The following is a 60,948-nucleotide window of genomic DNA, read 5'->3' as shown; positions in this document are numbered from 1 at the left end:
GGATAGATAAATCATAGACTCACCGAATTGGCTTCTTTGGAAGATTTGACCAGAAGCAGAGGCGTGTTCCATAATACGGGTCACCAATTGTAGTCTAATTGGGATTACCAATTGTAGCGTGGCGTCGAGTTGAGATTAACTATGAACACCGCTACCAAGAAACACGTGTCAAGTAAATCAGAAGACGAAGGTTGAACGTAACCAGATTTATTTCGTTGGCGATCTCGTGGTATTGAACGAATACCAAGATCGTGCCAAGGAATGGTACAAGTGGAAACTGGAGGGAGGAGTACGCGCGAACAGTACCAAAAACCGCAGAAGTTAATGGAAGCACAAAATGGCTATAATTAGCACAGTTAAACAAAGAGCACGTCAAACAAGCACAGGTACAATTGGTTATAATAATAATAGTTGTTTTCATTAAACCAATCGTGTTCTCGTGATAAAAGTGAGTCCCCACAGACTCACAGTTTACGATTTGGTGTACCAGATCACGTTAGGCTCACCAATGAAGATGGCAAACGTATTCAGTGTCTGACAACGCTTTTACCAGTAACACCTTCTAATATAACTCGTACCCACCAAGAGAAATCAAAAGACAGAATGAAGGAGATCAGAAGTTGTATTTGACGATTGCCAATACATCGGAATTGTCTGATCTAGTCTGGCTAGCGATTGCAGTAGATGTTGAACACGGCGTTCCCACACGTGATCTGGTGCTGATGCGTGACCGAGCGCCTTCAGCTAGGTGAGTCCATTAAAACATGTGGTCAGCATCTAATGTCGAAAACTTACAGAGCTATTTATTTTGAGGATTTATTTACAGCTGAAATGTATTTGGATTGTAACGTTCATGTAGTTAAACAACAGTTAAAACCTATGAGATTATTTTGGTATAATGAAATCTGAAACTTTTCAGGTTTTATCAACTACTTATTAATCGGATCTAAGACCAGTCATTCGAGACTGAACTATTGAATCTGTTTTAACTAATTTACATATAGGTTACTATAGCCTCAGTGTTTATTAAAATATTAAAACTAATGCCTATTTCTAATAATCCTCATTATTGTCATGAGCAAATCCAAATACCTCCAGCTCTTCCAGACATTTTAAAGCAATTCACCAAAGCAGCTATCAGAACGCAACCTAAAGACGTTCTCAAGTGGTCTTATGCGTAAGTAGTTCCAATCTGTAATTTGTGATTCCATAGATATTTTAAAGCGATAGCACAAAGTGAAATACCACCAGTTAAAGAAAGACTTGAGCTTCCAATAAGTACACAAAAAACAGACACAGGTTTAACACCAGGAATTTTAAGAATTTTAAATAACCAGGTTGGTCCAGTGGAATGAATGCTATGACCTTCATTTATACAGTACTTTTTGGTATATATGATACTAAATAGTTTATACTATTACTACCTAAATATTTTGCACCAAGTTTAAATTTATAGAATGATATCCGCCGAAATTAACACTCGATTTTTAAGACTAATAGATGGTAAAATTAAAATTTATTGTTTAACAGGTGCATTCAAGATCTCGCATACGAACGTTTCAAAGATGACCTTCTGTGTCACTTTATAAGATACATTTATACGAGCTAAATAAAACCACTTGTATTCCTTTCTCTTCCATCTTTAGACTAATGAATTGTTTCAAGTCATTAACCATACCCGGTATAATTTGTTCGACCATTCGAACCCAGTAATCGTGTAGGGCTTTGTAGATGCTTTAAAAGTTTGTCGGTACATTTTATTACTGATAAGCAGTTCTACAGAAAATGACGCTTACTATACGTTTTAGAGATTTGGAAAAGGGAGTAGAAGAAAAAAACTAAAAAAGACATTATTCCGTACCATGGAGTAGGAAACAAATTTGTCGTATTTGTATACTCACTGTTCCAACTGGAGAAAAGCAGTCCGTGGGTGTCTAGATATATATGTTCAATTCTTTCACGGTTGTCCACGGATAACAATACATCCCCTCATATGGTAGACTATTTCTGAGTCCACTGATTTATATCTCAAAGTTGGTTTTAAAGATGTAGGTGGATTCGTTTACCATCTTTCTTCACATCTTCAACTTTGAAATTATACTTTTTTATTTTACAAACTTATTCCTTCTTTTCCAATAGTATCTCTACTACTTTCGTATTCACCTCGATAATTTAACTTGGTATGCTGATATAATGTGGGATTTCAACAGCCATATGCCCTCAAATGCCCTGGTACAGCCGAAGGTGGGGAGAGTCAGCTCTCATCCTCGAAATGCTCTCACATGGTCACATGTATACAACCACTGTCAGGGAAGTCCTACTCACTGTCTTCTCGCGGCGAGTGTTGGTTACGAAATTGAGAGAACAAAAAGAGATTGTCCAGCGCTTTAACCTGGTTGGTGGACATGGAGAGTCTACCTAAGGGAGTTGGAAAACCCGATTCCAAACCAATGATGCACATGGGCTCCAGTATCCTGAAGGAACAAATGGAGTATGAACCAATCGTTGGTCATTGGCTACCATGGAACTGCATTCCCTTACGATGCTCCACTGCCTTGTGAATCAGGCCCTTAGGTCGAAGGCTCCGGGTGTGGCCCCCTAAGAAAACCACGTGTTTTGGCTTGGGCACTCGGGCAGTATCACAGCCCTCATACATATTAAATGAGATTTGTGTGGCGCATATGTATTTGGTACCCCCTTGTACCAGTATTTATGTGTTCAAATAAATAAACAGGCATATATATTATGCTTGGTTCCAAGTTGGTGATATTTGACTCATAGTGAGAAAAACTTTTGACAATTAAGTGTTCACTCTTTTATTGATATTTGAGTAGGCTTTTATGTGATGACCCGGATTACATAATATTTTGTAAATGGTGAAAATGTCGTTTTTCTTTTGTTTCCGTGTACAACATTAGGTTACTAGCTGATTTTATGCAATATGTCCCCTAAACGTATCTATTTGGTTAATTTTCCTAAGGATCCGTATCAAATTTTAGTAAAATTAATGCAAAATGTTGTGGATTTTGAACTGAAATCAAATGTAAATTCCAGAGATTTTGAAAAGTAGTTACGAAGTTTGTATACCCAAGTTTTTTAAAACGAATTGAAACGTAATGAGGGCTTTAGTAAATATCTTAAGTAGTTACTTCTTGTCTGTGTAGTCTCCATCAAGAAACTTCAGCGTCGCTTTTTGAAAATATGCATATCAACTGTTATCAATTTTTCAATTTCCAAATCATATAGGTATGTGAACGTAACGTGAACCAATATTTCTTTTCTATGCTTTACTAGTATTTGTATCTGAAATTTATCCATTGTTTTAAGTAAAAATCACCCTACGTACTTTATTTTATCTCACTACATACTTTAATTATTTCTCTAGTGGTAAGGACTCGACGATCTAATACACAAAAGGAGGGTAGTATTTGGCTGTATTGATCTGGGATTTTTAATTTTAACTACATCGGAACAGATTTGCTAACTTTTCCTATAATTAACTTTAAGCAATTCCGTAACATAACATAGTGTTGCCTTTTTCTTTTCATAGCTTGCGTCATTGAAAATCGTATCGTTATCTGTCATTGAAGAAAAATGGAAAGATTTGTCGCTACCGGTTGAACGATTCCAAGAAATTTGTCGCATAGGAAATTTCGCAAATACCTGTGAATGGAGGTGGTTTTTAGCACTTGCTGCTTCTGATTTATGTGCCGTAAGTCTTTTTACTTTATCTCATACAGAGTTTACCATAATTTTTGTCTTAGTTAATCCACTTTCTTTATCATTACTGATTTATCCCTAAAAGATTTTTCGACTTGTTAAAAAGACCAAAGAATCTTGTTTAATTATTAAGACATTTTAATTTATCACTGATTACACCTCACTACGTACCTTGAATAAGTCGTAATAACGTTTAGTTACATGTTAGCTAATCAATCATCGCATAAAATAGAAAACAATATATTCAGCACTCCTCAACCAGCTATCAGCTTAGAAGTAGACTTTAAGATTCCAAGCAAACCATCACTGGTCGGCACATGTATATCTGTCAATTCTGATATCATCTCTGTAGGAAACTAGCCTTACATTGACATAAAACTAATGATACAAGCGTATTATAGCAGCTTCACTACATATCAATAGTTTATTTCTTCGTAATAAGTGCTAGACAAAATAATTTCAGAACACTTCTTTTCCTTCACTTAGATTTAGAATTAGTTTCTTGGATGGTACAGATTTACTGGATCCTTAATATAGAAATAAAAGACACTTTTATGTTCATATAACTGAGCACTAAACTGAAACCGAGGCATATTTTAAAAATTATCCAGTTAATATAACTCGCGTATGACTGCATAGATACCATTTTTCAACTTCTACGATTGTATTAATTAATCAACAACTAATAACTTATTTTATACTTTCTAGCATATAGTTCTGAATCTAGTTAGCTGACTTAATTTGCAACGTGGAAGCTAAGCTAGCCATCTCAAGGAGCTTAATAACAATGCAATAGACTCAAATGTATTCTCTATGAACAATCTCTTTTTGGTTGTACATATGTGATGTGAGCTACTTATCTCCACATAAGTAGTATATAACGATGGTCAGGAAGAGAGTGTATTTCAGTAGAAGATGGAGAAGGAAAGGATTGGAACTGAAAATGCTAGAACAATGAAATCTGAGACGATGGACTAGTATTTGCAAAGGGAACATTCGAGTTTGAGACAATTAATTAATATTTTGCAAATTAAGTATTCACTGTATGGTTCTCAGATTTTAATGGGATGTTCTGTAATTTATGTTCAAATACATTCGATTGTCCCCACTTGTGCTCTTGTCCACTACACATATACTTCGCTCTTACGTATCAACAATTTTTCTCAATTTCAATGAATCTATCTTTATTATTGTATTAGATTCATTATTTGGGTAATCCAAATTTATCAAAACAAATAATATTTAATTTACTAATTTTACAGCTTGACCTCGACTCAAGTAATTTGTTCTCCCTAGTAAATTGCTTTAATAATATTATCTAGGTGTATGACTAAACACAATTAGGTAAAACGATATATTCACATGCAATCGGATCGATATGACTTACTGTTTAAAAATAGGAACATTAATGGGTAGTAATACATTAAGCTTAAGCTTATGTGATGTCTGTATGAAATGTTAATTTGGTAAAATCTCGAAGTCCAGTCATATTGTTTGTTCACCAATACGTGTTCACTTATTTATTTGAGCATAAATATTGGTCCAAAGGAGCACTAGATACATATGCGCCATTCGATTTGTGTTAGGGCTATGGTACTGCCCGGATGCCCAAACCGAAGCAGGTGGTTTTCTTGGGGGGCGGCACATTCGTAGCTTTCAATCTAAAGGTATGGTTCGCAAGGCAGTGGAGCAACGTCAGGAGATGCAGTCTCATGGTAGCCAGTGACCAACAATAAGTTCACACGACATTTGTTCCTTCAGAATACTGGAGCCCATGTGCATCATTGGTTTGGAATCAGGTTTTCCAACTCCCTTAGGTAGACTCTCCATGTCCACCAACCAGGTTAAAGCGCTGGACAATCTCTTTTTGTTCTCTCAATTTCGTAACCAACACTCGCCGCGAGAAGACAGTGAGTAGGACTTCCCTGACAGTGGTTGTATACATGTGACCATGTGAGAGCATTTCGAGGATGAGAGCTGACTCTCCCCACCTTCGGCCGCACCAGGGCATTTGAAGGCATGCTTTCTTAAGAAGTAATTAAAATTTCATATATTGTTTTCTAGACCCATTTACATAAATTTAGAACCGCAGTATTCCTTCTATTTATATTGAGTGAACTACAGCCTCTTCCTGCGCGCAAACGTTCGGTGAATATGTTGAGAAATACACTACCATAAAGCCAAGTACTCTGAGAATTTGTCGCAAATTTATTACTTTTCAAATTTCTAAAGCATTAACTTAATACCCTACATCCACAAGGTATCAAGATATTTTAATCATACTATTATGTATTTCATAACTGTGAACTACATTCAACCACATAACAATTACTATTATTGATGTAAGGCTATCCATCCTATTCAGCTATATGTAGACTCATTTACTTACACCACGAATCATGTTTACTTAGCGAGTTCCAGCGATATTTACTGGTTGCTAAAATTTTAGTAGATCAAGCACGGTTCAGGTCTATGATCTATTGGTGTCCAAAAAATGGACCATAGACCCATTTTGAACCTTGAATAAAACAGGATTTACTTTATTTTATTAAGCTTAAGAACTCGTTTGCACTTTTTTGTTATACTATTACAGACATTATCAGAAACTTTGAAATTGATATGTGAAATTTTAACGGCAGATCCTGAAGGTGGGGCAGCTAGATTACCATTTGAGCAATGGCTAGAATTCTATCGTTATCTTGCGAAAATCGATGATATACCAGATGAACATATTAATAAAGTGTTAGCTCATTTGAGTTTTGATATGTAAGTTTGATTTTTTTATTGCTTTGATAAATTAGACTTAGTATGTAGAGATAACGGTAGCATAAGTTGATTCTCTTACGAAAAGTTTCCTTTCCTAACTGGTGTCAGTTAGTTACAACGTAGGATCAAGTACATATATCCATCGGTCCAAGTTGCCATACCTCATTAACACAACAAGATGAACACCGGATTCATAAAAGTAGTTAATTCAGAGGTGGTAATATATAAAAGAAAGATTGTATATAAGGATATAGTACAGGAAAAAAGAATTAGTTCGTAGAAAGAAAGATATGAAGCGATTTTAATCTCTTAGTTTAAGGGAAGACAGAGAGTGTATATACCAACGCCATTGTGATTGATTCTGAGCCATGTCACCAAGAGTCTCCAACCATTGGTTACGATAGTCACGCGGACTCCAACCAAGTAGTCTGCATCTCCCAACATGGCTCAGACTAGAAGTTAGTGACTTCAAGTAGATGCCACGTTTTGATTTGGCCGCCCCCAACTTTCTTCCAACCATTTCCAATACCGGATAGCATTGCACGTCGTGGTAATCGGTGTTCAGGCATACGTAACACGTGGCCCAACCATCTCAGTCGATGAAGATTCATAACCTCATCAACTGATTTACCATCATTACCTAATACCCAGCGTCTAACGCCACTATTACTTACCCGATGATCCCAGCAGACGCCAACTGGTGTATACTTGAATAACACTAGATGTGGAAATTAATAGATGATTATATTTGAAAGATATTATCGAAGTCTCAAACTATGACGAAACAACGGTATAATTTTAAAATACTTCCCTAAGGTCGATTCCCAGTGAAAAACCTTTCGAACTGGATTGATTTCATAATCTTAATAACATTCAACAGACTCCACAACTCAAGTATTGAATTAAGCTTCATGAACCACACAGCGAAATTTTTAAAATTCCTGAGATAAATCTAAAGATAAAGAAACAATATTTAACTTCCTTCACAAAAGGGACAGAGTAATGCAGACCAGAAAATATCTGTATTTCTTTTTATATGACCAGTGAGCGCCTATATGTGATACGGTTTCAGTCTCTTGTCGGGATCAACTACTACACATGTCGACGTAGAAAGAGTGACAAAAGAGTAAGAAATAACAAACGAACACAGTGAAAGCACTAGGGTTATTTTGATTGGGGAGATTTATCTGAACAGAGAGATATGAGAGATGACCCTAACTTCATTAAGATTAACAGTCAAATATTTATGCTTAAACCATTTTTGACCAATTAAAATCTACGGGTAGGAAGTTATATGTTTTCAAGTCTGTATATTTCATCCGTATTTAATCATCAAGTTTTTTAATAGTTTCACCAGATACAGCTGTTTCTCCATCTGTCATATATGAGGTGTACCTCAATTCCAATATATTTGTCGCTCGTTATGCCAACGGATGAGCTAAAAACCTAAATTTGCCAACAGCAAGTGTTTCTGTCCGAGTTTGTAATTCCTTTAAACTAGTTCGTAAGTACAAATAATAGCGTTTACAATACGGAGAACAAAAAAAGTAATTAAACGAAAGCTAAGTGTAAAATCTAACCATAATCACGCTTCGATGAAATCTGAAAAAATTAACTGTGATAAAAAACTCAAACTTATTTTTCTCTGTGACCTGATTCGATTTGAACACAGCTAACAAATATGGACCAAAATAAACAAAAACCATTCCCTCCGAATTTATAATGATTTAAATGACTTTTTTAAATAATGTTTTTCTTAAAATTTACTTCTGGTTTTCATTTTCACATTTTCTTTCAAAAGTGCAACTCAAAATGGTGCGATTGCACCTCGTAATTTTATGCATAAAAATTGTCCGAAATTAAATCCGAGCGAAGAAGTAAATTTACATGCTTTTATAGAATCAACGGTTGAAGACTAATAATTTCCGCATCAATGAAACACCATGCATATGTATGTACATCAATAGGAAGAATATTCCAAGTATTTTGCATCTACGTTCAACTTATTTTGTTAGTCTTATTAGAAAGGTAAACTAAGATAAATTGATGTTGGTTAACACAAATTCAATTGTCAATAAACGAAATGGAATTTTGTAAATTTTGAGAATTTCAATTGTTTTTTTTATTTCCAATTATATTATGGTTGACACTATATTTTTGGGAGTGAAAATTACTTCTTAATAAATGCGTATATTTCATGCAAATTGTTATGCGTTTGAAAGTTTACTAGTGACCTTCACAAAATGAATATAAAATTTAAAGGAATCCAGTTCTATTCCCTGACTTTTCATTAGTTCCCTAGTTAATGGAGATTGACTTCGGAATACACTACCATGTTGGAAAGAGTCACTTACTGGTAATTTATGGATTCCTCGAAACTCCAATAGGAAGCTATAACCTATAGAACCGACCAAGCTGAGGGCGATGACCAGCAATTCACATATTACTTGAAATGAAAATCGCAGTAGTTTAGAATGGAAAACGTACAAACAAGTTACTTGGGAAGTGTTAACATTTTCACAAACAACTCGCAACCCTAAAAAATGTATGCATTTTTATATCGCTAATAATGCTGTCCTTACAGCTTTGAAAACAAAATATTACTACCTACTAAACTCCGATAATTTAATATTGAATATCAGAACACGATATGTGCTTACGATTACTGGTTATTCAAGCTCTAATGTTCACGACTTTAGCAACTGATGTTTCAGAGTGAACACAAATACAAGCCATCCATCAGCTAAATAGCCTTTGAGAATTCGGGAATAATATATAGGAAGTAATCACCTTAAAGTGAATTTTTTGAGTAAGTTCCTATACTCCAAAACAGTTTTAGCAGGGCTATCGTCAAAAGAGGTAAATATGTATATAGCGACCAATTATAATATGTTTATAAACTACAAATTAATACAATTAGCGCAAGAACCCAATTACGAAGAGAACAAATAACACACGCATACTAAACAGTAACGAGGATATAATACAGAGTCAATAACAAGGATTAGTTATGTTTCACAACTGGTGCAATGTTATTATTGGTAGTTAAATAAAAAGGGTAAGAGTAATAGCCAGTCTAAAATTAAACAATCGTGGGTATTTAATACAAATATTATTAGCTAATTTGCCCTTATCGATAGAGACTAATACACTGTTTAGCCCTTCCCTCCTGTTTTGGCACTTTTACATTGAACCTATAACCACACCTCGAATCTGACCTAGGACCTTACGATTCCTTGACATGTCGGAATTAGGTGGTTCGCAATCCTAACTTCAGTCAATTCGCAACGTTGTCCAAAAAATTGATGGTATCTGTCTGTTTCCGATATGGTTGAATCCAACCGGTTATGACTTCATATTAGAAAACTCAGCAATTATTTTCCGGATTTAGTGCATTAAGCATGTTGTAATCATAGGATAAATCTAACGTCCCAGTAACTTAAGAAACCTATTTCTTGAAAATTCAAATATACATAACCCTGCTTTCCTATTTTCTACATAAACTGCCATTTTACTAGCATATAATCATATTATAATAGATCAACCATAAAAATGATCGATAAATTAAATAACATTACAATTCTTCATTCCTATGATTCGTTTATAGTGCATTCGTTGAATTGACCAGCTTCTATCACAAATGGTTCCACAAACATGAGATATTAGAAAAAACTTATAAACGATTACTACTGAGAATAAAACTTAATAATCCCACATTCCTTTCTTAGTATTTTGCAAATCGCATTAATACCATTATTAGCAGCACCATGGGACCATTTTTACATAACTGTTCCCAAAGATTATATTTCATAAAACAAATATAACGCCATTCCTTCGCTTACCACTCAGACCGAGTTTAAAATCCAAATTTGCATTAGTGAATAAGTTGAGTCATTTCACGATGTTTGTTGAGCAGTAAAAAAATTGCGTTACTATAGTAGGTAAAGATATTACATAAGCCTAATTATTATTTTCAGAACTGTTTATCGACCGTTTACATGTGATTTTTAAGCATACTTGAATACAATAAAAGTTGTTAAATAACTACGGACCAAAATGTATCGGTGTATTGATCTTAGTAAATTGCTTGATATTCATTCTTGATAACAACTCATAATGATAAGGACTGTTTCTAAAAGGCAACAAGCAAATTTTGTCAATAAACAAGAGGTAGCGCTCTAAATGATAGATAATAACCTTGAAATCAGATAGAGACAAATCATTAGGATACAAGTACATTCACCAAGTTAATTCCAAGAATTAAAAGTAAACTCTTGGAGTCTAGCTGTTGTTCACTTATAATCCTAACCGGAATTCTGTCTTTTCTTAAATAGTACAGAACACCACAACATATGACAATGATATCCATCCAATTTAGCTTGCTCTTTTTTCAAGTAAACTAGATAGTGTCGATCGTTTCTGAGTTAGAAATTGCAGTTTGTCTGACAAGTCGAAGTAGGATGGAACGTCTATCCTGAGTTCCACTACTGGTAGCTATCCAAAAAACGGCAAAAGTTAATAAATATTCTGTCTGCAGTTTCTCAGTATAAACAGGTGTGGACATTATTTTGACGAATTCGAGTGTACAAATCATCAGACGTTCGTAACACCTAGACCGCAATTACAATCCTCAGCCGAAAAGTTATAGTAAAAAATCACACTAACCATGCTAGGCCATATTCAGAAAAAACTCAGTATCATCGATACTTACTTCAAGTCGCAATAGGTTCCCACCGTGGAAAAATGTATGTTACGGATAACACTTACAAAGTATCTAGTTATAATATGGGATCTGCGGTCCACAACCCTGCTAGAGTTCATTGAACCGAGGACTTCTGGTCAATCTTAAGCGCTGTCATTATCTAATGATGTACATGTTGAGGTCACGAATGTGCGCTACTGAGGATTCCCATACTAGGACGAGACAGCTACCCAGTGCTTCCTGCTTTCCAATGGTGTAATACCTAAGATCGCCTTTTAATTTAAATCATGAAGAGTATTTGATTAGTCCGTTGCTGGAGTAGCTAGACAATCTACGCTGTATTTGGGGAAGAAAGACATGCTGCTGATCCGTCATTTTATACTGTAAATAAATTCAATCCAGTTTACATTTGTCAATACGACTTTTGACTACCGGTACTTGACTAAACAGTCAGTATTCATGTGATTTTAACTTATTCAGCCAATCGGTTATTTCTAACAAAAGGGTGCAATTCGTATCAAAGCAACTTATGTAGTTTTGAAACGAGTGTCTCATTCAGTGATATCAGATGACCATAATATGGTAACCCGTGAAATAGTAGAATGCTTTTTAGTGTTAAGAGCTACTAGAAAAAAGATGACGGAGAGGATTTACACTAAAATTTTTCACGCCAATAACGAACTTTGTAACTCTCCCATGGAAGATTGTTGCGGGAGGAAAACATGTTTGGGTGAGAAATTTATTGCTGTTGTGCAACTCTGCCAAACCACAAAGCTTACATGAGACAAAAGTCCAAGACACCTTTGGACGGTAGTAGTTAGCGTTTTGATCAAAGATACTTAGAGCACAGGATATTCATCTTGTTCTACAGTGGTCAAATTGTCAATTAGCCCATTATGTCGACGAGATGGCACGTAACTAACAACGACTAAGCAACATAACGGTAATCACTCACGAGTGACATTGTTAAGTTGTCGAAAATATTTGATACCCTATCAAAAAGGAGTGTCATTTTTAACGCAGAACCTGAACATGTACGCCGTCCCAAGTTGCCACACAATATTGAATTCTTAAGAAGCACGCTATAGTATAAGTATCAGCACTAGGGTAAAAGTTCAGGTGCAGGAAATAAAGGTATAACATTTCGGGATCTTAAGGAAGATACAGTGAATGCACCTTTAACATTGAAGAGGCTTTTGAATCATGTCACCTAAATTATCTAACCATTGGTTGCGATGCTTACGCGGACGTTATACAGTCGGTATCAAAAGGGATTGATCTCGCGACATTGTTGATGCAAGTTAATTTCACTTCCTTAAACTGGTAAGCATTAAGATCCTCTTCAATAAACTTACTTGCCAAGACTATTGGTAGTACAACATACGACATAATGCTAGCCATAACAGAAACAGGTCACCCCACAACAGATTTCCACACAAACATTTGATATTAATCAAAAACCCTACCATGAAATGGAACTAACGAAGTGTTTCGTGAGAAACTTGGAGCTTCCACCAGTAATCTTATAAATCATACAACGTATTTTTCGAGATTTCTGAAACGGTCTTTGTGGTAAGCACTTGTAACTAGTACACCATACAGTTAAGTGCCTTTAATATACGATCACTTAATTACCTACATTTTTAGTTAAGCCTCCAAATGGGGTTGCTGATTATCAAAATCGTAAACCTTATTACCGCTGACTAGCCTTACATATGCACAGATGAGACCACTAGAATGTTACAGCCAAACATTAGTCACGAAACTACATAATTTGACTTTAAAGTTTACAAATACATAACCACGATCATAACGAAAGACTGCTCTCATGCTTATTGCAATTCAAACTTATTTTTAATTTGTTGTTTTACAACTCATAAACACTAAGTGTTATGTATTCTTGAAATGTTCTACATAACACGAACAACACCAGGACATACTCGACTGTCGATAAGCAGAATAGATCGAAATATCAGACAATCATCTATGCATTCAGAAAATGATGCCATCATCACAACTGTATTTCAAGACATCATTTTACTTTTACATATTTAGCTTTTTTTGAAGGAGCTTCGTCAACTTTGTTAGCAGCTTTTCGTTTAAGTTTTCCGTTTTTAATCGCACGTGCAAGGGCCATCTTGAAATGTTTTTCTCCAAGCGCAAATGGATTCAATTTTAGCAACGCCTAGGAAAGATTAGGAAGAGAACGGCATTACAGTTGAAAGGTCCAAGAAATGGTACAAGCTAAGTTGAAATATATTTTACAACTTACCTGCTGGTTCTTTAACGGATTTTTCTTGACTTTAGGACCTGGACGTTGCAAATGCATACGCCTAGATTTCACGACAGAAGAGACTTCACGGCAGTGTAAAAGTCTACCTAAGTCTGCATTGGCCATTTTTGCTATGGGAAGATGGAAACCAGATTTTTTTACACTTCCTGTTTTTCGAGTGCCATAAAGCTTGTCCAACTGACGGAAAGCCGAGTCTGACCAAATAGCTAAACGTCCCATGTGACCACCTGGGGCCAACTTAAGAAGATTAAGAGCCTTGACATTAATCAAAGTGACACCTAAGACACGTCAATCAGGCAAATAAAACTTACCTGGAATATTTCTGAAGGCCCGTGATATTCCATCGTCTTTTTTATAAATTATTATCGGACCACGCTTTTGAATTCGTCTTCGATTTCGCATTTTACCTTTGCCAGCACGGAATCTCTGAGAGTTATAAACTTTTTGAATATCTGGCCAAGCTCGGATCGCTTTAAGTACTTTAACCGCATCTTTTGTTTTCTTAAGTGACTCGACCTCTTTAGATAAGACAAGTGGGAGTTCAGGGACACGGTCAACTCGATGACCGCGAGCCATGACTAACGATGGTACTCCGGTCGCGGCGATTGCAGAGCATATAGCATATCGTCGCTGCTGAATATTTATCTTTCTGTGCCACCGTCTCATTGTCTTTGTTGGAGCGTACATATGACCACCACGACACATATTTCCGTAAGCACCTTGACCTGACCTGTGTGTACCACCACCTCTCACTCTAGGAATACGGGCAACTGCTCTTCCGGTACCCCAGGATTCGGCAGATGTCTGATGACCAGCCTTTGAACTAACTGCATATGGTTGTCTTGAATTTTTACGCATTTGGTCATGGACGAAATTCAGAAGGTCCAAACGTAGTGGGGTCGTAAAGACTGCCGGCATCTTAATGGTGGAACCCGTAGATGCTCCATTCACTCCATAAACATTGACAATGGGCCTTGTAACAGCCTGAAAAACAAGAAAAAGCGTGTTACAGAAAAAAGGCTGTACGCAATGTTTTTATGCACAAAACCAGAAACAGCAATTAACAAGCCAAGGACACGCGCCTGTCACCTAACTGAAGGATATGGAGTTCACGATAGACGCTCACTCGACACAAATATCCTAGTGTCGATCCTGAAGCGGCTTAAGGAAACAACCCAGACGTCGAATGCATCGTTTTCCATACGAATGAATGGGTAGTCCTTGTGCGGCGGTGTGGCACTTAGCCTCAGTCTAACGAAAAATCAGTCACTAGGGTCAAAGACGTAGATAATTATCCGCGTTGCTCGAAATGTCTGTAGTTTTGTCTGACGGTCATCAAAATATGAATTAAATCAGCTCCCAACAACCCGTTGGGATGTCGAGGACGATGTGAAAAGTCAGACGGACAACAGCACTTATTATGAACTAAAATCTTAGATACATAAGGGAAAATCGGAATATGTTGCACTTAAACAGTCTGTGGAAAGATTACTTACTACTAAGCTGTCACTGTATTGGTAAATTTAGTGTAAATCCGTCTATTGTAAAGAAGATTGATATTAGACTGGAACCGGAAACTAAAGAGACACGCAAGATAAAAGTACGAACGACGATTCTAGGGAATTATTCAGAAACAGTAAAACACTACAAACTAACCATGTTAGCGTGAACAGCAAACGATCTGTGTGCACCGCCAAACAGTAATACACTAAAACAATGACCCACATGCTCAACTGATTCCAGGTTATTAGCCAAGTATGATAGACTAAATACCATATCAAAATAAAAAATGAGTGCCTCAAAGTTTAACGTCTTAAATATAGACAATCCTTCAAATGAACAGAATTGACGAGTCGAACAATATTTTAGGTTTAAGGAATTTGACTCGTACGAAGCCTAACTGATCAAATACAAATTGTTCAGATTAATTCTAAATTTATATTTTAAACCCTTAAGTAAATAGGCTGATTCCAGACGAAATCAATATGACGATTTCCGATATGCTACACTGATTAACTAGCTGTAGATCATTCGGAGGAAGGGATGCAATGTAATGAGTGTAATAAGTGGTCCCATAGCATGTGCACCCGATCAAGCCTCACTGAATATAAAAGGTGCTCAAAGCCCAACTCTCATTGGCTATGTATGTTTTGTTGCTCGAGTAAAACATTACTCATACAGGAAGCAATTAGCCTTTGGCCTTATCTAATAAGAAGGTTGACGAATGCTGTACTGGTAACATGTGTACTGATGGCGAAGATTGCGTCAGTGTCGTAAGCGCTGTCACAGCACAAGCCAGACACCCAACTGTGCAACCCGCAATTGAACCTTCTAACCCGAAACAATCAATGAGCGAAACGTCATTAGATATTGGTGTCAAAGTTGCTACAGCAGCAACCGCTGGTCCAGACGAAACAATTACTGCACCGAGTAGTTCTAATGTAGATGCTACGACTGATGGAAAATGGATGACGCTTAAACGCAGAAGAGTAGGAGAAATAGCTAAAACTAATGCCCGTTTACTTGATAAGTCCTTGGTGGACTCACACTACTCCGCCAAAGTCCCAAAGTAAAGCCTCGTCAAACATTGCTGTGAGTCACTCACTCGACTATCATCATTATGTTACAATAAAAACTAATTTTAAGATGCCGGTAGTTATTATGCAGGATCTAACATCACGATCGAAAGCCGTGAACACGATTTTAAAAGAAGCTAAATTCCTTCCTAGTTTAATTATTTGGAATCTAGAGCAGTCGAAAGACAATGACCCTGCTAAAAGACATGCACGCGATCTGCAGTTTGTGGAATCTGTGATGCGAAATGTACTACCTGAAGAGGTTTCAGGGGTACATATTACAAAAGTAATACGACTCGGCAAATTGGTTGGAGGCGAGACCCAATCAAAAAGGATCTCGAAGCTGGTTCTCGAGAATTTTGAAGGAAGAGATATATTATTTAAAAACGCACAAAATACTCGTGATTCAAATATTCGTATCCGACCAGATTGGGAGCTTGAGGATCGACTAAAAGTGGAAGAATGCTCTTATGGAGTTAAGAACACGAAAGTTAAATGGCGAAACCAACCTTTCCATTAAGGGTTTTCGGGTAGTCATGTCTCGGAAGCCAATGCTTCCGAGGCCTGTATGGGTAGAACGAATGATTATCAAAACACCTTAAGTGTGTGCTACACGAACGCCCATAGTCTTAGAAGTAAAACGTCCGAGCTAAGTCTGATGGTGGATGAACTAAGTCTCGATATAATTTTTGTTACAGCAACTTGGTTCACTGTAGATATATAATGCTCTCCCATCATTGCAGGCTATATCTGTATTAAAAGTGATAGAGTTTCAAGTCGCAAGGGGGGAGGCATAATGTTATGCGTTAGGGATCACTTTCGTATACAATCAATCATATCGGAGGCTCATGTTAGTGGTACATGTGAGGTAGCATGTTGTAAGATTAAATCTCGAAATCGGTTGGTGACTATAGGAATAATATACCGTAGTCCGTGTTATCTTGCTGACGACTTTGTCCTAAGACACGTCTATTCTTGGAGTATGGTAGAATGTTGTCTCATCATTGGGGACTTCAACGCACCGCATATCAACTGGATAGAGCTTACAACTCCAGGTAGTGGTTTCGATAGCGACCTTTTACCTACTGTTATTCAGTGTGCACTTGTACGATGTATCACGAAACCGACACATATTGATTTGCAACATGATCCGTCACTGCTGGGCCTCGCCCTCACCCACCACTGTGAGGATGTCTTTGATATTCAGCACCTTCCCCCACTAGCGAACAGTGATCACGTTGTAATTCACTTTAAGTTTAGGACACATGGTATACAATTCGTATCTGCTCCACCCCGTCCCAATATCTGGCGAGCCAATATTCCGGCAATCAGAAACTGTGCTATCTCGACTGATTGGTCGGTCGACGCGGATGGATTGATCGAAGATGAATAGAATAAATTTAAGGCTACATTCGAGGCCGTAACGTCGCCGTTTATCCCATGGTCAGCACGTAAGCTATCACATTGCCCTCCATGGATTAATAAGGAAACCCGGAAGCTGTTAAAGCGTAGGAAACATTTCTGGGACTTATTCTTGTTGACAGGTCATGAGCCATTTAAGCGTGAGTACCAAAAATTCCGTAATATCTGTAAAGAAACCATAGCCGAATCCCATACCACTTACGAACGACAGTTAGTATATGATAGCCGTACTTGTCCGAAACGATTGTTTTTGTATGTTGAACGGCGAACGAAACATAGTGATGGTATTCCCCCTTTAATGTTACACGAAAATTCAGATTTATTAGCTGAATCAGATCGGGTAAAAGCTGAGACTTTTTCAAACTATTTTAGCGAAGTCTTCTCTACGTTTATTGTAACAAATACTTGTCCCGTTCACACCGAGATACCAACCATTGAATCTGTACAGGTGACTGAGGAGACTGTCCTTCCGTTGATAACTAACCTCAAACCTTGTAAGATACCGGGGTCTGACGGGTTATATCCACGGTTGCTGTCACCTCTTGCGGACATTATTTCAAAACCGCTCACGACACTCTTCAACATGTCCCTTTCACTCGCTCAACTCCCTAGAGATTGGAAAGACGCTGACGATGACACAGGTATTCAGTGTTTGACAACGCTTCTACCAGTAACACCTTCTAATATAATTCGTAACCACCCAGAGAAATCAAAAGACAGAGTCGAGGAGATCGTAAGAGTGTATTTGGCGATAACCAATATATCGGAATTCTCTGATCTAATCTGGCTAGCGGTTGCGGTTGATGTTGAGCACGGCGTTACCACACGTGATCTGGTGCTGATGCATGACCGAGCGCCTTCAGCTAGGTGAGTCCATTAAAACATGTGGTCAGCATCTAATGTCGAAAACTTACAGAGCTATTTATTTTAGGGATTTATTTACCGCTACAACGCTATAGTCAGTCCTGTATTTAAGGATGGTGTTAAATCTATCGAAGCGTCCAAGTCACTCGATTGAGATACGCGCAAAACAGAAGTTTCCAAAACAACGATTTGTCTACAATAGCGGTTCTTTACTGAATAACAAACAAAATTTATTTACAAACCTCAACTTGTGAGGCGTTTGGGGCGTTTAAACGCGTCCTTCATGTATGAGACTAAAAGGGCTTCCTGTAACAGTAACAAAGAATAGTTATAACATACGACAGTACAAAGGACAGTTGGTAGTTGTGTTTAAATTTGATAACAGATTACGAACAACCGAAACCCGAACCAAGAGCAAAAAATATGGAAACTGTTGCGTTTAAACAAATTCACAAAACTGTGGATAACGGCTACAGCGATTAAGATACAGTAATTATAATGATAAATACAATGATAAGTACAATAAACGTTGCAAGTATATGTGAACATTTCAGAATATTACAGTACAACTTGCGTTACAACATAGGTGTGAAAATTGTTGGGAATACAACTACCTACCGAATGTAAATAAGTAGTATAAGACAATATACAAAAGAGTAGAAAGGGAACGAGTAGGAACGTAAGACAAACTTAACAGATGGTCTGAGACATATCGTATCTAACTACCGACCTGTAAGTCTAACTAGCATTGTCTTTAAGTTACTTGAAAATATAATTCGAGTTAGGTTGCTAAGCCACATAGATTCACACAATCTGTCAGCTTCTGAGCAACATGGATTTCGCAGCAAGCGTTCATGCTTGACTAACTTATTGCGAGAGAGGATTGAGTGGCAGCCTTAGATAAAGGTCTGTCTGTCGATGTGATGTTCATAGATTTTAGCGAAGCATTTGACATTTTCTCACGCTTACATCTTATGCGGAAGCTCACGAGCTTCGGAATAATAGGTACTGTAGAGAAGTCAGTCAGTAACAACGTAAAACTTCGTACGTACGTACATCAGTTCGAGTTGCCACACCACATTAGCACACAGATGCAGTGGTCGATTCAAATCCCGTAGTGGTAGAGGTAATAAGAGTATAAGCAGTAATCAGGAAAATTAGTGTTTGGAGATGTTATTTAAAGAGTATAATCCAGTGAAATAAATTTGGAAAGAGGAAGAAAGGGACATGAAGAATTCAGAAGATTAGAATTTGGGAGAACACAAAGAGTGTATGCACCTGCACCATTGCAAACGATTTTGAGCCATGTCATTCAGGGTCTCTAACCATTGGTTGCTATCACCTCGCGGTCCCCAACCAGGTAGTCTAAACCTACCGACATGACTCAGTCCACTTGTCAGTGACTTCATGGACTTGTGCCATGTTTTGGTCTGGCCGCCCCTAGCTCTCTTCCAACCTACTCCTATACCACTGAACATCGCACGTCGAGGTAGTCGGTGGTTGGGCGTACGTAACACGTGTCTCAGCCATCTCAACTGATGAAGTTTCACTACGTCATCAATGGATTTGCCATCCTTACCTAGTACCCGTATCCTAACAGCTGCGTTACTTACTCGATGGTCCTATGATATACGAGCAATGTTTCGAAGACACCTATGATCAAATGCTAGTAACCTACGAATATCCTCTACTCCTACCGGCCATGTTTTACTGCCATAAAGTAGGACGGGACGAACTGCTGCGCAGTAAACCCGTCCTTTGGTTGATAGACAGATATCCCGCCTACGCCACAAATGACGCAAGTTGGTAAAAGCTTGTCGGGCCTTCTGTATCCGTGCTGAGATTTCGTCACACACCAGACCATAAGGGCTGATGAGACTTCCAAGATAAGTGAAGCGATCGACACGCTCAATTACTTCACTCCCTATCATTAGTTCGGGTGTCAATGCAACCCAATCCTGAAGCAACATTTTGCATTTCGAGGGGGAGAATCGCATCCCGAACATGCTTGGATTGTTGCTTAGAGTGGTCAGAAGACTCTGCCTTTTTTCAGCGTCTTCATCAAATAAAACTATGTCATCTGCTTATTCTAAGTCAACAAGTGAACCTCCCGGTAGAAGTTCAACCCCTGGAAATCTAGATGAGGAAAGTGTTATCTCTAAAAGTATGTCAATGACAAAGTTAAACAAGAATGGGGAGAGTGGACAACCTTGACGAACACCACTTGAGGTAAACAATTCTGATGACAGTTCGCCATAAGCTCTCACTCGATCTGTTGTGTTCGAGTAGAGAGCCTTTACAAGGTTAATGTACTTCTTTGGTACTCCTTTCAGTGACAAACACTGCCATAGAACCTTACGATCAACAAAGTCGAATGCTGCTTTAAGGTCGAGAAATACTACGATTGTGGGGCGTTTGAACGCGTGTGTGTGTTCTAGAACCTGACATAGTGTGAATATGTGGTCTATACAACCACGTCCATGTCGGAAACCAACCTGGTTTTCTCTAGTCTGCTCTTCACGAGCCTTAGTTAGGCGTCGAAGTATTATTGAAGCTAATATTTTGGATACTATATTAGTCAAACTGATTCCTCTGTGATTGTCACAAGAGGACTTTTGTCCTTTCTTATAGACTGGCACAATCAGTGATTGAGACCAGTCAGATGGGATTACGTCCAGTTCCCAAATTCTACCTAAGACCTCAGTTAATCTCACTGCTAATACTGAACCACCATCCTTAAAAATCTCAGGAGTAAACCTGTCAGGGCCTGCTGCTCTCCCTCGCTTCAGATTTCCTATGGCTTTTTCAACTTCGTAAATAGACGGAGGACCTACATTAACTTGCCATTCAGGTTGACTGGAGATCGTGGGAAACCGAAGTGTGGCTGAAGGCCAGTTGAACTGATCCCTGAAGTGTTCTGCCCGTCGATCCAATCTCCTGGATTGAGAATGTATAATATGTCCGTCTTTCTCTGAGATTGTTTCGCTAACAGTTGGGTTCCTAATACCGGTTTCCTTAACAAGCCTGAACAATTGTCTGCTATTACCTATTACCGCTGCCTTTTCCATCTCTCTTGCTTTCGCCACCCACCACTGTTCGCGATCATTGCGTAGACTTCTTGTCAGCTTGCGCTTAAGCTGACGCCGGCGAGGCCACGGGAAGCAGCATCAGGGCTTCCAGATACACGAAGTGTGAATCGAGTCGGTTCTTTATTTTGGCATGGTGAGGTCAGATGAATGACGCTACTCGGATCCTGTATGCGCGTTTCGGAGACGCAGCACACATGGATGGCTTGGGATTCTAAAGTCCTAGCTAAGGAAGCCTGTCGTCCTATTTGGCACAGTGTTCGGACGTTCAAAGCTCCTACGTGTAGTTTAGAGCGTGGTTTCAGGAGACCAGGAATAACGTCCCGCGTACTCGAATCGTTTGCCCTAGCGGTGCGATGTGATAAAAAGACGTGAGGAGGGTTAGTCATGGAGATATGAGAGGTATTAGGAGGTGTGGGAAGGATTTGAATGTGACCAACTTGGTCTCGTGTGCTGTTACGGGTATGAGGGCTGATATCACTTCCCGGCTGTCCACACCGTGGAAGGGTATTTCTTGAGGAACCTGAAAAGGAAATTGGATTAGTGTTGGTCTTAAAGACCTGGGAGCGTGACTGCAGAGCCCAAGGGACAACTGCTTGAGGCCGGTTGCGCACGGCTTTTTCGTGGAAGGTTTTTAATGTGTTAGCTCCGTTCTTCAAAGGGCCTTACCGCTGGAGACGGAAATCCGTGAGGTAAGGTGAGGCGTGACACTTTTAGGGTCGGCCTTTTCTAACCCCACCCCTCCTTGTGGAAAGGCAGCATCGCTGCAGATGCTGTTTGTCCGAGGGAAACACCTTACTGCTGTCACACCCCTCTGTAGTCAGCAGTACGACTTCGCCCTCAGACCTTGAGTTGCTTCTTTTAGTCTTACCGTTCTCCAATCGACCTGCCTGGCATGGTAGAACCTACAGGAACATATGTTCCAGCCAATATAGCTCGGTTGAGTCATTACGATAGGCAAGCCTGACCACCGCGTCAAGGTAGCAGCTTCGGTCCGATTGGAAGGCGGCCAAAGTTGTGTACCTCGAGGCACCATCTAAGGCCCTCTACTTTTCCTTCTCTACATTAATGAGTTACCGCTGTTACTTAGGTCGCCGACATTATTGTTTGCGGATGATGTAAAAATCTGGAGAACAATAAAAAATGAGGCTGATCATCTGGATCTTCAAGCTGACTTAGACGATTTAGTTAGATGGGCTCGAGAGTGGGGCTTAGAAATCAATGCTAGGAAGAGTGTGCTAATGCACATTAGTCACGGTAATAGTTACCATTATACTATTGATGGTAGATCTCTTCCATGCGTTCAAGAACATAAAGACCTAGGAGTAATAATAGGTCATGACTTAAAAACAACTACGCATTGCAACGCAGCTGCTGTCAAAGATTTTCATGCGTTATGGTCACTTCGCCAAGCGTTCAAATCTTTTGACGAGGAAATGTTTCGAATTTTATATCCCACCTATGTAAAACCACATTTAGAGTACTGTATCCAAGCAGCTAGCCCATGTCTTGTAAAGTTTGTTAGCTCACGCGAACGTGTCTAGTGTGTGGAGACGAAATTAGTGAAGGGTCTTTCTAAACTCCCTTACGATGAGCGTTTAAAACACCTTCACCTTTTCCCCTTGTCGTATCGTAGAACGCGAGGTAATCTTATAATGTCATTTCTTATCATTAATTATGATTTGGGCGTCAACATGTCTTATCTTTTTGCTCCATTCAGCACTAATAATCTCCGACGTCACAGCAAGAACGTTCACAAATCGCGATCTAATAAAATTAAAGCAGGGTCCCGTTTTTCTCATCGAGTGGTCAATGACTGGAACGCCTTACCCGAACAAGTGGTATCAGCCCCATCAGTGGATATTTTCAAGGAAAAGGTGGACCTTCATTGGAAGGCAATCTGTCAGGATTAACACAGGTTCACCAACCTACTATTCTTATTACTGAAGACTGATAACGACTATGTATGCTTAGAATGAATGTAAGCTCAGTATTGCATGAGTATATGGTGTATTTCAACTAAACTATAAACATAAAAAGCGAATCCTTAGCCTTTTGCCCAGCATCTTTTTGTTTTCGGCTGTATTAAACCGGCTGTTGATCTTATGTTGAACGTTTCCCCATCTCCTCTGAATATTAGGCATAGTTTCCTCAAATTACCCGCATGTGCCTCCTTTTACTTACGCCTGTTACTCCTAATGGAGCATAGGCCGCCGACCGGCATTCTCCAACCCACTCTGTCCTGGGCCTTCTTTTCTAGTTCCATCCAATTCTTGTTCATTTTTCTTATGTCTATCTCCATTTCCCGGCGTAATGTGTTCTTTGGTCTTCCTCATTTCCTTTGGCTTTCAGGATTCCATGTGAGGGCTTGTCTTGTGACGCAGTTAAGTGCTTTCCTCAATGTGTGTCCTATCCACTTCCAGCGCTTCTTCCTAATTTCTTCCTCCGCTGGGATCTGGTTTGTTCTCTCCCACAGTACGTTGTTGCTAATAGTGTCCGGCCAAAGGATCCGAAGTATTTTGCGTAGGCAACTGTTAATAAACACCTGTATTTTCTGGATGATGACTTTCGTAGTTCTCCAGGTTTCTGCCTCATACAGTAGAACCGTCTGTATGTGCCTCTGTTCAATCACCATCGTCTCTAGCTTTTCGATCTTCAGAATGGCATGTTTGAAGTATTTTGAAACTAACACTGTCAGACTGTCTTTTCAGTATCTTCATAACAATAATAATAATAATAATAATATATTTCTGCATGTGCAGGTACACACCATTTCATTGGTGAGCACGTCATCTAAAATTCTTGCGATTTTGTAAAGCTGTCTCGTACCTCCCCTTTAGTATTTTACGCAGATTTTGCACTGCAAGATTTCCCGTTTTTTGATCAATTAACATTTGATGTGGTTCTTGTTTCACTCCAAAATAAAGTAGTGAAGCGATCATCTGTTATAACATGTTTGGCCTTCTAGATCACCAGAATTCTTATTGAAAAGTTCTGTCTTATCTCATCAATGGCTCAAAGACTCCCAAACGATGTGAGCTTACCTAATTCCATTTGCTGGGTTTCCGTTATGGCAGGAGTTGCATTAAATACGACAGGGACAGATTTACGAAGATGTTGTGGCTTATTCGCTGATTAAAGTAATCGGAGGTTGGCAGATGTTGATATTAAGCCATCCATTTGCTATACAACGTTTAGACGCTTTGATTCCACTTAGTTAGAGTCAAGTATACCGCAGTGACGAAATGCCATGTTCAACCAGGCATGTTACATATGCTGTCGAAATACACGAACCAGCTCCCGATAAGTTGAGGTGAGTGGAAAAGGAACCAGATAATTCACTAAGTTTTAAATCATCAGTTCCTTTTACATTCCACATAATTCCATTTTACATGTGGTTTCCAAAGAAAGCATCAATGATCAGCATTCGAAATACCCAGATGCACTTTAAAGACAGGAAGTGTCTTCTTAACATGACTTGAATTTTTCAGAGTTTAGCTTTAGAAAATAATCTTTTGAGAGCGCGGAATTCGTTATTATGCATTACATTATTGGTGTCACTTGAACTCATGGTTAACCGATATCCCTAATTACGATTATATCCTTATTCACGATTTAAGCGTTAATATATCTTACATTTTCGCTCCCTCCAGCACTGATAGTCTTCCAGGTCATAGCAAGAAGGTTCAAAAAACCATTTTCGTACCATTTTCCTAGTGTAAGAGAAGTAGATTTTCGCCCCTTTCATTCGACTAGTTTTGCTGTTCAGATTGGACTTATGTCAATAGTTTGTCCGAAACCAAAGGTCCATCTTGGTCATTAAAACATCTGAGAGCGATCTGTATTGTGAGTCTCCTCTGTTTGTAGCTTTCTATGTGATAGACGTAACACCTGGTGTAATGAAGCGTGTATAGATCTTCACATGGGTGCTAACAATAGGCCCAGCAAATTCGATCCCAAATGGGTATGTGAGACTTGTGGTAAACATGTTATAGTCCTTTGAATGGGATAACGAAAAAATTTATTAGCACAAAAGAAAGATTGATCATAAAGTGTGCACACGTTCAAAAATTCGTAGTGAGGCAAGGTTTAATGGCAATATCTAGTCTCGAGAAGTAAAATGGTAGGGAGGAAAGTTAAAACTGCATTTGCTGTTCCATCAGATCATGGTCTGACAGACTAAAACAGTCCTAACCCCAGGATATCTAAAACGTTAAGGAGTAGATTGGTTGTTTTGATGACTCTCATGTCTGAGACTTCTCAAAATCTAACTGACAAAGTTAACAAGCCTCACTTGAAGTCAAGGTTGCAGAAGTGACCCGAATGATTAAAGGAGACAGAGATAATAAACTCTAGCTATTGAAGATCACCTACTGTTGGTCTGAAATTAAGACTGTCGTTTTCGTAACCATTCGTACAACTAAACGTCAGCTACCACCTGGAATTTATATCCACTCAGCTAGAACTGAGGAAGCCAGAATGAGGCATGACAAGTTTAGATTAATACCAGTCACTGGATTAGTGAAACTCTAAGAACATTATAACTGGGAAGGGATGAAAAATATCAGGTCACAGAGTGTTTGTTATATAGGATTCAAACCCCACATTGATAGGGTACATATACGGAGTCTGCGGACCAATATGTGTTTGCAATAAAGGAAACTAACTGCTAACGTACGAATTCCTCAATTTTCCCGTACAGCATGAATGGGCCTCATGAACCGAGAGATACAAAATTTTCATTTGATAGCCTCAACAGCACTACAGGTATCTCTCTATAATCTTGAGCAATAGGTAGTTCTACTCAAAGTGTACTTCATTTAATGGGAATTTATTCATGCAATTTTCTTAGAGCTCCTTTAAACGAAGTCCAAACTATTTATAAGGACATGTTAACTCGATAATAATTTTACCACTTCCAACTGTTTTTCATAACTAAATCTTTACCGAGAGACGTTGGTATTACAGAGGGATAACTCGGAGAAAACATTTCCGTCCACAAACACTCGAACTATTTGAAAATGTAACTTTATAATAGTAATATATTTCTGCAAAGGCAAGTAAAAACGTCATTTCCACAGGCATGATCTACAAATTACAACACTTATTGGCTCACAGAATTCATCCCATGTAGGGTTGTTAAATAAATATAATCTATAAAAGTGAACATCAGTTCATTCGTGCAAATGCCTTTGAGCGTTGATGATTAGGTTTATGCTTTAGTATTACACTGAGTGCAGTTTTCAAAATATTTCAAAAGTGACATCGCGTCCACGTTACACACCAGATCCAATCTCGGCACAATTGTGTTAAAATCCTGGTCGTGCTAAGTATTTATGGAATACAACTTTTTAAGTTTATAGTTGCTATGAAGTAGACTTGTAGGGCGCTTGGTGTGAACTATGACCTTGGGAAAACGCGTACATCGAGTTTTTCCCAGTCATCAGAAGTTCCACAGCTATGCCTTCAGAGCAAGATTCTGAAAAATCGAGAAACAGAGAAGCAGCAAGGCATTTGGATATGAACGCTAAACAATGCTTAACATTTTGTAGTGGAAGAGCCAGAAGTATGATAAATTATTAGATTAAATCCATACTAGCTCTTGTAGCTAGAGTGAAATGTGATCAAAAGCTCCAGATGAGAGAATGCAGTAACAAAGAACAATGAGCTGTGGTATTTACCAAGGTGGGATGAGTTCAAGTGAAGGAATGGAAGTCAAGGTTGGAATAAGGAAGGCTGTTTATTAGGACAGGAAGTGCATGTCGAGAGTAAAGTGTTAAGAAAACTAATAACCATATCTTTTGTTGTCTGATTTTTTTATTATTTTTTCATCCGATGCTTGCCACACAGTCTTAATGTAAAAGCCTGAGTTAGAGTGTTATAGGTTGCCTTATTAGAATAGCTTGTCCAGCATAAAATTATAAACATGAGTCTGAATGATGAGCGCTTGAGAACAAAATGCCTGATACAATCAAAATGTATGTCCTATCCACTTTCAACGCCTCTTCTTAATTTCCTCTTTAGTTTGAAGCTGGTTTGTTCTTTCTCACGGTAGGTTATTGCGGATGGTATCCAGCCAAAGACAATGGGCACACTCAATAGGTAACAGTTGATACCATTTTGTACTTTTCTGATGATAGTTGTAGTAGTTCTCGAAGCTCTAGTTTCGTACAGCAGAACTGTCTTGACGTTTGTTGACAGTTGTTATGAGTTCCAAATGTTATTTAATCGGCGGAATGCTGCTCTGTTCGGTTCTCTATGGCGTGATCCAACGAGAGCCAAGTTGAACCTCCTCATGTCTGTTTCTATTTGACTAGTCCTTCCGGTAACCCACATTGTCCGAACGTTCCATATACCTCTATTAAATTTTACTCTGGTTGCTAGAAGAAGCGTCGGCATCTTGACTTTCAAAGAATCTCAGGTTTCATCATGAGGTGTCATAATCCTTCTTTCAACTCGAGGAGCAGAGTTTAAATAGTTTAATTTATTTATTCTGGTTGGTAATTTTTGGCAAAATTGTTTTCCACGAGATAGAGTTAACGATCCCACATTCAACTCTCCGTTGTATGAGCTTGGGATCGATAGTAGCTCTAGAAGAGCAAGAGGTGGAGTTAAGAAGTACAGAGCTGTCACAAAAATTGTCCACAATAAGGTTGCGTGTGGCCAGCCTCATGCAGATCCCTTGGATACTGTGATCACGCTCTCAGGTTACTAAGACCGACTCTGACCTGATTTCCTTTTCAGGTACCTCCAGAAGAGCGCTTACATGGTGTGGGCAACCGGGGAGTGATAACCGCTCTCATTTCTCTAACAGCACTCAGCACTGTGTGCATAATAAATTTCCCTCCTCAATTCCTACTTTCCCTCCTTGCTCGACTGTCAACTGAAGTGCGCGAGATACTGTCCCAGGTCTACTGAAATTTCTCTACAGCCTACACCATGTGGCGAGCATCGGATGAAAAAATAATAAAAAAATCAGACAACAAAAGATATGGTTATTAGTTTTCTTAACACTTTACTCTCGACATGCACTTCCTGTCCTAATAAACAGCCTTCCTTATTCCAACCTTGACTTCCATTCCTTCACTTGAACTCATCCCACCTTGGTAAATACCACAGCTCATTGTTCTTTGTTACTGCATTCTCTCATCTGGAGCTTTTGATCACATTTCACTCTAGCTACAAGAGCTAGTATGGATTTAATCTAATAATTTATCATACTTCTGGCTCTTCCACTACAAAATGTTAAGCATTGTTTAGCGTTCATATCCAAATGCCTTGCTGCTTCTCTGTTTCTCGATTTTTCAGAATCTTGCTCTGAAGGCATAGCTGTGGAACTTCTGATGACTGGGAAAAACTCGATGTACGCGTTTTCCCAAGGTCATAGTTCACACCAAGCGCCCTACAAGTCTACTTCATAGCAACTATAAACTTAAAAAGTTGTATTCCATAAATACTTAGCACGACCAGGATTTTAACACAATTGTGCCGAGATTGGATCTGGTGTGTAACGTGGACGCGATGTCACTTTTGAAATATTTTGAAAACTGCACTCAGTGTAATACTAAAGCATAAACCTAATCATCAACGCTCAAAGGCATTTGCACGAATGAACTGATGTTCACTTTTATAGATTATATTTATTTAACAACCCTACATGGGATGAATTCTGTGAGCCAATAAGTGTTGTAATTTGTAGATCATGCCTGTGGAAATGGCGTTTACCTGCCCTTGTAGAAATATATTATGTTATTATAATACCGAAATTTCCAAACTGCATCACAATCAAGCACTTACTTTTAATCGTGAAGGAAAATGGAATAAAACAATGCCGAAAATCACACTGCACCGTGAATTTGAATCAGACATGAGAAAAATGAATAACAACCGGAATAGATTGACAAGAACGTATGGCGAATGGTTTTGGGCGTCCTATCATTCTTCACGAGGGATAATAGTCGTACGTACATACCAAATGCTCAGAGAAATGAGATTTGTCACAACGTGAACAAAATATTTCAAAATGGCTTATTTGATGTGAGAGGCATTGAAACAGCATTGACGTCAAAGATTGCTTAGAAGCGGTTAAATTATGTCAAGATTATCACACGTGACATCCGCAATAGGAATAGTTGAGAGGACCAATGCCTAATTTGAAATCGGTGATTTATTGAGGTTACTTATGTCTAGATATTTTCTACCTATCATAAGTACACATCAGCGCAATATGTTGTGGGCTAGGAAATGAATGCAAATTTGAAATGTGATTTTTTTATCAGTTTGATCACAACAATTTTAGGGTTCACAACTGGCTCGATGGATTACATCCTAGGCTACTGAAGGAATTATCTAACTTCGTTGCGAACCCTTTAAGTATATGCTTTAACCTATCCGTAACGCAGGGTCGTTTACCAAAAGACTGGAAAAACGCCATAGTAAGTCCTGTCTTCAAAACAGGTAAGAAACACAAACCTGAGAAATACCGCCCCGTCAGCCTAACTAGTGTGGTTGTTAAAATCTTAGAAAAGATTATTCGGAAGGAGCTGTTTAAGTACCTCGATGAAAACCGGATCCTTTCAGAGAAGCAGCACGGTTTCAGAATAGGTTACTCTTGTCTCACTAACTTATTAGTGGTTCGTGAAAGCTGGTGCGCTCTTAAGGACCAAAAGTTACCTGAAGACGTAGAATTCGTTGATTTCAGCAAAGCTTTTGACAAGGTTCCACACAACCGGCTGTTATATAAGTTAAGAAATGTCGGGATTGAAGGCAATCTATTTATGTGGATAAAAGACTTCTTAGTTGGACGTCAACAAAGAGTTCGGGTGAACTCAAAGTTATCTAGCTGGGAAAATGTGCTTAGTGGAGTGCCCCAGGGTACAGTTTTGGGGCCAGTACTATTCCACTTGTATGTAAACGACCTTCTTCGTCTCCTATCATCATTGGTCTTGGTATATGCTAACGATGTTAAGATATGGAGAACGATACGATGTGAGGGTGATAGCTTAGAACTCCAAAATGACCTGAAGAAATTATCTGAATGGTCTCAAACCTGGTAGTTGCCGATAAATACTTTCGAGTGTGTTGTGATGCATATCGGTCACCAAGGTACAGATACATATACGATGAATAACACTGAGCTACCTGTCGTCCAGACATATAATGACTTCGGAGTCATCGTTAGCCAAAACTTAAAGACTACTGCACACCGCCGTGCAATAACCGCCAAAGCTTTTAGAACATTATGGTCAATACGTAGGGCTTTTAGTCATATCGACGCTAAGACGTTTTTGACTTTGTATACAGGGTTCGTACGTCCTAAACTTGAGTACTGCATACAAGCGGCCATCTCCTGCTTAAAAAATCACAGTGAGCTTCTGGGAAAGGTTCAGGCAACGGCAACTAAGCTGATTCCCGGAATAGCGAAGCTTCCATATGAAGCTCGACTGGCCAAGCTGAACCTTTTCCCGTTGTCATATCTCAGAACTAGAGGCAACTTGAATACAGTTTTCAAATTGCTTAGTAATAAATTTACACCTGATATGCCCTCATTTTTCTTGTCTTCCAAAACAGAGGATTTAGGAGGACACTCCAAAAAGTGTTCACAAGCCAAGAACAAATTACTTGTCAGATGACTATCGACTTTCCCACCGAATCATCAACGAGTGGAACTCATTACCTCAGCACGTGGTTGAGGCTCCATCCGTCGATTCTTTCAAAAGAAAGTTGGATCAACTGAGGGACCACCATTGCCAGGACTAACACGGGCCATCAGGCCTCCTGTCCTTCCCAAACTGAAACTGAAACTAGTAAAAACGACAGAACTGAGTAAAATGTTGAAATCTCCCAAAAATTGTTACGTTTAAGATCTCTATGGTTTTGCTCACGAAAAGACTCCATACATCACCTAATTGGGAATGTTGAATATGCCACAGGTATTTGGAGTTTGACAACGCTTTAACCAGTAACACCTAATATGTAGTGTTCACACCAAGTGAAATCAAAAGACAGAAGTAAGGAGGTTCGAAAATATATTTGATAGGCTATCAATATATCGAGGATAGTCTGACCTAATCTGGCTAGTGATTGCAGATGTTGAGCACGGGGTTCCCACTCGTGATTTGGTGTGGATGCATGAACGAGCGCCTTCAGCTAGGTGAGTTGTGGTGTTTGAATGAACTAATGATACCTTTGTACTTGTTGAATGCTTGATTTCGAATTCCAAATACAATACATTCGTTTGTGCTTGTGTCTCACTTCTTAATTCAATTGCGTTATTTCTGGGACTCTTAGTTCGTGCTATAATTCAAATAATTCAAAACATTATATGAGTCCGTCAAAACTAATGTGGTCAGCATCCAATATCGAACACTTGCAGAGCTATTAATTTTGTGAATTTATTTACCGCATAGATGGGTGAATGATCACTAGAAGTAAATTGCAACAAAATTGTGGTGATGCCATTAAATAACTATGATTCATATCACTACACAATATGTGGAGTTGTGTCACCCAAATGAATGGGCTATGAAAATTTCGGAATCTAAATAAGCAGCGACCTAAAAACTACGAGCAACTTCAAAGGCTGCTGCTGCCAAGGACCATAGGGTATCATGGGTTATTCACAAGTCCTTTCAGTACATTTACGAAGAAATATTTAGAATACTGTACTCCACGTTTATGAGACCGCATTTGGAATATGGGGTTCATGTAGCGAGTTCTTGTTTCAGATATTAGGAAAAAGTCCAACGACGAGGGACTAAAATGAAAAAGGGTCTCTCAGGCCTATCTTATGGAGACAGACCGAGACACCTCAACTTATCTATACTATCTTACCGCAGATTACGAAGTGACTTATTATCGCATACTGAATGTTAACCTTGGTGTTGATAAGTCTCGACTTTTCCTTCCATCTGTGACTGATAATTTGCGAGAACATTCTAAAAACGTCCAAAAACCGAGATCAAGTCGTCTACGTCCGGAGTTCCACTTCTCACGCTGAGTTGTGAATTACTGGAATTTTCTACCAGAACACGTACTATCAGCACATTCTGTTGATATACTACTGAAGACAAACTGCCTCACATTACACTACTGTGGGAATTCTTAGTACATCAATTCTAATACTTCTGATTATCCTTATCCTGAAGCACCAAAATTAGTCGAAGTAGTTGGGTCAGTCAGTCAGTAGCAACGTAGAACTTCGTACGTACGTACATCAGTTCGAGTTGCCACACCACATTAGCACACAGATGCAGTGGTCGATTCAAATCCCGTAGTGGTAGAGGTAATAAGAGTATAAGCAGTAATCAGGAAAATTAGTGTTTGGAGATGTTATTTAAAGAGTATAATCCAGTGAAATAAATTTGGAAAGAGGAAGAAAGGGACATGAAGAATTCAGAAGATTAGAATTTGGGAGAACACAAAGAGTGTATGCACCTGCACCATTGCAAACGATTTTGAGCCATGTCATTCAGGGTCTCTAACCATTGGTTGCTATCATCTCGCGGTCCTCAACCAGGTAGTCTATTGGGTATAAATACGCCACAAGTATTTGACGTTGGACAACACCTTAATCAGTAACATCTATAATCGAAACGTACCAACCCAGTGAAATCAGAAGCCGACGGGTTCAATGATATATTTGATAGGCTATCGATATGTCGAGAAGTGATCATTCCAAGCTGGCTAGCGGCTGTAGGAGAAGTGAAGCACGGTGTACTCAATCGTAATATGTTGTGGACGCGTGACCGAGCACCTTCAATTAGGTGAGTCCAGTAAAACTAATGTGACCAGCATAAAACGTCGAAGACTTGCAGAGCTATTGATTTTTGGTGATTTATTTACCACTACATGCTAATTTATCTTGATTCATCTATTTTTAAGAAGAGCTCACTACCCTATAGATATTTTGATTGGTTGTAAATGGTAATCCAACCATTTGTAGTCTCTAGAAGACATTCTCCACCAGAAATAATTCACTGATTTTAGAGATAAATTTCGAATAAAAATTTAAGTCTAATTATTCTGAATAGGTGTTCTAGTGAATAATTGCAATAAAAATCAAGCACCTATTTGAAAATTTGTTAGATGGTAATTTTTTTATCTGATAAGGATAAAGTGCTTTTTATTTATTATGGATGAAATACTGGGAACCATGTCTCATTAATAGAGAATGTGAAGTGTTGTAACGTGTGTGACTTGCAGGTTTTGGTAAGCAGCGTTTTATCGATCGATCACAGTAACACGGAAAACACGTATGGACGACCTACTGCCCTGATTGGCCCTGCTTCGCAGTCTGTCCCAGCCAGTTGAGTCAAGAACACAAGTCACAGCCTCGGAGATGAATCATTGTATTTCAGACATGCTCTATTTATATACCAAACAAGCAAACCACATCGTACCATAAAAATAGTAAACAACATTTACACAATATGTAACGAATGAATTAAATAATAGCCAATAGGGAATGTACATTTAAAGTCCAAGGCCACCATAGACTTAACATGACAATGATTGGCATATTATTCTGTATCCACAACATGAAGAAATGTTTAATTGAAAAATGAGTACTGGTAATTATGTTCTATCATTTTATATAAAACTTGTTTATCCGTCAATCTACAAAACTAAGTGGGAATATCTCGAATATTTGCAGAACAGATTTTTTAAACGAATATGACTGCGAAATGCTTTGTTTAAGATCTACTTTTTAACTTGGTGGTAAGGTGTGTAGGTTTTCAGGGGTCCGCACATCATTATTGACTTTTCTTAATATTACATCTCACAATGACTAAGAGTACTGACAGCCTGTGACTACTGGAATCCTGGGTACTAACTTGTTCTACCTATCTTTTTGTCATTCAAACATCATATACGTGACGTAACTAATACTCCTTTCAATTAATTACAATTTAATGGTCGTTGTCTGTTAAGGATTCTAATTTGTTCTACCCGCTTCGACTACAGAGGACAGATTTAACCCTATCTTCTTATAAATTGTTTGACGCTCATAGCTAGATGAATAAATCAACACGGTCTTTCTATTTAATTTAATGAAGTTACGGCTTTTCCATACAATACTGAAACTATAAAGCCAAGAGATTACATCATAGCGAATAAATAGTCGTTTCTTGATGTTCAAAAAGATTTGTCATACAATTTCGGACCTGATGTAATTACCTTGGGTTTTTTATAACCTCAGCAAGTAAGCTGCACGCAACTGTTCTAGTTTTTCTACATTAAGATATTTAAGTTAGAAACTCGACAATCGTGTCATTCTTAAATTAACCTCACCTCTGTGGGGTTAATAGTAACTAAACTGAATATAATCTAGTACACGCATTGGATTCTTCGCATCTAGCTGTCTTTAAATATGGTTTATTAGTTTAGTATGTGATTAATAATTGGAATGTAAAGTATAATAGTTCAGATGAGTTTACTAGTCTTAATAACATAAAAAAGGGTTAAATACCAATATATCTTAAAGCCCAGTATTGGTAAAATATGAGAACCAACGCTAGTTGGTTCACAAATCAAATAATTGTTGTTCAGACGGCAATACACAAACCTCGTAGCCACTGAGTTGTCTCATAAAAAAATTATTAAGGATGGAAGGAAAGCCGGACTAACATTGTCATGCTCTCAAGGAGTACGGTATGAGTGTAACGGAACCCCCGCAAAGTACATAACTTGACTATTTCATCGATGTCACCCATAATCTATGTCATATTTAGATAACTCGACGGCAGCGACACGCTATTATTTTGCCGCTTCACCTAGCCACTTGCGAAACCCTTTGAGAAGTTTCTATTAAACATAAACATTCGGAAACAATCCATTTGTGTGAACTAATTATTGTTTTGTACTTGATTCCCGATTGATTTCGAATTCTAGGTACGATACTTCCTTTTGTGCTCCTTTGGTTCTATTTGGCTTAAGTTGAACTGTTTCAGGAATTCCTAGTTAATACAATAATTCGAATACTTCTAAATATCATAGTACTCCTTTGTATCTCTTCTTTCTAGTACAGTATATCGTGCAATTGGAATAGAAATACGCCTAACTACACATTTAAAATTTTCTACAAACAATTATTGGATTCATGTTAAGCTTCATTATAATACACTCGTTAATTCCACAAAAAAATGACACGATATGCACGGCAACCGAGAATAAATGGCGAGAAACTACTTTACTATTCGGCGAAGTTCAATCACTTGGTTTAGTTGATGCACCATGAAATGGCCAATAAGTGTATAAGTAAGAGAATATAGAGGACGAAGTTGGTTATTGTCTAATGACCGATTATTACTTATTCCAGTCTTGTAAGTTATGATAATATCTGTAATCAATACATTTACGTTGCTTGAATGGATCGCATATTTCTTAGGTGTACATTCTTTAGCTCGTCCACGGCTTCCTACTGATTACCTGGCATTGCTCAATTAAGTGAATTGGAAAAGTATGTGATTTCCATAATATTTAGAAAAATAACATACATCTTACGACCGAACCACAAACACCTTTGTTTTTCTTAAATAGGCGTTTCTTTTTATCAACTTAACTATCGACTAAATTACTCCTGCTTCTTCGAAGTATTACCACTTTCCTTTGTGTGTTAGTCTTGTGGAGATATATCGTGTCATAATATAAACCAACTCCATCAGTTTCAGTCAGCTACAACGTAGGACCAGGCACATATATGCATCGGTCCAAGTTGCCACACCTCATTAGCACAACAAGATCAACGCGAATTCATAAAATAGTTAATTCAGTGGTGGCAATATATAAAAGAGAGATTGCATATAAGGATATAGTACAGGAAAAAAGAATTAGTTCGTAGAAAGAAAGATATAAAGCAATTTTAACCTCATAGTTTGAGGGAAGACAACGAGTGTATATACCAACGCCATTGTGATTGATTCTGAGCCATGTCACCAAGAGTCTCCAACCATTGGTTACGATAGTCACGCGGACTCCAACCAAGTAGTCTGCATCTCCCAACATGGCTCAGACTAGAAGTTAGTGACTTCAAGTAGATGCCACGTTTTGATTTGGCCGCCCCTAACTTTCTTCCAACCATTTCCAATACCGGATAGCATTGCACGTCGTGGTAATCGGTGTTCAGGCATACGTAACACGTGGCCCAACCATCTCAGTCGATGAAGATTCATAACCTCATCAACTGATTTACCATCATTACCTAATACCCTGCGTCTAACGCCACTATTACGTACCCGGTGATCTCAGCAGACGCCAGCAATATTTCTAAGGCATCTGTGGTCAAATACTAGTAGCTTACGAGTATCTTCTAATCTTAATGGCCGTGTTTCGCTGCCGTAAATTAAGACAGAACGAACTGCCGCGCAGTATACTCGTCCTTTTATTGATAGACGGATATCTCGCCTTCGCCATAGGTGACATAAGTTGACAAAAGCCAAACGAACTTTTCGGATCCGTGCTGAGATTTCGTCAGACACCAACCCATTAGGGCTGATCAGACTTCCAAGATAAGTGCAGTTGTCAACGCGTTCGATTTCACCCTCTATCCTTAGTTCAGGTGTTGACGCAGACCAGTCCTGAAGCAACAACCTGCATTTAAAGGGAGAGGAGCGCATTCCAAACATTCTGGCATTGTTGCTTAGTGCCACCAGAAGACTCTGCATTTTACCAGCGTCTTCACCAAACAGGAATATATCATCTGCGCATTCTAAGTCGATAAGTGGACCTCCTGGAAAGAGATCAATACCCGAGAATTCAGTAGACGAGAATGTTATTTCCAGTAGTAGGTCTATGATGAAGTTAAACAAAAATGGAGAAATGGACAGCCTTGACGGACACCACTTGGGGTTGCAAAAGTAGATGACAGTTCGCCATAAGCTCTGACTCGAGTAGTAGTGTTCGAGTAAAGAGCCGTCACAAGGTTTATGTACTTCTGAGGTACGTCTTTCAATGAAAGACACTGCCACAAAATCTCGCAATCTACGGAGTAAAATGCTGCTGTCAAGAAAGACCACCATTGTCGGACGCCGATAAGTATGCCTGTGTTCTAGAACCTGACGAATGGTGAATATGTGGTCGATGCAGCCACGACCAGGTCTGAAGCCAGCTTGATTCTCTCGTGTTTGGAGTTCACGAGTCTTAGTTAGGCGTTTGATAATTATTGAGGCTAGTATTATATACTATATTAAATAAACTAATCCCTCTATGGTTGTCACAGGATGATTTTAACCCCCTCTCATATATTGGGACGATAAGTGATTGTGACCAGTCAGGTGGGATAACGTCTAACTCTCAGATCTTAGCTAAAATATTAGTCAACTTAGTCGCTAAAATTGGACCACCATCCTTAAAGACCTCTGGAGCCAATCCATCCGGATTAACTATAGCCTTTTTAACTTCAGCTAGAGCTGTGGGACCTACTTCAATGTTCTATCCATACTGTCTGGGAATGGAGGGTAGTTGCAGAGTAGCTGAAGGTCAGCTGAATTGTCCTCTAAAGTGTTCCGCCCATCGTTCTAAACGTCTGAACTGAGAGCATATGAGAGTGTCGTCTTTTTCCGAAATAGCCTGACTTACATTTGACTTATTAATTCCAGTTTCTTTTATTAGTCTGTAGAGCTGTCTTGTGTTCCCTATAGCCGCCGCCTTTTCCATCTCTTTTAATTTCGTTGCCCACCACCATCAGTCTCAAAGTCGGACGAACAAAAAACTGTACGGGAATGCCTAAAGTTTGATCATATTAAAGTTAATAACACAACGGGAAATATGCAGATAAAGTACCGTTGTTCACAACATATATAAGAAAACCAAGATATAGCATCAATCTACAAAATCAGTGACTAATTTACAGGGCTACTTGGAGCGGTGGATTCTCTAGTTTAGATCTGTTTCGAGAATTCAGGTGACATGGCTCAAGGTATTACTCAGATCGAGAGGACGTACACTTTATTCCCTCCTCCGAATCTTGAGCTCTACTATTAGTTCGTACGTTCCACTGGTTATATGCGACTACATGCTCTGTTTCCAGTTTTGACTAACATTGATGACTGTTAATTTCCTCCCGTTATGTTGATGCTAATTTCGCCGAATAAGATCGATACACAATTGTCCCAATTCTAGGTGTTTACCATAGACTCAGAATTATAGGAGACTGTCACTGGTTTCAGTGGCAGAGAAGTATTAACAGTACAAAAACACCAACTCAAAGACGATTAAAATCACAATTTCCAGTACTTCCATGTTTTTAATGGTGGTTTAACATTCATCGATTCATGATCTTATGCAAAAACTCAACAATCACCATAACCACATACTGATAACTTATTAGGTGTTTATTCAAGGTGATCTATTAGCATTGATCGCTCACCATCATGCAAGAACTTCACACAGTGAGATGAATTAGTTAAAGGTGTCTAACCTGGGTTTTTATCGGTTGAATTTTGATGCCATATCCACTAGCCAACCAGAACTTATAAAGTGATAAAAGAACTACCGACCTAGGTAAGAGTAGTTATTCTGAATGGATGCAACATAGCAATACTGCTTGATATGTCATTCATACATGAACAAAAGGAGATTCAAAACTCACAGCAGACCAACTCTTCCCAAATGGAAAAACCTTTAAGATTCAAAGTGGTATTATAAACTGCCAGCCTTATTAGGAGGACGGAAGCTATCAAAGTTTTTTTATGACAGACATGGCCCCCTAATTTAAGACGTGATTGATTACAGAAAAAGACGTTTGTCGAATGACCTAGGGATGATTTATAACCAGAGTACAGCTGATTGCGTAAGATAAACTTTTTATACTCTTTTATCTACAACTAACTATTAAGTTCATTCAACTCTCAACATCCGCTCTCGATCCATCATGTAGTAAACGCACTAACTATTCATTCAGACTTTTATCGTAAATTGGAATAGCACAAAGTTCATTTGAATTTCCGTTATTTCACTCTTATGATAACCCCAAAAAGTTAAAAACTATGACTTGATAACTCCTTTCGATACAGTTTACACTCTGAACTGTAAAATCTCTTACTTTGCTTTATTTCAGTACATGAAATGATGCATATATTTTTATCTGTTATATAAAACACACATCAAGAGTTTATCACTGTTAGAACCCAATAATGTAATTAAACAAACTGAAAACGAAGAAATCAAACGCTGAAATGAAAGGAAAACCATAGATATTTGATTTAATTTCTAAATTATGAAGTGGTGAATTGTCAATTAGTAAACGTTCGTATTCATACAAGTGGGAAAGGAAGGTATTCTCTAGCGTGATCATAGTTGGAGAAAGGAAACAATAAATCCTAAGTACAAAATAATACTACACAAAAGAGTATGAAGAAATGATGGCCCAATTTGTGTCACTTAATTTATCCGGAATCTGCCATGACTACTCGTGGTAGTTTCGACGAAGTGTATTCTTGTGTTTCATTTGTACTGAACGTTCTGACAGAACTTTTTGGTACATCATTTGTTGGTGACTGTCGTTCTTTCGAACTGTATATGTTACTATACGTATTACAAAGATATATATAACCCAAATAAGTATCCTTATATGAGGAATTATAGTAGGTTTGAGATGTTTTCATGAGAGCTGAACGTAAAATGCCTTTTAGATTGGATTCAAGTGAAAGTATGCGTGAAATTTTTGTTACGGAATAATCGTCTGATGGTACCAACGAGCAGTACTCTCCTACAAGCTACGAAAGAAAATTGGAACAAGCGTTAATAGTACTTAAGAAGTATTTGGATATTCGTATGAAAAACCGATAGCGAAATTGTTTAAGTGATTTTCCTACTAGAATAATAAAACTAAGGGAAGCGTATTTGTAGAAACTGAAATTTTTGTTTCGTGTTAAAAATTTTACAAGCGACATCAAAAAGCGTCTATGTATGATTACACTTTGAATAATGAGGGACATTCCAACCATTTACTCTAACGAATCTTAAACCAAAGGCTCACAATCACTTTGCATACTGACTGATGTTTACTACGTTGATTTGATATGCGGTCAGTCAATTACAACGTAAGGCCAGGTAGATATATGCATCGGTCCAAGTTGCCACACCTCATTAGCACAACAAGATCAACGCGAATTCATAAAATAGTTAATTCAGTGGTGGCAATATATAAAAGAGAGATTGCATATAAGGATATAGTACAGGAAAAAAGAATTAGTTCGTAGAAAGAAAGATATAAAGCAATTTTAACCTCATAGTTTGAGCGAAGACAACGAGTGTATACACCAACGCCATTGTGATTGATTCTGAGCCATGTCACCAAGAGTCTCAAACCAAGTAGTCTGCATCTCCCAACATGGTTCAGACTAGAAGTTAGTGGCTTCAAGAACCGATATGTTGTACACGGAATCACCATACACATAGAAAATTAGACTGGGTAATACTCAGCTAACACTACTTTGTCTTAAGAATGAACCACGTATCACACAAAAAGCTAAGTACCTCAAGGCGCCTTGTTTTGATAAAACACTTCAAAAAGGTGGAAAACTATTATAGACAGTATAAACACGTCCTTGAGGATCGGCCTTTTAAATAGAGCTTCTTTATGGAAACTGATTCCTAATTTCATATTCAGAAGACAACACTTGGAAATTCTTCGGACCAAACCATAAGCCCAGGACATACATATTACAATTTCATAGAGTGACACTTAGGTTGGTACTCTAAAAACTAAACTAAGTTCTTTTATCTATTCAAGTTATGTTGGGAACTAATTTCAGTTATGGAGTCATCAGGTTTCCATCTTCGAAAATGCCAGTTTCCAAGAATAACACTATCTAAATACTATTCGTATTGAAATAAATGTAACGAAATGAAGTGGAGCTAGAATAAGTTGCTTCGATGACCGACAGTCCACAAGATAACTACGGGTTAACTGTAAAACTAGATTTTTCTACTCATTGTAGAAGGAAGCTGCTAATTTTATTTTTTATTTGAACACATAGATATTGGTACAAGAGAGCGCCAATATATATGCGCCACACAAAGTAATGAGAATTTAAAGAGAAGGAAGAAGAAAAAAAGGTAAGGAGGGTAAAAAAAGTAGAACAATAAGGAAGAAATTGGTGTAATAATAATAGTGGTAATAATGGGGGAACGGAAAGGTACAATCAGAAGAAATCCTTCAGTTAAGGAAGATACAACCACTTTTTTATGAAGAAAGTAAAAGAAGGTTACAGCAAGATCGCCACCGGCTTCTATTCTGAGCCATATCTGATAACGTCTCTAGCCACTGTGTTGCGTTATCTCTCAGGCCCCAGCCAGGGAATCGTGAAGGACCAAAAGAAGTCAGCCCTTTGCAGCTTTCTTTCATGCCACGACACCATGTCATACACTGACCACCTCTCCGCTTTTTCCAACCAGTCCCAGCGTCGGCAAATAATGCACGACGTGGAATTCTCTGGGACGACATTCGTAGAACATGTCCAAGTCATCGAAGTCGGTGTTTCAAGATGATGACACCAATCGGATTATCGTCTCTGTGTCCGAACACACGATGCCGAACCTCTGCATTACTGACATGGTGTTGCCACTGGATGTCAGCAATCCTTCGGAGACAGCGATGATCGAACACAGAGAGTTGTCTAACGTCCTCAACTCGGAGAGACCAGGTTTCACAAGCATAGAGCAAAACTGCTCTCACTGACGCGTTGTAGATCCGACCTTTTACAGCCAGAATAACATCACGAAGGCGCCAAAGGTGGCCCAGATTGACATAAGCCGCTCTGGCTTTCACTATACGTGCATTGATCTCATCACTCACACCCCCACCAGCACTTATGCAGCTACCCAGATACACGAACTTCTCAACTACGTCTATCTGCTCACCATCCAGGGTGAGTACAGGATTAGAATCCTGCCAGTTTTTTAGAGGTACTTTGCACTTCGAAGATGCAAAGCACATACCATATCTACGGACGCTGATTGCCAACTGATTAAGTGCGGATTGCATGGCTTGGGCATTATCGCACAGTAAGACAATATCGTCCGCATACTCAAGGTCGAGAAGTCTTTCTCCAGGCAACAGATCCACACCGCCATTACTTACATCCATCAGAGCTGTTTCCAGAATGTCATCGATGGCAAAGTTGAAGAGGAATGGTGAGATTGGGCAACCCTGCCTAACCCCACTGCTCGAATGGAACAATGGAGAGAGGTGGTTGTATGCCCTCACTCTGCCTGAGGTGTTTGTATATAGGGCTTTTAGGATGTTAATAAACTTCTCAGGCACACCCTTCTTCAATAGACAATCCCAGAGAACAGTCCTGTCCAACGAATCGAAGGCAGCCCTGATGTCAAGAAACACTACGATTGTTGGCCTTTGAAAAGTATGGCGGTGTTCTAACATTTGGCGGAGGGTGAAGATATGATCAATACATCCTCGACCAGAACGAAACCCAGCCTACTCCTCGCGAGTCAATCTTTCTCGGGTTTTGAACAACCTACGAATAATGACGGAAGCCAATAGCTTGGACGCAATCGGAAGTAAACTTATCCCCCGATAGTTGTTACAGGAACGACGTGAACCCTTTTTAAAGATAGGGACAACTATCGACTCATTCCATGACGTTGGTACACTCTCTAGCTCCCAGATCTTTGTAAACAACGTCGTCAGTTCCTTTGTCAGAGAGTCACCACCATCTTTAAAAAGAGCCGGAGGTACGTCATCTGGGCCAGGTGATTTGTAGCGCTTCAAGAGTTGGAGTTCCTTGCGGACTTCCTCGTCGTTCGGTGGATCAGTCGTCACCGGCCATGGAGGGCAGGACAGTCTGACCGATGTTGCCGGAGCAGCAGGCCAGTTGAACTGCCCTTCGAAGAATTCTGCCCATCGTCCATGACGTCGATGGATGTTAGTGATTGGCGTTCCGTCATCCTCGCAGATTGTTTCGCTTACACCAGACTTCTTGTTGCCAGTGGCTCGGATGAGTTGGAAGAGCTTCCGGCAATTACCAGATGCAGCTGCTGCTTCCAGCTCATCAGCATGCTTCGACCACCAGACTTCTCGGTCCTTACGCAAGCTTTACACGATTTCATTGCGTAACAGCCTTCGTTTATGGTCAAACTCACGGTCACCCGGAGTAGACCGACGGGCTTCAATGGGTTGTAAGGAGCCAGAAGGAACCCAGTGGTTATAAGCGGGACGTTTCGCGAACCCACAACTGACTGTACCCGCCATTTTCATGGCATCATGCAATTGCAACCAATGCTCATCTATACTTTTCGGTGGAGTGGTAGCTAGCCTAGCAGCTAGCTCGGATCGGTACTTACTTGAGATGCAAAGGGAGGACGCCAGGTGGCACATCGGCGACGACTGTGCCGAAAGTTAGTGCTAGCCAGAAACAGGTTATGGTCTCTGCACAGTTGCAGTAGACGGTCCCTGTTATCTGTCCTGTGACCAACAAGTCCCCATCGGCCACCTAAACGACTCTCTTCTGTGCCTAGACGCCCGACCTGAGCATTCAAGTCTCCGGCTAGTACTACAATATCTGTCGAACGCACTTTCTGGAGAAGAACAGATAACTGGTGGTAAAACTCATCCTTGATTGCATCCGGGCTGCAATCTGTCGGGGCATAGGCGGAGATGACGAAAAGACATCGTTTCTCACGCCGATTTCTTCTCATTTTGATGGAACTCTCTAATCTAACAGCACATAACCGACTGTTAATGGGGATCCAATCGATTAGTGCTGCCTCAGTTCTAGCGCTCGGTGCGACACCAACGCCAGCAAGACCAGATGAAGATGCCACAGGGTCCCCGGATAAGCGCACGTAAAACAAGCTTTTCGAAGCGACAGATGGAGAACGAATTTGTAGTACTTCACCAGAGTCTTGAATACGGGTCTCGGATAGACAACACATGTCGATATTAAGACTTTCCAAAGACATAGCCAGCCCTATCAGTTGTCCAACCTGCATAAGTGTGCGAACGTTGAAGGCAGCCAGTTTGAATGGTGCACGTGGTTTCAGAAAAACGACTTCAGTACTCATATTCGGTGGTAACATACAATTTTCAACCGGACAGTGACTCGAGAACGTTTAGATACAGTCTAATTTCCACCATAGACGAGCTGCTGTATAAGTCGAAAAAATAAGTATAAACAGATTGGGAATAAAAGAGGGTAAATAATGACGTAGTAAATAATAATAATAGTTACTATTATAGTAATAATAATAATGCGAGTCGCTTGATTGTTATTTGGAGCGAGAGGAATAGTTTTCATAAGTACATGGTTTATCATGTTCTTGTGTGCGGGCTGAGATACTGTCCAGGTGCCCAAACCGAAGCAGGTGGTTTTCTTAGGAGGCCACACCCAGAGCCATTGACCTAAAGGTCTAACCCAAAAGGCAATGGAGCATCGTGAGGAGATGCAGTCCCATGGTAGCCGGTGACCAAGGAATTGGTTCATACGCCATTTGTTCCCTTAGGATACTGGAGCCCATGTGCACCATTGGTTTGGGATCCGGTTAAAGCGCCAGAAATTCGCTTTTCGTCCCCTCATTTTTGTAAACAACACCCCCGCCACGAGAAAGCAGTGAGTAGGACTTCCCTGGCAGAGGCTGTATACGCGTGGCCGTGTGAGAGTGTTTCAAAAGGGAGGGTGAACCCACCCCGCTCTCGGCCATACCAGGGCATTCGGGGGGGGGGCTGATTGATATTTGTCGATTATGTTAATGAAACAATCCCCTAACCGAAACATGGCATACACGCGAACCCAGAAAAAACAGCCGGGTGTTTCGGACAATCTATTTTACCTAATCTAGAAGTAATGCGACAAACCTCCCGGTATTAGACTTTAACTAAATGAATATGAATGTTAGTTCCATGTAATCACTTGCCTTCATAAAGGCTATAACTTGTTTTAAATCAAGTAATGCAAGGCACAAACAAAAAGATAGCACCTGACATATTATTTTGTATATCCCTTGGAGAAGTGAGGTAATTACATTTAATTTTAGTATCAAACATACAACCATAACAACTAAGCTGGTGCACAAATTTTGTAACTGAAGGTAAGTGACAGGTAATTACACCCATAACAAAAGATTCCGACTTATAGCTTTAAACTTACCAGGTACTTTTTATAAACACCGAAATTTTTGGAGACGACATCGACACGTTGACGATTAACGTCGATAATGGATTCTTCAACAACCGACACTTGACCTTTGGGAAAAAACTTGAGCAACCAAAATGGTATCCTCTTTGATATTTTCTTAGTTAACAACCGTTTAGTGTATAACCTTCCATCTGATAGGAGATATCTTTCTAAAACATCCTCGGACAAGACGTGCTTTCTGATAAAAGAAGCTCAGTAAGAGAAAGGAACATACGCATGGGGATTAGGATATCGTTTCCAAAACAGTGAGGTAACAAATTCCCAAGGGAACGACAAGTATTGCGTAACATGGACTGTCATCACAGAGACGGATGACGCAAGCGTTCGTATTATGCGCCTACGTAAGTATTTAAGGTGGTGACCAATGGTGTTTAGGATGCAATAAGTCATTAAATGGCGTCGAATAAAACTGTTAAGGATCAAGTGAAATTTTCTAGCGTCATAATGGCAAACAATTCACTTTAGTGTTAGTAGAGCAAAGTTTGCTCGAGTGGCACTTTGTTCAAATGGTTGTGGACGGAATAGAAGAAGCTTTCGCTTAACAGGCTTCCGTGTCTAGTTGCAGGGAATCACCTAAACCTCCAGGCAGGAACATAGGAATGTTAACAATGAAAAAAGAAAAAGAAATCGGTAAATCATAGTATGATACTATCTTTAATTCTTAAGAATATATCAAGTTGCCCCTTAAAGGACTCCTGGGAAGTCGCTTGGACTAGCTCGGCCGGCAGCGAATTCCAGCATTTGACAACTCTCGAGGAGTAGAAGTTGTGTCTACAGTCCGTTCTGCTATGTTGTGTCTCCAGGTTTTGGGTGTTACCTCTTAGGTTAGTGTTTGAACTGAACTTAAATAGGTGTTTAAGAGGATGTCCAGAAGTGTTAAGGATACTGTAAGCCATTAAAAGGTCACCTCTAAGACGCCTATACTCTAATCGGTTAAGGTTAAGTGATTGTAAGCGCCCTTCATCAGGTTTAAATTTGAGTCCTCGAACTGATTTCGTGGCTCGCCGTTGGATACGCTCCAGAGTGTCCTTATCCTTTTGGAGTGAGGGAGTAAATACTATGTTTCCGTACTCTAAATGGGGACGGATAAAACTATTGAAGATTATATGGAAAGCTCTTCCGTCAAACTGGCCAAAAATGCACTTCAATGTTACCAATGCAAGGTTTGCTCGGAAGGTATTTTTGTCACAGTTAGCCTAAGACTTTAAATCGTAGGGCAACAGGACTCTTAAATCTTTTTCGACTTGAGATACGACTAGAGAAGAGTTTCCTAAGTTGTAAATGTAGTCTGCGACATGTCGCATATGGACTACTTTACACTTTGAAGTGTTGAAGGTAAGTCCGTTATCGTCTGCCCAACTTTGAAGCCGAGTCACATCCTCCTGAATTGCCTGTGTATCGTCTTGGTTGCGTATCTCTCTCCCCAAAATTTCACGTCATCAGCAAAAAGCGATAAGTCTGACGTTGCCTGTTGAGGAAGATCATTTATGTAGATCAAGAAGTGAAGAGGTCCTAGTATTGAACCCTGGGGGACCCCGCAAGGACATTCCATAGCCTGAGATAAAGTGAAATTAACCCTAACCTTAAAGTGTCGATTTTTTAGGTATGAAGTGAGCCAATCGATTAGAGATGGTCTGATACCCAATCGTTTGAGCTTATTGATAAGACAAGTAAGGTTAACCTAATCAAAAGCTTTTGAGAAATCTAGGTATATGATATCAACCTTCCCCTTGTGATCAAGGATGCTCGTCCATCTGTCCGCCGCAGTCAGCAGGTTGGTTATACAAGAGTAACCCTTCCTGAAACCATGCTGTTGGGGTGAGAAGAAACTTAAGGACAGTAAATAGTCATTTATACCATTGCATATCAGGGACTCCATGATTTTTGAAGGTATTGGGAGAAGAGCCACCGGTCGGTAACTTGAAGTTTCGCTGCATCGACCTCCAATTTTCCGGTAGTTTTCCTCAGCTTAGCGAGTGTGAGAGCATCACGCTAAGCAGCGTTGCTAGGATTGAGGCTGTTTCCCTCAGTATAATAGAATGGACCATATGTGGGCCAGGAGAAATGTCTTTTCTTAGGTGCTGCAGTTTCCGGAACACCAAGTCAGCTCTCAGGTTCACTTCGGAAAGTCCTGTGCAGTCGCAAATAAAACTGTCACCAGTTTAGTTTATGTGGGTCGGTTGAAATGTACGAGAGTATTGTTCAGCCAGAAGGTTAACTGCGTCGCTGTCGTTATTGGTCGGGCCGTTAGGACCTAACAGTTGAGAAACTCCAGTTTTGGCTTGACGAAGAGAGGCTGCTTAACGGAATAAGCTTTTCGGATTAGAGACAAATTTATCCATAAGCTTTATCTGGTACTGGAGCCTGTCTTCTCTTATAGCCCTTGTGCATATGTTCCTTATATGTTTGTATTGCCCGTACGCTCCGTTGTTGTGAGTTCATTTGTACTCTGTCCAACGGCGCCTTTTGCGGCTTAGCAGGCGAAGGATGCGGTTCTTGATGATTGTGGGTTGCTGATAGCTATGGGGGACCGTTTGAGGAAATGAATGATTTGTAGCACATATGAGTGTGTGCAGTAAAAAATCCCAATGAGCATCCACATCGAGTTGAGGGTGAACATCCCGATCCACCTGTTGTAGATAGTACTGTAGAGCTGACACATTCAACCGTTTGAAATTCCAGCGCAAGTTGTTGGTGGGATATCTTAGCTCAGTTTTGCTGACGAAACTGAAATCTATAACGGCACTTAGCGTAAGACTTCAGCTCATAGGGCACCAACACTACTATGTCGTTTTTAGCCCGTGATACCCTTAGAGTGAAGTTACCTAAGTTGTGTGCGTAGTTTGCAACATGTATCAGATGGGCTTTTTTTCACTTTGAAAATCTGTTGTTATCTGCCCAACTTTGAAGTCGTGTCAGATGGTCATATTGGTGGAAACATTCTCTCCAAAAATCTCTGTCGTTTCTGAAATTTAATGACTCGGAAGACACTTTCTGAGGAAAGTCATTTATATAAATTAATGGAAGAGATCCTTTAGTTGTCCTGTATCTATATCATGTATCAGTCGGATTGTATGCTGATTGTCATCGAAATATACATGTTGCCAATCCTCATACATAATTATCGACTTAATCCGCGTTAATGAACAACGGAATTAAATAAGTCAAATGCATATGTATATTTCATGCACCCATTTATTTAGACAGAAAATCGAGGAAACGAAATAAAGGGGGGAGTGGGAACGGATCGGAGAATGCAAGTAAGCCAATTCAATTTAATCAGGCTGTAGGGTCAGTGAAATGTTACTGAGCCCCAGCCAAATCATCCGGTAGTTGGGTCACTGAGTATCGATCCCTGTCAAGGTCAAGGACAACCGACGCTCATCAATTGGTCGTATGTCATGGACTGGCGCACGTGGTGGTGATCTCTGTACATATTCTTACTAATATATTTCCTTAATAACGTCCTTTGTGTTATGCGGTCTTCAAAGCAGCCGTAGCCCTTTGATACGTCTAACGGGTAATCCACGTTAGATGTTGACCGCAAAGTGTGACTTCGAAGTTAGTTGGTTCGTCATACCGTTCCCGTCTAACTCGAGAAGGCCTTTAACCATTCGACATAGATCATCTACGTTGGCGATCTACAAAGCGTTACTCAATATTTAAAGTCATTCCAAGATAAGTTACTGACATACAATAAATAGGATAAGCAATCAACACACGATAATATAGAAACAGCCAGGGTTAATAAGTCAATAAGTGACATGGTCAAGGTATGGCTTGAGGATAGGTCAGCCTGTCCAGAAGCGAGAACAGCCTAAGTGTGTAGTAAAGTGTTTGTGAGCGATAATCAATAGGTCATGTTCTGTGTGTTCACAAACCGGAACGGAAGGTTAAGGGTCATATTTTTTTAAACGACGATTTTACGAGCAATAATGATAATCGTGCAAATTGTAATAATTGATGAAAAATGCAAATATTAACAAAAGTAATTATAAAAAATATCTACCTTAACTACCCCCCACAGTCCTAGTAATAAACCCCGAGGAGTCCACACTACGACATTCTGTAGCCTGAGTAAAAGTCGACTATTCAGATATAAAATAAACCAGTCTATTAACGATCGCTTAACACATAACAGCTTTGGCTTATTGGTGAGATACATTTTACTGACCCTATCAAAAGATTTTGGGAAGTTAAGGTATGTAGCATCAACCTTCCCTCGATGGTCAGGAAACGTTCCTTATCTAACAACTGCAGCCGGCAATTTGACGATACAGAAGTAGCCCTTCCTGAAAATGTTCTATCGGGGCGAAAAGATGTTTATGTACAGTAATTAGACATATAAACCGTCGTATATCAAGGTCCCCATAACTTTTGGGGATAGTGAGATTACCGCCACCGGACAGTAGCACCTGCAATAAAATTGGTTTACTATTAGTTACTCGTAGGTATCAGATACAAGCGCAAATGCTTTTTGCTAAAAACGATCATTTCTGTAACCTGGGATGTTATAACCCTACACATGTTTGTTCCTAACTTTTGCATATGGTACTAAAAAGAACCATGACAGGAAGCTATCCACGGTTTGTTATTATCCATAGTATCACGGATAACCCTCTGCCGTCAACGATTCAAACTAATATTGAGTGTTTATTTTTTGTGGCTAGCTCCGCCGGTAGATTGTCTAGAGTTGGTTCCGGTCCCAAGCCTGGATAAAGGAGGAGGGTTGGACACGTTGTCAGCAACCCGATCCCGAGAAAAACCATCTTGCTAAAAAATGTTGAACAGAAAAAACAATTAAACTCTACCCTCGAAGTTATAGGTTATCCATTCACAAGAATAATTAAGCCTCACGATGAAATCCACTCTCGGCAATTACGTAGGTACATGTAACGTCCGGAAATCTGTGGGAGACTGAGAGGTCTAGTCAAATGGCAACGGAAATGTGTAGATAGAACCTGGTGGTTTTCGGGATCAGCAAAACCTATTGTACCCAAGTTGAACACAAAAGGTTAGATTCAGGAGTGGTACTGATATATTCCAGTCACAAAGAGGAAACTGCCTCACACACTCACAATGTTGTTCTGATGCACGAAATGCACTTGTAGGATAGGGATCTCATGGACCCCATAATCATCTAACCATCCTTCGAAACAAAGAAGGAGGGGATCACAATGCATATTATCCAATGATATGCACCAACCAATGACAACAATGAAGACAGTAAAGATCAATTCTATGGGAGGCTGCAATCAGCCATAGAGAAGTGCCCAAGAAAGGACTTCACCATCCTGATGGGAGATCTAAACACCAAAGTCGGAATGGATAACACCAGGTATCAAGATATCATGGAACGACATGAACTGGGTACTGGGAGAAAGAAACTAGAATGGTGACAGATTTGTAAATTTATGTGCATTCAACAAGATGGTTATAGGCAGAACAATATTCCCACACAAATGCAGACACAAAGCTACACGTGTCTCACTGAATCACACCGCGGAGAACCAGATACCTTATATTCGTATCACTAAAATATTCAGAAGGCAAATGGAAGATATGAGAAGTAGGAGAGGAGCTAACTTAGCTTCAGATCACCACCTGGTGGTTTCCATGATAAAACTAAAGATAATGAAACGCTGGACAACTGGTGAAACAGAATTACAAAGGTTCAATACAGAGTTCCTATGACATACTGTCAAACTCAACGAATTTAATATCATTCTCAACAACAGTCGAACAAGAACAGAAAAAGTCAAGGCACAAGATGAATATGTAGTGGCATTGGACCATAACCACACAATCCTCAAAGCTGAATACGAGATTACTCGGAAAATAGATATTCAATATTTAACGCGGAGAAATACCTAACAATGGAGAAGGCGCGAACAAGGAATTGAATGAGTTGGAGTTGATCGAATGGCATGGCTCGGCCATGCAGGCGTGATCCCTGTTATCTTATATCTTTTATTCGTATTAAATATATTGTCCTATCTCTAGCCTAAGCTTGTTCTCCATCACGTATTGGTAATTGATACGATACAGTGAGTTGGTGTAGTCGTTGTTGCTAATCGTATTTGGGTTTATGGATTGGTTTATCATAGTAGCAGCCTAAAATGCAGACAGAGTTTAGATAATTAGATTACAAATTTAGGTACTATCAACGGCACTAGTCAAATAACTAAATCCCCAGGTAGCTGTTGACCAAACAAACGTTTAAAATCAAAACTCCGTAGCCTACTAAAATTACCACTAAACGAATATTTCTGAATTGAAAATTATAATATAATTAGGCGTCTCGGATTCTTTAACATTACGAATTTCTGATAATTTTGAATCACCTAAAGCAAAAATACCTATTTTCCACTGGCTAGTCCTCAATCAAAACTATAACTAGTTAAACATAATAGTTTCAGGATATCGTCATAAAGCATTGTCATGACATGACAATCACGTAATATGATTGATAATATTAATGAAACTATTAACATAACCGGTCAGCAAATCGACTTATAATTATCACTAGTGTTGTTTCTCTTTTATCTTGTGGCAAGCCCGTTTGACTACTGTATCATTTATCTAGTCATTGTAACTCAGACTCAACTCACTATGTTAATTTCGGTGTGTATGATCGAAAGTTTGTCTGTACATTAACGCTTAAGCTATCTTCCTATTGGTCTCAATGTTCAGATAATCGATAATCTATCCACACCCGATTAACTCTCAAATATATATGGATTTTTGACAGACTCACTCACTCTCCCTGTTTCATCGTGTGCTTGCTCACTGTACGCTTGTGGATTTTTATTAATCATTAACAATAAACTATCTCTATAACTGGTGTTCAGGCTTCTCAATAATCTCGAGTAAATTCGCAATTCTACTAGGAGATTAAGCCTACCTAAAATACTCAGTTACGGGATATTATTATTTGGAGTCAGATATTGAGGACATCATCCTCAACATATTGGTGACCCGCCTTTAGAACGCGCACCATTTTCCTACAAAGTCTGCTGCATTCTCCTCAAGCGTAGCATAAAGAACTTCATATTGGAATTATTATTATAATTAATAACAATCCATTGACAGTCATTATAAATTCACTCATAATATTTCCCCTTTGGAATTATTACTGTATATTCTCATACATATACCCGAAGTGACAATTTTTCTTCTCGGTGAGTCTTATATATTTTTTGTTGTTATTTTTGATTTCTTTATATTGTATATTTCAAACCTCAGTTTATTATTATTATTGCTCCTTCGTACCATTTCAGTTGATAATTCGCTAAGCCTATCATCTAAATCTATTTCCGTGGGTGCCATTTCTGTACCTTTACCTACTTTTAATCCACGAAAGGCTGAACTCTGGTTCGCTCGCTTAGAAAGCTTTTTTGTAGCAAACAAAATCACAAACCAGAGTACGAAATTTAGTTACGCAAACTCACTGCTGCCGGACGACGTCATTGAACAAGTGTCTGATGTCATTTTTAAGCCGGATCCTGACTCACCATTCGATTGTCTAAAAAGAGAGGTCATTCGTGTCACATCTCTCACCGACCAACAGACAATTGATCAACTTTTAGCCAACGTGGAGCTAGGTGACAATACACCATCACAGTTAAAACGCCACATGACAAACTTATTAGGAAATCGTACAGTAGACAAACGTCTACTATGTCAATTGTGGCTCAGACGTCTCCCTCAAAACATTCAACAGATACTTGCAGTTAGAGACGAAGACGTCGATTTTGATAAGCTAGCAGACATAGCCGACAGAATTTACGAACGGTCCAAGACTCACCTTGTATCTCAAATCCAATCAAGCTCAGCTGACGAGATCGCCGAGTTACGACGATCAGTTGATACCCTTACCAAACAGATAACTCAGATCCAATTATTGAATGCCTCCCACAGTATGCGTAGAGGAACATCCACAAGCCGTAGACGACGTAGTCCAAGCACTACTAGATACAACATTTGTTGGTACCATAGAACATATGGCAAACAAGCTAGAAAATGCACTCCGCCTTGTAACTTTGCAAGCACACAGAAAAAGGGACGTCAAGACCGCAGGCTAATGACGACTGCACTCACTGACCACAACTCTCAAGACAGTCGTCTATTATATGTTACAGACAAAAGAACCGGCACACAGTTTTTAGTCGACACTGGGGCAGAGGTTAGTGTAGTACCACCTACTGCACTCGAGAAAAACACACCTGACCCCAAACTAAAACTACAAGCTGCAAACAGGTCTGACATCAAGACGTACGGCAAAAGGCGGTTGCAATTAAATTTCGGTCCTAAATCTAATTTTTCATGGAGTTTCATCATAGCGGACGTCCTCGTTCCTATAATCGGCATTGATTTTCTGCAATTCCACAAAATACTGGTAGACGTCAGAAATAGGAAACTTGTCCTTGCCGAACAAAGTAAAGAAATTAGAGGATTTATATCAAATGAGACTTCCATACATTTATTAGTTAAACCTCGTCACTAGAACGACAAATACGTCAATTTACTTAGTCAGTTTCCAGATTTATTACGACCGAGTTTCAAACACGACAAACCGACGCATACCGTCGTACACCACATAAAGACAGAGGGTCCACCTGTGTTCGCACGTCCAAGACGCCTTGATCCCTCTCGTCTGGCTATCGCAAAGAACGAATTCAACAAAATGATTGAGTTGGGCATCATACGCCCCTCCGATAGTCCGTGGGCATCACCGCTCCATATGGTACCTAAGAAAAACTCTTCCGAAGTTAGACCGTGCGGTGACTATAGAGCTCTCAACAGCCGAACCATACCAGATAGATACCCTCTCCCACATTTGCATGACTTCACTCATAGCCTATCTGACGTGTCGACCTTTTCAAAAATTGATCTCGTCCGTGCTTACTATCACATTCCAATTCATCCAGACGATGTTCCTAAAACAGCCATTACTACCCCCTTTGGACTATACGAATTCGTCCGTATGCCTTTCGGATTAAGGAATGCTGCACAAAGTTTCCAGCGTTTTATTGACCAAGTGGTACGGGGCTTACCGTTTGTGTATGCTTACATAGATGACCTACTTATAGCAAGCAAAGATGAAAATGAACATCTAACTCATCTGAAAATGCTTTTTGAGAAGCTAAACGAGTATGGGTTAGCGGTCAATCCTGACAAATGTGAGTTCGGAAAACAATCCCTCACCTTTTTAGGTCACGTACTTGATAAGCAAGGCATTAAACCAGTTCCTGAGGAAACACAAGCTATCAAAAATTATCCTTTGCCTGATTCATTCAAGAAACTACGACGTTTCCTTGGGATGATCAACTTTTACAGACGTTTTATCCCTAAATGTGCAGACTTAGCAAAACCACTAACTGATTTATTGAGGGGACGAGCTAAATCATTAGCAATGACACCGCAAGCAATTCAAGCATTTGATCAGTTGAAAAGCGCTTTAAGCACAGAGGCATTACTCGCACGACGAAAGGTTGATGCACCTTTAGCAATAATGACCGACGCTTCTAACGTAGCAGTAGGTGCTGTACTTCAGCAACGTGTCAATGAACAATGGTAACCCCTTGCATTTTTCTCAAAAAAGCTAAACGCAACGCAAACAAAATATAGCACATTCGGTAGAGAAATGTTGGCTATCTACTTAGCCATCAAACACTTTCGCTACATGTTAGAAGGCAATTCTTTCACGATATATACTGATCACAAACCTCTAACTAAGTCCTTGATGCACAATCATGATAAATATAGTCCGCGCGAAATTCGCCAACTAGAATTCATTTCACAATTTGCAGCTGATGTACGCTATATTAAAGGCAATGCAAATGAGGCAGCAGATGCACTATCGAGATTAAATATCAATACCTTCTCGATCCCTGATATAGATTATCAAGAAATGGCAAAGCATCAAAAGCTCGATACGGAGCTACAAAAGCTTTTGCAGTCTAAGGAAACGAAATTATTATTCCAAAACATCCCCATAAACAACAAGGACACCTTAACTTGTGATACCTCAACAGGTAAAACTCGCCCTTTTGTACCTTTCGGTATAAGACGAAATATTTTTGAGAAAAAACAGACAACTGTAAAACCGTCTAAACCTGCAGCAGAGCAAGCACCATTCAAACTACCTGCAACAGGCAACACTTCAAATCAAAGTTCAGCAGCAGCACAAACTACAACAAGATCAGGAAGAAGAGTACATTGGCCAGATAGGTATGTAGCAACCACTATATTTATCTAGACCAAATCCTGAGACTACTCTTATAACACATAAAAATCCTACTTTATTTTGATTACTATTTTTTTTATTGGCCCCACGGATCATCATTATGCTTACATTTTAACTTTATACAATTCATTAATGTTAAATATACACTTGTATATACGATATGAAACGTTTCAACACACAAGCTGTTATTTCAATTTAACACTTACTCACCATATTGAGTTGTACTTTTATTTTAAAAACAGTTCCGTCCTTTATCTCTTTGTCGAACATAGATGTTAATCCAATTTTTTTTGGTACATAAAAACATCAATGTTCTGGATGGGAGCTTATGTGGCAAGCCCATTTGACTACTGTATCATTTATCTAGTCATTGTAACTCAGACTCAACTCACTATGTTAATTTCGGTGTGTATGATCGAAAGTTTGTCTGTACATTAACGCTTAAGCTATCTTCCTATTGGTCTCAATGTTCAGATAATCGATAATCTATCCACACCCGATTAACTCTCAAATATATATGGATTTTTGACAGACTCACTCACTCTCCCTGTTTCATCGTGTGCTTGCTCACTGTACGCTTGTGGATTTTTATTAATCATTAACAATAAACTATCTCTATAACTGGTGTTCAGGCTTCTCAATAATCTCGAGTAAATTCGCAATTCTACTAGGAGATTAAGCCTACCTAAAATACTCAGTTACGGGATATTATTATTTGGAGTCAGATATTGAGGACATCATCCTCAACAATCTTCATTCATTACAGATGATTATAGTATGTTTCTCTATCAGTTGCTCATTCAGTAAATATCTCAAAACTTGTCAGTCTAATTGGAGGTTTAGCGACACAATCATGCATGCAAATAATCAATATAAGCAGTCGAGCAAATCTCCTGCAAACTGAAAACGTGAATGTCGAATTTACCCCAACACTGATTAAGGTTCAAGCCATTATCATAGACATGAGTTGGGAGTGTACTCCCCTTGGTTACAACTTGTGTTCTTCCTGACAATCACATGAGCATCACTCACTGTTAATCATCTTGTAAAAGCTTATTTAGCCGAATACATCCTACAGCACCATATCACCTAGTAATATGACACATAGGCCTAACTGATTTCAATAACTTATAACCACTACAATAATAATAATAATATATTTCTGCATGTGCAGGTACACACCGTTTTTACAGGCATGATCTATAAATTACAACATTTGTTGGTTCGCAAAATGCTTCCCAACTTATTAAGTTTATAGTTGTTATAAAGTGAAATCGTAGAGCGCTTGCTGTAAACTATGACCTTGAGAGGACGCGTGCGTCAAGTTTGTTCCAAACGTCAGAAGTTTCATAGCTGTGCTCTCAGAGCAAGATTCTGAAAAAGAAAAAAAGAGAAACAGAAGAGCAGCAAGGCACTTGGATATGAACGCCAAAGGTTGCTTAACATTGTGTAGTAGAACGGACAGAGGTAGAATAAATTAGAATAAATTCATATTATGTCTTGTTAGAGTGAAGTGAAGTCAGAGGCTCCATATTAGGGAATGTACTAATAAAGAACAATGAGTTGTGATGTTTAACAAGTTGGAGTAAGCTCACATGAAGGAAGGGAAGTCAAGGTTGGTACAAGGGAAGCGGTTTATTAGAAGGGTGTGTATATAGAGGGTGAAGTGTTAAGAATACTAGTGACTATATCTTTTATTGTCTTTTTTCTTTTCTTTTTTTTGTCCACCCGATGTCAGCCACGCAATCCTAGTGTAAAAGTCCGAGTTAGCATGTTATAGGTTGTCTTAGTAGAATAGCTAATCCAGCATAATATTGGAAACATGAGTCTGAGTGGTGAGCGTAGGAAGACAATTTATATCTCAGATTGACTGTCTTATTCTCAATTATAAAGAGCCTGATACACACAAAATGTTCTGTCCCCACAAACACGGGTGGATTGAAGTTATCGCCCTCACCATCATTGCTTGCTGGTCAGTAACTCCACCCTCCCTCCTTTTGTGATGTTAGGCTCATTTAGGCTTATTTTCGTATATACGTCATACCTCACACAATCCTCTGTTTCACAACCTGTTGGAAAGCACTATTTCTATAAGTACCATTTTACAAGCTTATCAGGCAGTTACAAGCTATGGACCATGGGTAAAGCATCAATACAGTGCCTCTGTTGACTATAGTATAGAGTATAGTTTGCCAATCAGAGTATAAGCGTTAAGAAGGGTATATTGTAGGATAGTTGTTTATTTAAGCAGGCGGAAAAAGTATAGAAGTATATGAGTTGTGGATAAGGGAACGAGTGGAGAAATAATATTAATTGCTAGTCAACATAGTGTACAGAAGAGTAAAAAGTTAATACAGGATAAACAGGAAGGAACTCACAGTAACTTGATGCTGATGTTATTTTCTGTTGTCTTAACCAGTTGATTGGTAACAGGTTCCATAGATGCAAGACCACTGGTAGTAGGCAGCCGATTCTGCGGTCCTCTTGACTTTTTAGGGTGGCAGTGAGTGTCCCTTATCGACCGAGTTTAGTTTAACAGTAATGATAGGTCCAGTGAGTTACCTGTCTACTTCAAGTGAAGAAATAGGGTGGAAAAAGTAATTAGTACAACTGCAAAGTAGGAAAAATAAGGCAAACCGAACTTGAAGTCCATTTTGGTCTAGACATGGAGAGAGCCTATGATGTCTGAGTGGGGCGCAGATGTGTTCGTACGTGCAAGATCAGTGCGAGTGAGGGCTTGATCAAGCAGTTTCACAAACGTATGTAGTTCATCTGCCATGCGAGTCTCGGAGGGAAGACTGTTCCATATTATTGCATACTTGGCGAGGAAGAAGTTTTCCCGAGTTTTTGATCTGTATTTCTCAACTTTGACCGTAGATACTTTGTTTCGAAGTCCGTATTCATGTGAATCTCGGGCAAGAATTATCTTACATGTTGAATAAGTAAGGTTTTTGAGTAGTTTGAAGTAGAGAATCAAATTAGACCTAAGCCTTCTCTCCCAAAGGGGTGCTATTCCTAAGATTTGGCATCGAGAACTGTAGTCAATGACCGAGTCAGTCTTAAGCACTTTGCGGGTGAAGTCTCGTTGTATTCCTTCCACCTTCAGTATATCAGATAGGCGTAGGTTGGAAAATAAGAACGAGCAGTATTCAACGATAGGTCTTACACAAACTTTGTAAAGAAGGATTTTAGGTTCATTTTGATAGAAATTACGGAGAATGAAGCCAAGCAATTTCCGCATTTTGGATGCTTTGGCTGAGATGTGTTCAGAGAAATTAAGGCTGTGTGAGTAATGTACCCCTAGGTCAGTTACTGATGCCAGTCTGGGCAGTGTGTGATTGCTAAGTGTTAGTTTCATTTTAAGAGACGTGTCTCCTATACATAACCAGCCGCATTTCTCTATGTTGAGCTCTAACCTCCAGCGTTTGCACCAGTCATCTACCATGTTGAGTTCATGTTGGATTGTTTGCATAGTACTGCGTTAATCGCAAATGTCAGTTTTATAGTCATCGGCATAGAGGTAGGTCTTACCTGTGCTAAAACACTTTCATATATTGTTGATGTAGATTATAAAGAGCAATGGACCCAAGACACTACCCTGCACAACACCACTGGTTATTGGTCGAGGTGTAGATGTATTAGAGTTAATCTTGGTTATTTGATATCTGTTCGTAAGAAAAGACTTGATCCATTGCAAAAGGGGATTTATAATCCCAACTGACTTCAGTCTGTTGATTAGAAGATTATGAAGTACTTTATCAAAGGCTTTCTTAATATCGAAGTATAGTATAATAACTAGTTTCTTCTGGTCACGTATACGAGTAACCTCGTTAAAGAAGTCTATCAAGCATGTACTGCACGACATTGTTCTAATGAAGCCGTGTTATGACGGGTCTATTAGATCTTCCTTGAGTAGGTGATCAGATAGTTGATTTTGTATCACTTTTTCCATTATGCGTGATATGACTGGAGTGATCTTTATAGGTCTGTAGTTTTCAACCAGGTTTCTCGGTCCGGATTTGTGTTTGGGAAGAACATACGTTACCTTCCAGGTTTCCGGATATGTACCTGTCTCTAAAGATAATGTGTATATTTTGAGTAGTAGCGTCTGTATGTCCGGCCCTGACATTTTATAAACGATTGAAGGGATGTCTTTAATTTGTTGCATATGGCAAGAATCGGAAGGGTGCAGAGGACTATTTTATGATCGCTGTTGTGAAACTTTTCGCCAACCACCATTGATGTTGGTGTGACATTATGACAGAATATCAAGTCAAGAATGTTGTGATTTCGTGTAGGCAGGTGTACATGTTGTTGCCAGCCATGTATGTCTAAGGACCTAAGTATGCTTTCAAAGCACAATGGGCCAGAATGTGTTTTACAGTTGATGGTGGGAAGGTTGAAATCACCACATACAATTTTGTAAGTGAAGTCAAGCGAGGCAGCCTGAGCAAATGACTCACTTATAATAGTGTCAGTTGAACTAGGAGTGTTTGGAGCTCGATATATGCATCCGATTAGTATTTTACACCCATGAGTGTGCACAGTAAGCCATATCGATTCAGGAAGTTTGATGAGGACGTGGTCGCCATAGATTTCCGCTCTCAAATTTAGGATTAGGTCTATTATTAGAGCAGTACTAATATCATAGTAGGCCATAGTTCTACAAATACACATGAGCAAACAATCTTGTGATGAAGAGCATTTGAAATGACAAACAGAAATACATAAAAGACCTAGCATTAGAAGCGAAAAAACCGCAAGAAAAGGAATGGTGAAAAAATTATATGACACAACGAAGAAACTAGTAGATAGATATAGTAAACCACAGTGACCGATCAAGGACAAAGAAGGCAAGACAACCATCGAGATTCAAGAACAGAGGACGAGATGGGTGGAACAATTCGAGGAACTCTTGAATATACTGGCCCCATTGAATCCACCGGATATCGAATCAGCACACACAGACCTTCATATAGATACCACTCCACCAACAGTCGAAGAAGTCAGGATGGCCATCAGACAAATACGAGTGGGAAATCAACAGGACCTGGAAATATACCAGATGAAGCACTCAAGTCAGATAAAGAAGTTGTAACAGCTTAGGTTGGTTGG

General features: G+C 39.2%; 2 protein-coding genes across 3 annotated transcripts; one reads left to right on the top strand and one right to left on the bottom strand.

Moving 5' to 3' along the window:
- Window positions 1-363: 363 nt before the first annotated feature.
- On the top strand, window positions 364-8,560 carry ROPN1L_1 (Ropporin-1-like protein). 2 transcript variants are annotated; one of them, XM_012944647.2, is made up of 5 exons: window positions 364-1,177; window positions 1,214-1,337; window positions 3,551-3,712; window positions 6,314-6,486; window positions 8,288-8,560. In XM_012944647.2, the coding sequence occupies exons 1-5, from the start codon at window positions 1,044-1,046 to the stop codon at window positions 8,403-8,405; spliced, it is 711 nt and encodes a 236-aa protein (XP_012800101.1). In that variant the 5' UTR covers window positions 364-1,043; the 3' UTR covers window positions 8,406-8,560. The 2 variants fall into 2 exon arrangements, with proteins under 2 accessions (XP_012800101.1, XP_051066427.1); XM_051215884.1 differs by having other exon boundaries at window positions 3,551-4,932.
- Window positions 8,561-10,064: 1,504 nt separating this feature from the next.
- Window positions 10,065-15,257, bottom strand: RPL4 (60S ribosomal protein L4; the record flags this gene model as incomplete). Its single annotated transcript, XM_012944648.2, has 4 exons — window positions 10,065-13,373; window positions 13,461-13,759; window positions 13,793-14,465; window positions 15,138-15,257. 4 exons carry the CDS (start codon window positions 15,255-15,257, stop codon window positions 13,221-13,223), a joined length of 1,245 nt encoding a protein of 414 aa, XP_012800102.1. The 3' UTR covers window positions 10,065-13,220.
- Window positions 15,258-60,948: the final 45,691 nt, after the last annotated feature.

The sequence above is a fragment of the Schistosoma haematobium genome, chromosome 4, assembly GCF_000699445.3.
Source record: "Schistosoma haematobium chromosome 4, whole genome shotgun sequence".
NCBI lineage: Eukaryota > Metazoa > Platyhelminthes > Trematoda > Strigeidida > Schistosomatidae > Schistosoma > Schistosoma haematobium.
The sequence above is the reverse complement of the archived record's forward strand: the minus strand, read 5'-3'. Positions and strand labels throughout refer to the sequence as shown.

What these genes read in the sequence shown, in the direction of transcription:
- ROPN1L_1 (XM_012944647.2), top strand. Translation starts at nt 1,044, where the DNA reads ATGCCTATTTCTAATAATCCTCATTATTGTCATGAGCAAATCCAAATA. An exon ending in CTGCTTCTGATTTATGTGCC is followed by an intron (nt 3,713 to 6,313) that starts GTAAGTCTTTTT and finishes ATACTATTACAG; the next exon opens with ACATTATCAGAAACTTTGAA. An exon ending in GCTCATTTGAGTTTTGATAT is followed by an intron (nt 6,487 to 8,287) that starts GTAAGTTTGATT and finishes TTCTTTCAAAAG; the next exon opens with TGCAACTCAAAATGGTGCGA.